The 72,089-nt window shown below is 38.7% G+C and overlaps 2 long non-coding RNA genes across 2 annotated transcripts; both read left to right on the top strand.

Annotated features, from left to right (window-relative positions):
• The first annotated feature begins 27,628 nt into the window (after window positions 1–27,628).
• LOC146443095 (uncharacterized) lies at window positions 27,629–32,904 on the top strand. The gene is made up of 3 exons (XR_014855923.1): window positions 27,629–27,746; window positions 31,887–31,996; window positions 32,783–32,904. It is a non-coding gene; the product is annotated as an uncharacterized LOC146443095 (long non-coding RNA).
• Window positions 32,905–46,920: 14,016 nt separating this feature from the next.
• LOC146443094 (uncharacterized) lies at window positions 46,921–58,831 on the top strand. The gene is made up of 3 exons (XR_014855922.1): window positions 46,921–47,034; window positions 58,496–58,547; window positions 58,648–58,831. It is a non-coding gene; the product is annotated as an uncharacterized LOC146443094 (long non-coding RNA).
• Window positions 58,832–72,089: the final 13,258 nt, after the last annotated feature.

The following is a 72,089-nucleotide window of genomic DNA, read 5'->3' as shown; positions in this document are numbered from 1 at the left end:
CTCCCTCCTCCACAGCCTTTGTAAGATTCCAAAACCTTTTCCCATTTCCACAGAAAAACCACCAACTCTAACCGACCACTTAAAAAACCCAAAGAAAACAGATTTTGCCCTGAGATAGCAAATACTCCCAAGGTTAAACATTCATTCCAGACTGGTTCATTCTGCACTTTATCTGAGCTAAGAAGGGGAATTGAAGCTTCATCCTTCTTGCTCTAGCAGGCAGCAACTCGGGCAGAGTGGACCTCATCCTTTCTCTCATGTAAGTCAAAAGTGACTTACAGATCTGAGCTTCTGCTTCCCAGTAAGTGCACTGCCCATAAAGGGCCATCTCACAAACAGATTTCAATTCCTAGGGGTAAATACTACCTGGTCAGCAACAATTTGTTAAATAAAGTAATAAATCCACTAAAAAAAATTAGAAAAATCAAAGTCATAAAACAATTCAAACAAATATTTTTCCTTCAATAATTTTAATATCCCTGTAACTCTTAGGGGAAAGAGTTAAGATTAAAGTTATATCACCGTGTTCCAAAAAGGGATTTATGTCTTCTCTTACCCCAGATAACACTCCAAAGGAATAAGATAAATCACACCAACCATACAGTTCTCTCATCCATTTCCTCATATACCCAGCTCTTCTGTGCAGCAACAACTTTATCCCAATCTGTTCAAAGAAAGCAAGAGAAGAGCAGTGTTTTCAGAACTTCAATTGCATTAAAATAAATGACCTAGAAATACTTCATGGAAACTTTTAAGATTATTTGCTGCTGTGTCTCAGTTTGTAAAGCAATAGTTTTGTGGGACAAAGATAGGCCTAGGAGCTAGGAATTCCTGAGTACTGTCTCTAGCACTCTCTTGACTGTCTATTGCCTACATATCACAGTGATTGTGTGATTTATTTATAAAACATAGATTAGATTAACTCAAACAAGATTAAATTAGATAGAACAAGTCACTTAAACTCTCACTGACTATTTCCTCATCTGCAAACCAGTGATATCTGTATTTACCTATTACATGGTGACTGTGAGGATTACTTAATCTCCCTAAAGAATAATCATGATTATCATTAATCTGGAACACAGAAAACAAGTCCCGATAAGGAAACAAGCTTGTGAATCAGCAGAGGTGGAGTAAAGGTACCAAAGCAATTCTTCACTGATCTGATAGTCAAGAATTCCTGATAAAGGTTTTGGGATGGCTTCATTTATAGGAGGCATCTAAAATATAATGTTGAATATAAGATAGTTGTCTAAATTCTCTCTGTAGTCCAAATGTGTGTGGATGGACGTCATGCATTAAATGAGTCAAACGTCATGGTTCTGGGATGAATCACCTAATGGATTTCTCTTCATAATCTGTAGAGGGAGCCTGGACAACTAGACAAGATATTTTAGATAGTTAATGTTATGCGAGACCAAACTGAAGGATTTAGTGACTTGCTTGAAGGACTACAGCCACTTGTCATGTTCTTCTCACACAGGAGCAGAGTAACAATCAGTACCAGTTCATTCCCAAATTATTGTCACCACCTTCCAGCATCCTAAAAATTTACCATCCCTTTTGTAGACCACAAGACCTCATGATAGCTTTGAGAAATATAATTTTAAAATATGTCAAATATGTAAAAATATATAAAAATTATTTTTAAAATTATAAAAATTAAAAATAAAAAAATAAAATAATTTAAAAATTAAGAACAGTATCAAATTGTTGTCCCATATTTCAGCATGGTTAAATATTTTTTAGAAGGAGCCCCTCTATTTGGGGGCAGGGAGGACAGAGGGGATTGTTTTGGGGGTAAATTGTGTTTCCTAGCTGATCTGATCTTTTAGGAAGGGGCAGAAGTTGTTTCTGTTACTAGTCACTCCTCTTTGGAGTCTTTTGACCAACAGGTGATTAACACTCATTTCTTCCCCCTGGAATTTCTTTTCTGCTCCACAATAGAGTGCAGGTCCTTCTCTATGACTTTCCACCCCAGCTCTCCTCTTCTGAAGACTAATTTCCCTCTTCTGTGCACAACTCAGGTTTGTTGCAGAGTTAAGCTAACAGCAGAAAATCCTGCCTCTGTCAGAAAGAAAAAAGAAATACCTCCCACTTTGGCTCTTGCTCTGAAAGAAAGACCTAAGGACATAGGATAAAAAGGTAGAGGATGTGAGGCTGCAGTGGGGACAGGCAGGGTGCGGGGCTGAGAGCAGCCTTGGTGTCCAAGGTGAGCCAGGGCTGGGCTCAGGTTGGTGTCACCAACTCTGCAGTTACACCTGAGCCTGAATTGCTCCTGGATAGTTTGGTGACACACAAATGTAGAGCTGCAGCAGTGTCATGGTGCAGCTCCATCCCCTCCCAGGACTGCTCAAAAGCAAGCAGCTATTTCTCCTTCAGAGCATTTTACCAAAACCTGATCAGTCAGCTGCTGCCCTGACAACACATTTTTTGTGCATGGTGGGGGCCAGAAATGAGAAATACCTTCTTAGCAAGGGAGGGGGCTGGAAGAAAACAGCAAATATAAACAGGTGGCAACAGGCTAACAGCTCCCCTTAGGAAGGCTCAGCTGCAGAAAGGCTTTTAGGTTAGATCTAAAGCTTTTCTGAGTCAAGAGGAAAGCTGCTATTGATGTAAAGCAAAATACGTGGGTGAAGGTTATAGGAATGTTCCTTGTGAAGAAAAAAATTATGCAAAACCCTACATATATATATGTGTGTTTATGCAGTGAGAAGCTGTTTAAAAGCCAGTGTTTTTTCTTAAGAACAATGGCAAAAAGAGCAATAGGATTGAGCAGACTTTTAGAAGTTTTAGAAGCCAAAACATGTCTGGCCTTTAATTTGTTATAATCTTAGAGTAGGGGAGGAAAAAGTCTTTCTAAGCCTAAACTATCCCTTTGTTTTTCTTAGAAAAAGGAAAACTATTTCAGATAAAATAGAAACCACCCTGAAAAGCCATCTGGAATTTGTAATTAACCCAGACTACCTGGAAGTAGGATCTGCAAAGAAGGGTCTGCCTTCACTCGTGTCTTGTACTGAACTAAGAATGCTGTCAGCACTTAATAATGTTAGTAGTAATAGTTCTTTCCACACACCTTTTCACTTCTCGGTGTTGGCTGGAACTGGAAAGTGCAGAGCCTTTCGAAATGGAAACAGAGAGCACTAAAAATTACATTTTGAAAACAAAAACAGAAGAAAACCAAACAAACTGAGGCTATGCTGAAGTTTTCAAGTCCTTCGGTCCAACTTTGAAAACTCATTAGTGGTAGATAGTTCAGATAAGGTATGAATCCAGATGTTACTGTGTTTATCTTCACCAAAACCGAGTCCAAAATTTTGCTAAAAAAAAATGGCTAGGCTCCTAAATCTGAATTTAAACATGTAAGAAAACGCCTTGATGGGTAAGAGCATGAAGACATGCAGCTTTTCTTGACCTTAATGAGATGTTCAAGGCACTTAACACTTTTGAAAATCAGGCCACAATTCAGCAAAGCATTTCAACATGTGTTTAACATTAAACACATATTTAATCAGATTAAAGCATATATTTAAGCACATTCCTGAACCAGGATCAATTTAAACATGTGCTTATGATCTTTACTAAATAAGGTTCTCACTTAAGTTTCTAAATAAGGTTTTGAGAGCCTAAATTTAGTTTTTTGATTTTATTGAAGCCTCAGTCTGTTTGGAATGCAATAAAAAATTAAGTGAAGGGGAAAATTCTTAATTCTTAATTTGTTTTGCTAATCATGTTTATCAGTGCTTGACAGACACCAGGTGACTAAAAATTTGTGTCATTAGGGAGAAGTAAAAATATATATTGTAGGAAAATGTAGATTTTTCTCATGCAATCCAATTTTGATTTCTTGGAAGTGTTTTACAGAAGATGTTTTGGCCCAATATTATCCAAAATTAGAGTAAAAAATGAATTTTCACTGTGTTTTCTCTAATTTGATCTGCAGTATGTCTCTTGCGAATATTGCCACAAGGAGCAAAAGAATTCTTTTTCTCTCTCTTTATTTAGTTTTTCTTCTGTTTTCCTTTATTTTCCCTTTCCCTTTACTTATTTTTTCCCGTTCTTGTAGCAGAACAAGCCACATTCTGTCCCTTTCTGTTAACACCCCTGCACACATTTGAGTTTCCATCAACCGCCCGTCAGTCTAGCAGTTGTGCAATTACATGAGTTAAGACAAAAGCAGTGTTGATGGCCACAATTTTGATTAGGGTAGGAGTGACTCACTGGGACAGCAGCAATCCAGAGCGTGTCCATGCACACGTTTGCATGGATGTGAGGCAGCCAAGGCAGCACAGACACACAAATAAGATTGAGCAAGAGGGGTGAATTTGAAGTTTGTTAGCAGTCAGACACACAGCTGGATGGTAGCCAACCTCTCTCCATCCACTCCTGCATTCCTGCAAGGTAGAGGACTGCACACCAAGCTCTGGGATAGTCCTTCCTTAAATATTTTCCCTCTTTCTTCCTTTTGCATTCGACATATACCAAGTTCTGACTGCTTCACAGGCTACATGAGGCTCTGAGCAGCCTTGTCTAGTGGAAGGTGTCCCTGCCCATGGCAGGAGGGTTGGAACACAATGATCTTGAAGGTTCCTTCCAAACCAAAACTACTCCATGATCTTATGGTTTAACACATGCATGTTTCCACCCTGTTTTAAGTAGGGCGGTAATTGCTGGTAGGTTATCTCTGGATTAAAATTAAATTTTTTGGTGAGGAGGTGCTCAGGGTTAAGTGCATTAGCAGGTACTGCTTAATCATTTGCAAGCTGTAAATTCATTTTCTGGCTTATGCCACAATAACTTGTGTTCAAATTCATAGCCTTGCTTAAACTAGAGCAAATCCCTATGTGGACACACTAATTTCAGTTTTAGAGTGGCTTATCTCAGTTTATCGTAAACTTGTTCTGAATCAGCTTATGCCGAACCGGAATAAGCTTAATTTAAAATTGAAATAAAAGGATTAGGATAAATGAAATTGGTGTAAAATCACACCTTTATTTAAGCCAATACAACTCTGTATGCAGATAAAAACATAGGGCTTGTGCTTATTTAAAAGTGAGTGTTAAAGAAAAAAGAAAAATACAATGAATAGGGTAAATAGTTTCAAACCCTGTTGAAAGGATATTAGAGCAACAAAGAGTTAAAAATAATGCAATTTGAAAAGAACTATTCTAAAATTGCCTAATCTCCATGGTTCAGAGCCTCTCCCATTCAGCCACATTAGACAGCAAGACCCTGAAGGCACTTAATAATACTTTTATATAGTAGCACTTTACATTTTCTGTGCTGTAAAAGCATTAACTAATTAATCTTCACAACAACCATCTGAGGTTGAGAAGTGAAGACGAATATCCCCTCCTCAAAGATAGAGAAGATAAAATACCAGGCATGTCAAGGGCCCCTGTTCCTGACTATTGTGAGTTTTGTTTTGCAAGTGAGAAGGCCTCTGATACTAAATATGATGGGATAAAGTTGGATAGCCAGAGCTGGAGTCTCCTTCCCTCCCCCATGACAGGCTGCTGTTGAAAATTTGGCTTTAGGACATATATTTTTCAGACTCCAAGCCAGGAAGGCTCTTAAGTGTATGCTTAACATGAATCACAAATAACATGGGAAAGCCAACGGTCTCCTGTGAAAAATGTGTAGCTCAGTGCTTTGGTGGCTCAAGTCCAGAGACACAGATTTCTAAAGAGGCTTAAGTGCCTAAGTCCCATTGGAGAGATGAAGAGTCAAAATCCCAAACTCCTGGGCTTTGATTTCCAGAGCCTGACTAGAAACTAAAAAGATCCTGGTTCACATTTTAGTTTGCAGAATTTGAACCCTATGAACTTACAGAGGAGAGGAGGCACTCTAGGGGACTCTAGGGGACTCTCCTAGTAAGGTCAGGCCCTCCAAGGCCATGAAGATATTCTTAACCATCTCGAGGGATTCTGCCTTGAACCACTGGTCCAAATTAGTCACTCAGCCTAACCCACACAGTCTCATAAATATAGAATCATAGAATCATTAAGGTTGGAAAAGACCCCCTAGATCATCAAATCTAACCACCTGTTGGAAGACACATGCAGTGGCATAAAATGGTGACTTTTGTCAAGCAAGTGGGTGACATTTCTTTATTTCTTCACACAAATATTTCCCCAGGCTCCCTGGAAAGGCACATTTACCTGTGTGTTTGTGCTTCACTGAAGGGAACGGGGTATTCTCACCACGAGACTTCATCTGTCTCAAAATTTAACAGCTGATTTTTCATACCTGTACCTTCCTGGAGGTGCTGGATGCAGCTGTGAGAAACCTGCTCTAGGGAAAAATGTCCCTGACCAATGCAAGGGTTTGGAACAAGAGGATTGTTAAGGTCACCTCCAACCCAAACCATTCTATGAGTCTATCCTATGACTCTGTGATTCCATTAGCTCAGCTTCAAAACTAAGCAACTGGATTGTCAGAACTATCGTGATGGATACACCTTAGAACCTTAGAATGGTTTGTTTGGAAGGAACCTTCAAGATCATCTTGTTCCAACCCTTCTGTGTGGGCAGAGATGCCTTCACTAGACCAGCTTGCTCAGAGGTCCTGCTAACATGGCCTTAAACACTTCTGGGTGTAGGGCTGCTACATCTTCTCTCAGCAACCTCTCCCAGGGTCTCACCCCCCTTAAAGTTAATAATTTTTCCCTAATAACTAATCTAAACCTGCCCCTCTCGGTTTGAAGCCATTCCCCTTTGTCCTGCCACTACATGCCCTTGTAAAAAGTCTCTTTCCATTTTTTTTTCAGGCTCCCTTCAGGTCCTGAAAGGCCCCAGTCAGGTCACTCAGAAGCTTTCTATTCTCCAGACTGAACAATCCTACTTGTCTCTACCTTTCCTCATGCGGGAGGTGCTCTCTCCCTCTAACCAACTTGGGTGTCCTTTAATCACCTCAATGCAAGGGGTTTAATCAAAATAATTGGTTTTGGTCCCTCATCCTTTGAGACACCTCCAAGACAAGCCCAACTGAAGCCACCATCTAGATAGCCAGCAAGGGGCCTCTCTCTCACTGTCTCTCACCTGTAAAGGCACTTTGGATAGTTAGTTTAGATTAAATACTCAAATTTAAAATAGCTAAAATTAAACCAGGCAACTGTGGGTGTGACTTGTATATTATTCTATCTGACAGGAGGCTAAAAAATCACTCCTGATAAATGTACATGATAGTTTCTAGTGATGGTGAAAGGTTGCATGGTTAAGTATTTTCCAATGTCAGCTGGAGTAATTGTCATGAAGCCTTGCTCACCTTGGAAACAGTCACATACCTCAGCCTCACTTTAATCCTGGTGTATTATTCCAGCTATTGCTCTGTTGATTTCCTCCGCAGTAGTTATTTAAAAGCACAATTTGGATACAAAATCCTCCTTTTTTAGCATTAGTTGCATACAATAAGAGCACCTTGTCCAGCAAAGCAAAGGTGGCTGCAAGGAGAGCTCTGATCACGTTCTAGCATGCCAAGTTGAGATTTTGGCTGGCACTAACAAGCGTTGCAACATTTATTAATTCATTACTTGGGAAATTGTCTCACCCAATTTCTTCAGGCTGCACCTCACTCATTGCTACACGTTTGGAGAATAAGTTAAAGATGCCTCATGTTATTTCAAAGTCTTAGTCACTGTTGTTTGGGTGTGGGCACTCCTTAACCTGGGCTTCAGAAATTGAAAATAAATGAGAGGTGGAGGTACAGAAACTATTCTCATCAAAACCAGAGGGAAATGAAGAAGCAGAAAGATGAACCCTCAAGTAATTAAAAAAAAAAATTAAAATGAAGCTCTCTCCTTAGCTCAAATTCTATAAAAGAATCTGTATTGGATAGTGAAAATCCTGGATAAGTGATATATTGGGAGACTATTAGCAGTTATTGAAACATAAAGCAGTACTGTGCATGTGCTGTTTGAGGTACATCAAATCACATAATCTGATATGTCTCAGTATTTTGGCATTCTTTTCAATATATAAAAATGCCAATGGAAAATAAAAAGGTAGTTAATAAGGCAGTGAAACTGATGCAGCCAGTTTCATTTTTCTGATGTACTTCTGGTGTGTTTTATTTACCAGGGTCCTACAGGTCAGTGAACATTTTATCCAAACAACTACTTCTTTCTGAAAGTCTGCAAGCATTTTTAGGGTTCACAGTCTTGACTCACAAATGGCAACATCTTAACTTAGGACAGATAAAGAGGAAATTCTTCCCTGTGAAGGTAGTGAGGCGCTGGCACAGGTTACCCAGAGAAGCTGTGGATGTGAACTTGAAAAAAGTGACACATAGACAGATTTGAACAAGACCCACTGAAACAGCTTCAAACCCTAAGCTCCCCTGCTGTAGGTCCAAGCCCTCCCTTGTCCCTACCCTGGCCTTTAGACTTCAAAAGACTGAGATTCTTTACTATTCTCACAATTATGAGACTCAGTGTAAAAATAGCCAAGGAAAAATTAATAGTCTGTATCATACAGAACATCAGTATAACATCTTGTTCCCAGTTCTCCATTGTCTCTAATGTTTAATGAACCTTCAGGGATTTTTTTAATGTGATTTCACAATATCGGTAAGATTTTGGGACTCTGCTAGCAAACTAAATTGAGCATGTGCAGTGTTCTAAAAGTAAAAAGAACCTTAACAGGTTAAAACATAAGGATAACTAAACAGGCTTTCTTTAGCCAAATAATGGAGTATGTAAATTGCAAATCTAGACTTAGACTAGGCTAGTCCATATTAAAAATAAATTGAAAAACATTGCAGACATTGTTAATTTAGCATGAAGGCAAAAACATTGCTGAAAGATTACTGTAATGGAGTATAGTTAATTCCATTCAATTCTTTTTCATGGTTCTTAAGGATAGGTCAAAATAAATATTAAATCCACAGGAGATTTATTGCTTCCTTGGAAAATCAATATGCTGTGAATCAACATTAACATGAACTTTGGACATTCTGTGTGTTTTCTTTCCTGGGAAATTTTTTGTAAGTCTGGCTGAATCCACGGATATTCTCACCACGACTCATGAAAAGCTGTATGCAGCATCATGTCAGCTAATTGTGATTAATACATGGATTTAGCTAGGTCTGAGGCTGGTGAGATCTGAGAACATTCTTAAGGAAGGTGGAGAATCGAGAGCTAAGCCTTGAACACAACTGAGCTTGGTTTAAACTGACTTGAAGTCACGGTCAACATTGTGCAAGTGACTCAGACTTTACCAACATGTTAAACACAGCCAACATTTGTAATGGATACTGCCCCACCTGCCCAGCCTTTGCTAATATGGCACATAATTATATGTCATCAATATTACCACCCTCCTTTTCTGCTATCTCCCTTTCCATCTACTCTTTCTGTCTGTTGCCATCACTGATTAAAATTTTGCTCAGCTGCTATTGGAATGTAGGTTGGGTTTGTGTTCAACTCCCCAGTACTTTGTACAAGGTTGGCATGAACTAGTAAGCTGCTTGGACCAAAAATCAGGAATCTGGGGCAATATTTCACCTTGAGTGAGACTTGCCTGGCTGAAGTGTATTATTTAAATAAAGTTTGGTTTTGGTTCTGTTTGGTTGTTGGGCTTTTTCCCCTGAGGAAGCTTTTGTCAGTGGTCAGTTCAGCACAAGGTTGATGTTATTCAGCTTTAGATCCAGACACCTAAATTTAGAGGAATAATTGCATGAGCATAGACTTGATTCAGTTGCCCACACAGATATTTAGTGCCATTTGAGGCACATGTTTGTAGGCCTTGCCTATTTTACTTGGGATTTACAAGAGACCATCAGGCCCTCTCTGGCCCTTCCTGGTACCCCAGGGTATCACAAATGCCAGAAAGAGCCCATGGTTAGGACAGTGGACCACCCACTCACATTTAATCAGTTGAATCTCTCTCACATGGACAAAAATAGGAGTTTAAACACCAGCTCATATAGGCACCTGAATGGAGACACCTAATTTGGGTAAGGGGGCCTGGAGTCTAGATATTCTTCACCTGGGCTGGTTTTTGTCACTTAAATAAAAATGTCACACTGATGCTTTCCTGCCCTTCTGCCTTCCCCATCTTTTCCAAACTAGATACCAGTCCATAAAACCTCCACTCTTGTTTCTACACCACAAGGCAGAGCAGCTTTATAGACCTTCAGCAAGGCTGATGTAGCCCACAGGCTTTTTGATCATGCTACAGGTGAGCACTCTGCAAATTGGCTCCAGTGGGAAGAGGCTGGATCTTTGATTCTTGTTATCAGAGATAATGCACTGAAACCCAGCAAGCCTGATGAGGTTCCTGAAATAATCTCACTGTTTTATCTTGTTATACAGAAATGAATCATGTTTAGGAACAGATTTACTTGCAGGTGAAGGGAATAAGGAGGAAAAGAGAGCTGGGAGATATTTAGCTCTTGTAAATGGCATCTCTTACTCGACAACCAGGACATTAATAACACTCATGTTCCTAATCAGGTGTAGCACCAAACTTTCAGGTGCCCTCATAAAGCTATAGGAAGCTAGGAAAAAACCTTTTATACAACCAATGCAAAGGATATGTCAGGGGAGATGGTGTTTCAGCCTTGGTCATCATTCCCCACCTGAAACCTTGGCCACCTTTTTCTACCCCCTGAAACCCTCCTGTTCCTATATGTTTTACTTCTTGATTGTGAAACATGTCAAACTCATTCAGGGTTAACAAACTGATTATGAAACAGTTATTGGCTTGAATGGGAACTAAATAGAAACGGTTTCTATTTAAACTAGAAGGGAATTGAAAAATGCTGTGCTAAACTCTCTGGGGCAGGGTTTACCTCTTACCACTGAAATGAAAAGTCATACAGCAATTGGCCTTCAAGGTGTGTCCACATAGCAAGTAATGATAAAAATAATAAATACAATGATGCAGATGTTGTTGACAATATAATAATGATAATAGAAGTTATTATTGCAGTATTGAGAAGACCCACTGCCTGAAAGTACAGAGCATGACATTCCAGTATAATTTTTATTTTTTAATATAATTCAACATTTTTATAATTACTAATGGCTTTTTGGTTATCCATCAGCACATGGTGGGTGGAAATAACTTGGGGTGTAACTGATGGAGCTAGCTGTTCTTCTCTTTTTTTTTCCTTTTCTTTTTTTTCCTTCTGAATTTCTTGATGTGTATGCTTTTCCACGCAGATGGCACCTTTGGCAACAGCCTACCTGGCAGGATTTCAGGGCACCATTAATCTATCAAAGCAATGCTAATGAAGTTGGACTCTCAACAGTTTACTCACCATCTGCTTCTAACCGTCATCCTTCCCTGTGCTGTCCCTAATGCTCCTCTAGTGGAGGATGGGAACCCCAAACAGCACTGATTACTGTGTTTTACTGGTGTGCTACTGCCTTCCTGTAATGCTATTGCTGAAAAACAATGTTAAAAAGTCAAAGCCACAGCTTTTGAAAAATTTTGCAGAAGCCAAAGGTCATGTTTTAGACCCTCAAAATAGCCAAATTTTGACTGACCCTGTAGACACCTAGGTTTCCATGAGTTTCTATCTTTCCTTTGGACTAGATTACACAACAAAAGTTATTAAATTCATAGTAGCATAAAATACTGTAGTTTGTTATTTGCATGAAATATTTCTGAGTTTAATGCAAGCCTGGAAAAAAAATGTTTGGGGCTTATTTGTTTAAAACACCTACCTGTTTTATTCCAGTGATATTACTTGGTCTAAATAAAGATACTGACTGTCCACAAACCTCACCTCACATTATTTCTCCAGACCAAAAGAGTTACCACAGCCACCATTCTTCCAGTGAAACCCTCTTCTGCAACAGGCTCATGTTGCCAAGGCGTTCCACACCTATTCTCATTCCACCATGGACTGGATTTGCAAACTAGGTGGTTTCCCTGCCTATCTGACTCGCAGGACCCAAGCCAGAAACATTCTCAGAGCACAGAGAAATGCATCCAAGAAAAGGAGATTTATAACCCTCCTGCTGACTCCTTTATATTCAAAAGTCTCATGGCTTCACCTGGAACGGGGCAGTCCCAGGTGCAAGTTTCTCTTTCTCCTGAGGGGGTTTGAAACCACATCTCTATTTCTCTACCTCCCAGGAGAATACCCTAACCACCAAGAGATAGTCCAGGAGATTGTGGGTCTCACAATCTCTTCCAGTAAATCTGTTCCACTTTAATTAAATATTCATTGTGCTTTTGGAAGAGATAATAACTCCAGACACAGGCAGAATGGGAAAACTTGGGTTTCTAATGCCATATCTAACAGATATGCTCAGCATGATGCACTGGGTTTGTTAAACTAATTTTAGGAGTTGGATTCCTCATTCCATGTGTTTGCCCAGGGAGAGCACAGACTCCCCTTGAAGCTACATATACAGTCAGCAGCCAAAATCAGACACTGCAGCAATGAGCAAAGTTCTGGTCCTTCTGCATCTCTAGTAGATAATACATCACTACCTGAATTATTTGCTTTTAATTAGAAAAAGGAAATAATAACAACTCCCCAGTGTCATAATTGTAGATGCCTAGTGATTTATTAATAACAATTGCTGCATGCATATGGGCTAAGCAACTTAGGACAGTGAGTAAAACCACCAATTATAACTGCTGCAACATTTATAAGGCTAGCCAATGCCAGTGACATATTCAGCATCACAATTTGCATGATTATCAATAAAATAGTGGGGAAAATGGTAGAATTCTGAGCCTAACTTAGTGTCACCATCAAAACTGAGGAAAGCAAGGGCTTGGTAATGGAGAGTAGAAAAGTTTGAGGCACCAAAAATTACTTATAATAAAAAATAGACCAGGAGAAAAAGAAGATAAACAAACATGAGGGATGCGATAGAGATCATAAAATTGGTTGTTCCCAATTACCGTGTTTCATATAACAAGAATAATGAAGCATCCTATGGAATGGGATGGCAAGACATTGCGAGAGGATAAAGGAGAAGACATTTTTTCACAATAGATAATTGACCTGTGGAACTGATTGCCACATGATAGCAGCAAGTCCAAGAGCTTAGCAGGTTTTAAGAAGGATTAAACATGTATCGGGATAATTAGTTCATCCATTATTAAACAAGATAAGTTTTATTAGTCACTAGTTATATTAAACAAGATAAAGACCTTGTAGGAAACTTTAATTCTTACCCAGTGAGAAATTCCTGAATATCAACTTCCTATGACATTTTCAAAAATAAATATTTTTCCACCCTGTTTCATGGGAATTTTTAAATTTTAGTTGCAAAAAAGCCAGCATGCAACTGCCTAATATAATTAACAAATAATGTGATTTCTTCTTGTCTTAAAGATGGATTAGCACTGACATGTCCTGGCTAATAATTGGTATCTGCACTGAAGTAACTCCTATAAGATGAAATGGATATCATGGTTTTTCTGTAGAAAAGCAAGCAAGAAAGCTCAAATGTCTTTTCAAAGTGTTCCCAATTGAGATTAATTTGAGTTTCTAGAAGGAATTTCTACCCAAGGAAAATCACATCCTATATGCTTTTAGGGTAATTGGATATCTTGCATTCTAGAGTGACAGTGCTCACCTGAGGACTCCACCTATGCTCAATCAACCACTTTTCCTTGTCACTCATTCTGAAAATATTCATTTTTCCTGGCTCAGGTTCCATCGTATGCTGGAATTTACCAGAAGAATCTGCAGCAAGGTTTCCTCCTTAGCTCTCCAGTCCGTGGAGAGAGTGGCTGCACCCAGATGGTGATCTCAAGAATCATGGGATCACAGAGACACTTAGGCTAGAATGGACTTTTGGAGGTCATCAGATCACAGCAGAGCTGACAGTGAAATTAGATAAGGTTTTGTAGGCCTTTTTAACTTCTGAATCACTCTATGGAAGCCTGGGTGTCTCTCTTCTTACAGAAAACTCTGGTGACACCAGAAGGAGCCCAAAAGAAGCCTAAAGGAACATCTTGATGTAAATGGGATAAGCCCATGCCATTCTCAGATTTCATATCCTCATGTCATATCCTTTCCACACTCCTTGCTAACCTACCCAAACATGTTATTAACTCCTAAACTGGCATTTTCTAGTAGTTGCAGCAAAAGAAATGTTGTGTCCTGAAATGGCTACCATCTACCTTGCTCTATTCCCCGCTAACTTGGCAAACAGATTTTACCTCATTCCTGAAATACATCTTTTCCCTTGTACTCCTTTTCTCTCACCCTTATACTCAGCAGATCACATTTCCCTCCCTTTATCTTACAGAGTCTATTGCTCATAACTGGGGTTAAAACAGGTTTGAAAACTGCTTGTACCAAAGAATGTTCCTTACAAGAAGTAAGCTATTTTTGAGGAACCATATTTTCTTTGGTACTTGTCCTACTAAAGTAAAATTGTTTCCACAATTTTTGACCTTGGCAATACCTTGCTTAGAGCTCTATGTTGAAGTGGTTAGATCAGTAGTCTGCTCAAATCTAACACAGGTATCTCAACACTGTACTTGCAACTAAAGTGTAGGCATACCTTATACACAGCTCTTGATGGCAATCTTGTCAACCATTAGGGTAAAAGAATCCCGAATCCAGTTCCAAGAATTCATGAGATTGACATCAAATTGTTTCCTTCATTTGGCTTTTGATTATTGCACCCTTAGGGTTATTCAGGTACAGGCATATCATCAAGCTTCATTTCATTTGTCCTGTGTTAATAATTTTTTATGGTAGTCAAGTATGCCATAGATTATTGGAGCGCTGCATGTTTTTGAATGTATTTATCTTCACATCACTCCTGTGAGGAAATCAAGTGCACTCATTCCCATTTCACAGATTGGGAACTGAAGCACAGAAAGGAAAAAACAACTTGCTGAACAATTGTGCCCATGGAAGAGCAAGGACTCCAAAAACCAGACCCACACTTCACTGCAGGGATTCATTTCTATTGTACTGAACTTGGAGATCATTCCATAATCACATGCTTCCAGGAGCTGAGACAAAGTGCAAATTATAACAAAAATTCCCCTGAAAACCTAAGAATTTAGGTTTCTGTAGGTTTCTAGGTCCCTATAGACTGGAATACTCTTTTCAACTCTCTTTTTGGTCCAACTCAGTATTTCCTTTGAAGAAACAAATGCCCCGCATCTGTCCCCAAGACATCAACAACAAAAGGTAGAGGTTGCTCTAAAAAATAGCTGTGTACCTCCAAGTGTCATTTTTCCCCCAGTTCTTTGTCTGACAGCTCATTTTCACAGAGCCTTACCTCTTCTTCATCCTTACTTCTTTATCCCATACAACCTTATCACCCACATCATTCCTCGTGCTCTTTTTCCTATTTCACTTCTTTTCTTTATCCCATTTCCCTGCCCCATATATAATTTTGTTGTACTTGTTAGGTTGTTTGCTTTTTTTGTTTTTTGGTTGTTTTTTTTTTAAGTCACACTGCTGTGGGTTATTCCCACAAGCTCTGGAAAAATCAGTCACACATTACAGGATGTGTGAGCAAACTGGCCAGGTTACAGAGCTGCAGCTCTAGGTTAAGTCACAAAGTGTTCCCAAAACACCTGTTAGAGTTCTCCAAAACATTTCACTTGCAGCAACTTGCTGCAACGCACAGAGACCTTTCCAGAAACATGTTCACCTGGGAACTTCCTGGTGCTGGTGCTATGGGTTGTCTAAATAATAACCAGCTCTCTGCAATGCTAAGCTTTATCTCTGAATGTTTCGACAAAGATGTACAATACTAAAAAAAAAAAAAAAAAATACTAAAAAGGCTGAATTCTGTCTTTTAATTTATTTTTTACTATAGATGGGCTGTGGATAGGTGAGTTAATCTGGAGATATCTCCAGGCAGTTGGTAATACCAATTTAACATGGCTCTGTCTGCATTTTATCTCAGCTGAGATGCTAAATTAAACATGCATTTAAAAATAATGGCATCTGAACAGGGTGTCTCATTCCATTTTAGCCAGCTGCAGTATTTTGTTATGTTTGCATGTTACTCTGTAAATGTTTGTGTTCCTTATCCTGATTACAGATGCAATTTTACAGCCTGTTTATTGATTTTAAAACTTTAGAATACCATTGACATCGGCCATAAGGAACCTCATTTGTCTGGTAAGAGATTGCAGAAGGAATTTTCAGACCTGATTAATTTGGTCTTGTGTCGTTTTTCCACTTGAACTTATAATAGGAAGGCTACATATTCATTGTATTGTTTGTAGTTGTAAAAAGCCAATGCATCACATTGGTGTATTTAAACACATGCGAGATTTTTTTTTTCCTTTCTTACTCATTTTAGTTATCTTGTATAAACAGTGTGAAATAAATAAGTGTACACACGAAAATAGATAAGAATTCACAAGGTTCTGTTAAAGAAACACACATAACTAAATATGTACTGTATTTCTTGCTGCAAATAACAAGTCCAAATAATACTGCATTTTTCATATTCAGCCATAACCACAGGACTTAGGTCACTTTAAACAGCACCAAAAAGAAAAATAAAAAAAAAGAAAGAGGTCCTTCTTCAAGGACACCTCTCAGGCTGGAGTCTAAGCCAAGAATAACAACTGATTTAGATTTCACAGCAATCTTGTAGACTAAGAATCATCCCACTTTACAGAGAAGAAAGATAAAGCCCCACAGCTAAAACCTCCTCAGACAACACCTACAAATTCACTGTTACCGTTAAATGAATGAAGAATTCACAAATTCTTTACAGGGGCCACAAAAGCAGCAAACAGCACAACATGTCCAAGGAAATTGCTCCAATGTTAAATTGTCATTGCAGGGTTTTTGACACGATGCATGACAAATAAATATTTATCTGCAAAACTTTTATGTTGCTTTAAGCACTTTATTCTCCAAACCACAGTCTAAAGAGCAGCAATATTAAAGGCAGATAGAGCTGGAAATTCATGTGGTCAAGGAGTGCCTGTGAGGTACAAGATGTCTTAGCTACCTTGTGCTAGACAAATTCCCCTTGTGGCTGAATACATCTTTCTTCTTAGTTCAGGGCTTATCACTTGGAAACACCATTACTGGAAAAATATAAGGGATTAGATCTTTTTCCAACTTTCCTTAGACAAAATTCACTGATTTCAAAAGATTTCATAATTACCCTAGACAAGTTGTCCAACTGCAACTGTCCAGGCCAAGAAAAAAAAAAATAATTTCAAGAATGATAATATTTTCAATTAGAATTACCTAGAAATGTTTAAATTTTTTATACTAAAACTGACTGATATGTCAGTCATAATGAAGAGAAATAAAACTTTTCTGAAGGAAGAGGAGAGATTCAAATTATTTCAGAAGCTGAATTTGAAAGTTGTAGGAATTATGGTAAAATTTAGAAAAACATTTTCCCCTTTTATCTGAGAGCAATCATAATTTCTACAACATTGCTACAGAATTCAGTCTAAAATGGATTGGTATTTTGAAGAAAAATTAAAATTTCCTTTATTACTCTGTAAAGTGAGCGTGTTGTTTTTGATTATGGCACAGAAGTAGGATTTCTTCTTACCATGGTCTTAGAAAACTAAAGATCATTCTGTTGAGCAACAGTCCAATGTGTCTGGTTTTCAAAGATGAGATAACTCATGCTTTGGCCATAAGAAAATCATCTTATCTGATGAAACCCTTACCCAGTGAGCCTTCCATAAAGTCCAGCTGGAAAGCAGAAAGGCTGAAATTATCAGATCTGTGCAAAGAGAGTTCACAGACTGAGGGATCTTCTGCTTTCCAATGCCCTGGTGTGCCACCTGATACAGCAGCAAATACATCCCCCAGTGTTGATTTCCTGTTTCCTTCAGTGGTAGCTTTAACAAAGTGTATAATGTGAAAAATCAGGGGTAGTTGGAAACCAGTATTCTCATTTTGGCAACAATTTCTGTTTCTTGATGGATTAATGTATTAACTTCACCTTGAGCAAAGAAGATCCTTTTGAGTCATCTCAGAAAATCAGTAGGTTGTAAACAAGGGTCACTGGGGTGCTACCAAGCAAAACAGGAAAAATTACTCAAAAGAGAAATGAGAGAGTGCCACAGAGAGTGATGGGAAAGAGTAAAATTATAAATAGTGGGGAGAAATATATCCCAGTGCTGAAAACTATAACTAAGCAGAAAGCTCTCCTGCATGGAGCACTGGAAAGAGTAGAGCAGTAAATAGAGGAATCCTCCATAATTTGGAGTATTTCTGTGAGTCTACAGAAAGGCCTACAACAGCAGAAAGATGAAAAATTTGGGTTAAGATCACATGGTCAAAACCAGATCAAAGTCAAAAGGGATCCAATGGTTTTGGAGTCTTCATCATTGGAGAGAGTCAGAACCTGACTGGACACAATCCTCAGCAATCTGCTCTGAGAGTGAAGCAGAAATCTCTGGATGGGAAATTTCCAGAGGGTCTTTCCAACCTTAGCCACCCTGGGCTTCTGTGATTGACCTGACAACTCAACAAGTGCTATTTTTTTTGTTTCCCATCAAGACCAGCCTCTCCACACTGAAGACCTACATTCCCTTTGGACAGAGCTGTCCATCTGCCTTTAATGGTATGGCCAGGAGGTGTGCATTTCCTTTAAAAGCCCAGTGGCTCTGGCAGCACTTATGTAGATGTACATTTCACATGAATATAGCCTCTGGAATTTGATCAAGATATTCTACAGGCAAGCTTGGCTTCATTGTGCTCTGGAAATGGTATAAGTGACACCAGTAGATAACTATCAGGCCTGGCATATTTTCAAACACTCTGATAGTGATAAGGAGAATGTAGTATAACCCAAACCTCCTGGTATAACTTCACTGAAATCAATGAGTTGTATAATAGAGACACAATCCTGTGAGGAGGAGCCTCAAATCTGTCATGTAAATTAACATTCCTGACATTAAGAATTAAAAGAAATGAGTCAATTTTAACCAGAGCTTCATGGGCAGAGCCTCCCCATCACAACAACAGAGGATGTTTTGCTGAAGGTGATGTTGGAGAGAACCCACCAAAATCCTCACATTCTGTAATCCTGGTTCAGTTTTCAAATGAGACACAGAATAATGCTGCTGTCACCATGTGTTTGCCTTCGTGGTATTCAAGCATCAGATCATTTCAAAAAGGAGATACTGCTACATTCCACATGATGGCAGGAGATCTGTTTTTCTTACTACAAAACCAGAGCTTACAGTTTAAGATTGTCCTATTAAATATGGCAAGATAAGCAATCTCCCGTATTCTCCAAGCTATTTTATAATAATGTGTTCTCAAGACATGCTCAAAAGGGACAATTCTTCTTTGTATATTAAAAAAAAAAACCAAACATACTGAAATAGTTTTGCAAAGTTTACCTAAATGATTAAATAAGTGCTTTGTAAAATAATACATGCAAGTCAGCTGGTATTTCAGGGCAAATTTACAATGCTTACCTTGTTTTTGTTGTACATAATTAGGTAAACTCACTTTAGGATTTCCTATATATTGTTCTTTATGCTGTCCTTGTTTTTATTAAGAAAGAGGAACTTTCAGGAGAAATTTAGTAAGACTGATATTAGATTTTTTTATGGGAGAATATTCTGCTTATTTTTTTAACTGAAGAAATGCTGGAAACATGAGGACTGGCTTTTTCCTGGAGGTTGAGGGGCTTTAATATGCCTTTTCTGAAGTGCTTTTGGAGTACTTTAATTGAAACATCAAACATGGGGTTTGTTAAAAATATATAACAAGGATGTTCAAGTGTTTGCTAAGCAGTGGAATACAAAGAAATATTTTTAAAACATTAATTTAAAGTGTTCATCTTTCACTTTCTTGAGTTTGATTTTGTTATTATTTCTTTTTATTCTCTACCAGCCATCTGCTATTTACAGATATGAAAAATAAGGACAAAATCAAAACTAAAATTATATATTTAAAATCAGACTTCATTCTTTTCTCAGGTATTGCACCAAACAAAGCAGGAGAAAATCTCATATGATTTCTTGTTTTTCTCTTGTATGTAGCTCATCTTTAAGCAATATACATGAATCATTAAATACTTATGCAAGAATATGTTCTGCTAAAAAGGTGCACCAGGTTCATCCTGTGTTTTTCTCTACCAGGGAGTGCCCAATTCTTTTGGCACATTCCTCTTTATTACCTTGATTTGAGGGCCAGAAAACAATCATAATATGATATCTTGATATCACTTCAGGCTCTCATTAACTATATTGAGCCATTTCCAAGACTGGTTAATGAGACAACGAAATCAGATGATGGGCAGCCATTGGCAGAACTTATTTAGACACTAAAGACACTTAAGAGACAGGTTAAATACATAATTCCACCATTTTCATGTGTGAAATCAATTTTCATGGACTTTTTTTCTGCTTCACGTACGAGGCCCATATGTGGCTGAGCTGAAGCAGTGGGTGCAGCAGAAGCAGCAGTGGTGGTTCCGCAGCTCCTTCTGACACAATGAGGTGGAGGAGCAAGTTTTCAGCAAGTGTCCAGGTGAAACACCCAGAATTAGTGTCAGCAGCAGTTTGGACAGGCTGGCATCCCTCCACCAGGCAGAGGAAGCCAGGAGACAGAATTGGAACAGCTTGGGAATTGGGCTTGGTTGTGTGTTGGTCAGGAGCTCCGTGGTGGTCACTCCTTACCTATGGTATCCCCAGCTTTTAGGCTATGGAAAGGAACAGAGTTCTGGGGATTATTTGGTGCTTGGGAAAACATAGAGCCCATATTCTTAAAATTTACCTGTAATGGCTCTAAATCTATCCTCTCAAATCTAACAAAAGAGGAGATATTCCCCTTTGGTTTTATAATGCAGCCAGCAGAGAGTGAAGCACGCTGCTTAAAGTATAAGTCCATCAAAGGCTGGCACCTCTTTGCTTAATAAACCTTTCTCTTTGTGTATTTAACTCATACTAGATGATTTTAACTGCATTTTAGTACTGTTAGCTCTGGGGAGACAACTCAGCTTTTGGCTCAGAGATCAGGAACGGAACTGTAGGATAATTTTCAATTATAATATCTCTCGTATTGATGATGAATGATACTCAAGAAAGAAAACAAAAACCTGAGCATGATAGCATAGTTTTAACTTGTAACCTGAACAGATGTGGTCTGTGAACTTTGAGACTTAATAGCAATGGAATGCCACATTATTATTTTCCAATACTTTCTGAAGAAGAATTTCCCTGAATGAGTGTTGATGACAATTTAGAAAAACATTTTTGGACTGATCAGTGCTTAAAATGCAGTATCAGCTAGCCAAGCACATTCACTTTGCAACTCTTCCTTGTTTGGTGTTCTGTAGCTTTCTTTCAGCACATCTTTTATTTTGGGGAAGAAAATGAGTGATTATTTTCATTTTAATTTCTAGTCTGTTTCATGTCCCTACACTCAGGAACTACTACAAAATTTCTGCTATTAAGTTGTAAACATTTGAGGGTATTATTTAATTTTGAACTCCTTTTATTCCCTCATCTCCTTTTTTTATACATCTTAACTAGATTTTACTTTTGAAAAATCAAACCAAGAAAACCCCCCAGCAAACCCCTAATTTTTGGGCAAAAATAGTCCCAGCCATGTCCCTTTAGTAGAAGTGAGGGTGAATTTTGGAGAAACTGGAGCAGCTGTTTCTTTTTTCAGTACAAATGTGATCTGGAAAATCCACAAATCAAAATGCTTATCTTGTGTTGGTGCCAGCACATAACGCATGACTCCTTGGTAGATGAATGTCTACTGTAGGATGCATTATTAGTCTATTTAGCCTCATGTGCTGTGCTGACCTACTTTAACTTATTCTTAATAATGCACAGCACTGAAGCAATATTGACTCATATACTCATTTCTCATATACTATGAGGCATTAATAATACATTGGATTTTTTTTTCCTCCAAAGCAAAGATATGGTTAAATCAAATGGATCCTAATGTGAACATCAACACATGAAACAGATTGGCCCTTGTACAAGCAAAATGATGTTTTATAGGGAAGGTATTTCATTCTGCTTCCCCTGACAGATGTTTCCTTTAATATGCTACTGCTATTTTTATGCTGGGCAAGGTGGGGTTTCTGGTTTTGTTGGGTTTTAGTATAGCTTTTCATAGTAGTTTTTCATACCTGCAACTAGAAAGCAAACCAAAATAAAATAAAAAAATTTGGGCATGTTTTAAAAAGCATTGACGAATCCTACCAGGAAGAAAAAACAAACCAACCAAACAAAACCAAAAACAAACAAACAAAAAAAAAAAAAAACCAAACAAAAGAAACAAAAAACCAAACAAATAAAAAAAGCCCTAAAAAAATCCCTTTAAATAATATTGTTAAAGAGGAAGTATATGACAAACAGGAGCCAATTCTGAGACAGTAACATCAAAAATCAACGTAAGTCATTTAAAATTAATAAATTACTCCAAGGAGCTTGACTCCTCCTGAGCCTAATAAGACCAAATTCCTGATGAAGGAAACTAAAGTGACCAATGAATATAAATGTAAAATTTTCTTTGCATTTATGGCAAACTACAGGACAAACATTTTTCTACAATTAAATTTTGCAAGTGAACTTGCTCATTTGGGTGAATCACTGAAAAAACTCCCTGCTCCTTGCAGTACTGCTTTTCACCATGTTTATTTTCTAGGGTGAGCTAGCAGGTGATGACTGATCACACTGCAGTGCTGAAATGCAAGAATTCAGATAGTTTCTACTTTCCTTCTGTATCAAGGTAACTTGTATATAAAAAACTACAGCAATACAAGCCACCAGTCCTTGGACATTCAAAACTAAATTCAGACATTCAACACATAACATTTAACTTATTATTTGGTTGTTTTTTGGTTTTTTTTATTTCAAAGCAGGCTGTGCTCGTTTTGAAGTCACACACTGCAAATGTCAGTAGCTGCTCTCCTTGCACTATGAAACTCAGATGTAAGAAGCTATTTGAACAACCTTGACTCCCATGTCTTTATTATTTTTATAATTTTGAAGCACAATTCACTTAGGTAAAAGAGCAATGTTACTCCAGTTTCAAATAAGGGAGTTTGGGATAAGAATCAACTCAGATAATCTAAGTTTATATTGACTTATTTTAAAAGACTGACTTCTTTATATAATTAATTAAAGGGTACAACAGTCCTGCTGTACCGAAATAATTAACAAGCTCTGTTAAGTGTTAATAATTTGGCCTTTTTTAATAAATGAAACCTCCTCCAACTTTACCGCTTTAAGCTTTGGATAATACTTCAATTTGCTGTAGAGTTTCAAGAAAATTAGCTAATTAGTTTTTCAGAGATCTAATCAGCTGGATATTGGCCTTCAAAAATGTTTGCACATGTACTATCATGACTTTTAAATCTCCATCAGTTTTAAAAGCCATCAGTAGCAGAATTTTTTTTTTCAAATACCAGAATCAGTTGTGCTTATTGAAATATGGGAATGTTTTGTTAATATGCAACCAGGAAACAATATTTCTAGTATTGTGTGAATATAAACTTTGAAAATAAAGGGAAAATAATTGGGCAGTTTTCTCCATCACAGTATAGATAAATGTTCTGAATGTTTCGAAAAGACTGAATAATACTTTTTGTTAAAACACGTCTTTCAGTATTTTGCTGCACTGATGTTTAAGGGAATCAAAAGTAGATTTGTATGATTTGCAGAAACTTCCAAAGGATAGGACTGGGTCTTTATCAATTATCCTTTATTTTTTAAGACTGTGCCTCTGATTCAAATTCCCAGTTGCTGAAGTAATGGCAAAAATACATCGAGGTATTAATACCTGTGCTTGCACAGCCTGCCAAGGACATCTAATGAGTCAGATGAGTGGCCATTCTCTGATCCTCTCAGTAGACAACACTCAGGAGTTGGAAGTGTCCTTGAGATTCAATACCCTTCTTCCATGGCCCATCCCCTTCCTCAGTGGACCCAAAAGTCACTAAAAGTGGATGAGTGTCCCTGGGTCTCAAAGAAGGGCTGTTGTGAGTGACTTATACTGGGATAGGGGACTGGGATGGTCCCAATGGGTACAGGAGAGGCTATTAAAGGGCAGAAGAGGTGGATTATATGAGGATTTGGTCATCTGTTAGCCTCCAAGGAAATTTATGCCTGGCTCTGCATTAATTGGGGTACAACAATGCTGTGTGTAGAATGCTTTTACCTGCACATGCTCACAGGAATGTGCAATAATAGAAAGCATTTCTCCCTGATTTCATGGGGAAAATATTTGGAATACTGGGAGGGTTTGTGTTTTATTCCATAACAGAAGTGTTCAATTTCTGTCTCTTTTCTAAAAAGCAATTGGAAGGCTTGAATCTATTCCAGTTTTAGAAAGCTACATCCCTATGTGATTCAGAGCTGGGACTCAAAAAATCTTCCTCCCTGTTTATTGTTGCAAATAGCATGTGATCAACATTCTCTTCTCCCTACTCCATCTTCCTTTAGTCTAATAATTCCTTAGACAAAAATAACTCCTTAGGGGAAAAAAAAAAACATTCACATGAGTTGGCACTTTTTGCACCATAAAATAACCTACTGGAAAAATTCCTAAGCAGCTCCCCCTATAGATATTCGTGCTATCAGTGTGTGGATACAGCTTATTTCATTGTGCCATTATTGACATTGACAAAGAATTTCTTATCTCTGGCTTTTAAAGATCAGGCAGACATCACCAAGGTTTCTCTCCAATGAGACACGCTAGCACACGATGAAGTTAGTTTGCACATTAAGAGTTCATTAAAGGTGCTGTTCAAGAAAGATATGTAGCCAGGGTTTTGCCAGCTAATAAATGACCTTGGATTTTTCAGTTATTGTATATTGCATTTGGAATTGCTGCATAAATTGTGAGGATCTGTTTTCATAAGATTTAAGCATGTGCACTCTTGTTCTCTATTTCTAGCAGACAATATCTCCAGGTCGCACTGTATTTCAGGATCTCAGAGTCTCAATATTCTTTGGGATTGATGTAATTTTTACCTTTCTCATCATCATGATCTGCAGTACCAAAACCAGGATTTGCTCACCCGGGGTTTTCACAAACCAAAGGACATGGTGAAGGCATTGGGGAAGAGGAGTTTTAAGTAAAAGCTACAGGATCAGACCCACTTTTGTTCATATACCTGTAAATTGGTGTATTAGGGAATGATTTACCTGGATGAGGGGAGGCCCATACAGTTATTCCCAAACTATGTTGTCCCAGTTTACATGCAATGCCTTGTTCCCCTCTCTACAACAATCTGAACCTGAATTTGCATAGTCTTCTAATAAAAAATCAAACAAAATACTGACATTGAAAGAAGCAGCCACACTTTCACTGCTCTAATATAAATATTGTGAGTTCTACCTACAGCTCAATCTCATGACCAGGAAAATCTTCCAGTTTAAAGGCTAAATTCATTTTTCTTTCCTTGAACTAAATGCACAGTTATTAAAGCCAGAAGGATCCCTGGCAGTTTCTCCCAGTTTCACTGGAAGCTGAAAATGGCATTCTCATCACAGAATTAATTAATGTTCTTGATGCAAAGAGATAGAGGATAGATTTACGTTCCACGTGTTATTGAATAACTCCCACATGTAATATTGCTTTGGCACGTTTTATGTTCCTGGAGTTAAAGTGCACATCAATAGCTCAATGCATCGATAACCTGAGTGTCAGTGCAGCTATAAAACCTGATTCTCCTGAATTTAGCAGTTTTCAGTACACCAGTCTCCTGGAAAGGGGTCCTTGTTGATGCTATGGGAATGACACATGGATTAGAGGAGCTGAATGATATAACCTTGAACAAACCAGATTTTTGGGGTTAGCTTTAATTTTCTGTTTTGCTTTGTTAGCCTAATTTCATTTTGCTGAAGAGGTGCCTTTGGAAGAATTAAAAATTACACTTTGCTTTCGTTTTGCCACTGCCTGGAGTTTGTCCCCTCTTGGGTGAATCAGCCACTTCCAAACTCAGTTCAGATTTTTATGGAGCTCAATAAGAGATCACTGCTTTTAAGGCATAATATTAATTACTGGAACAGAAGTTGAATAGAATAGAATAGAATAGAATAGTTCAGTTGAATGGGACTTACAATGAACATTGAGTCTAACTGCTTTATTGTCCTCTGTTTTAGTTCAAAAGGCTAGAAATAGTGCAATGACTAACTATTGCACAACCCATCAGAATGGTTTTTTTTCATAGGAGTGAGAAATGCTTTGGATAGCACAAAAAAGGCATTTGAAGGTATTTGGAGTTGCCAGATTTGTTGGGTTTGTGTCAAGGCATTACATGGGACAGATGGGGAGATTTCAATGTGATTTCAACATTGCTGGCTTAATCTCAATAAGAGCAATTCTATATTTACAGGTTTAAAGTTAATTATTTCCTTTACTCTCATCATTTCCTTCTTTCCTTTCAGACTGGAAGATGTTTTGCCACTCAACAAGTGCTTAAGTAGGCTTCATGCTTTTTCTGGAGAAAGAACAAAGATATGAATGTGCATCCAACTCTAGTTACACGGTGATATCATACCAGCAGAATCTCCATTCAAATTTTTGAGCTAAATGCAGTAAAACTGGTGTGTCATCAGACTCAGTTCCACACTTAACCAGCCTGCTCTCCTGGTAAGATATGATCTAATACAATTTGAAAAGAGATAACATCAACTGGGAGGAAAGTTTGTGTCAATAATCTTAGAAGGGGCTTTTCTTTGCCTAGTAGCACATCATTTTGCTTGTTATTTGATTTGTAAAATCAAATAGACTATAGTATGAATTGTGGTTTTGTAGCAACAACATCAAAAAAAATTAAAATATAGTATTTTCAAAGTAGTGAACCTTACAGTGGTAAGGCTATACTGATATCTCTTTCTTACACCTGAGACACTGAAGAATAGAAAATATGATTAACTTCAGGAGTTTTCAGGCATATCCATGAAATTTTGACATCTTTAGCTGGGCTTTTCAGCTCTGGCCCTCTTTGCAGTTAGGGAAGAAAAATAGACACTTTCTAGGTATGATTCATGTAGCCTAATTGACAGGAATCTTTGAGAAATAGATAAATAATTCTGGGTTTCACAGGATATATCAGTCAGATTTCCTCTGTCTCTAAAGAGAAACTGGATTAACTTTCACAGATGTAGATTCCTCTGTTGTCAACATATCTTTGCTTAGATGAATCCTACCCTTTTTGAGAGACAACTCAGGAAGTCTGTGATGGAACAGCATTTCTCCAGGGTGAATATCACGACCACCTCTCAGAAACCTGAAAATCAGGTTTTGTCAAATGTAACGCTGGTATAGCTCTCTCTCCATACCTCCCAGCTTTTTTCCCAAGCTATCCTACTTATCATATGTCCTTCAGCAGAGTTGCTGAAGGCCATATGAAATATGTGAAGGTCACGTAAAATAAATGTGTGCTGGCCTGCAAATTTGCATTATTTCCTACCTAAGCAAAAATTGCTGCACCACTCTGTTGAATGCTTAAAAGACCAACAGAGCCCAGTGCAAGAGTCCTCAGGCCAAAAGCTTAAGGCAAAATGAGTGTAAAAACAACTCCAGGTCATCTCAGCTTCCTCTCCATGAACTTAATCTCTATTGGAATCAGCCTGGCTCATTGTCATGCATTTAGTCCATGATGTGCATGAAGCAATGGTCAAGGATGTCCAAGCTGTGGCTCTTGAGTCACAAGCGGCTCATCTGTGACAGTTGTCACGTTGTGCCAGGACAGTGTCATGGCTGAGGGACAATTTGCACCTTGGGCAGGAGTTTACAAGCCAAGCCAGATTCTAGGATAAGGGAGGAAGTCAGGCAGGGCTTCTAAGGCAGGATCACACTGTTCACATCCACTGGGCAATGGGGTGAGTTTGACAAGACCAGCGTAGTTCCCTCGGCTGTGAAACACAGCAGGAGTTCCTCCATCGCTGCCACCCCATGCTCCCTGCCTCTCTCCCCCTAGCAAAGATTTTAGAATGAGACCCACAGAACTGGGGAGGTAGGAGGAGAATAACACTATCCAAAGAACATGGGTAATTGCTCACAATTAACACTGACAATTGCACAATCGCATGTGAAAGAGTTGCATTACACAATCTCTTACATAACACCTAATCTTAACCTAATTCTGCTCCACTGCATATGCCTTGTGCTAAAATACTGTTGTCATTTAGAAGGAAGAATATCCCCATTTAAGTAAAATTTAAAAATGGATGTTACAGCTCTTGAATTATTCAAGAATCTGATGAAAAAGCAACATTTCTGGTTTTACTGAGGTTTATTTTATTTAAGACATTTTTGCTATAATATCATTTGCTATCTTAACTCCTGGGAAACTGATGTAGATTATTAAATTGTGCCAGAAGTAATTTTGAATGGTTCTAAAAGGAGGCAAAAAATGAGCTTCTTAACAGAAAATGACAGCACATTTCCCCTTCCCTACTCTTTGATTTTCTATTTCAACAGCATATTCCCAAATGACTTAAAGGCATTTTATATTTCAACAGGCACTTTTCCCAGTTTCGGCAACCCGAAGGGTTATGCTGCTCCTGTTAAGGAATGTACCTCAATTTCAAGTGTTTTCTTGAGCCCCAAATTCTGTGTCCATGAAATATAACTGGATGTTTTAAAACTACTGAGCATCTCAAAAATACATGTTGGGTTGGATACAAGTTACTATTATCATTATTATTATTATTAGAGTGTAACTGTTAAAGTGCACTATTGCACACATTTCATGAGCATTCATCCCTTAAGATTTGGAACCACTTATCTGTTCCTAATGTGTATCATGCTTTCTAGTGGAAATCAAGGTCTGCCCTAACTTCTGGTGACAAATTCTGAAAGGTTATGAGGAAGAGAGGTAGACTCCTTAAGAAATTGCCCATATGTCTCACTAAAGAGGGAGCTGTTGAAACAGATTTGTACAGTCAGACTTAGCTGAAGTTCTGCTGGGAAGTCAATTTGTGACTTTGGTCTTTAGAATTTTACCCCATGTCCTACAAAATGCAGCCCAGAGGAATACTCCAGCATCCTCCTGCAGTGTCCTGCAATATCCAGCTTCTGCTCCAGAATTTAGAGGAGGCACCCGGAGTGACACTGAGTTTCTGAAACCCAGTATGCAGCAAACAGTCCTTCCAATGCTCTTATCACAGGACCATGAGCATGGAGGCTTTGGATAACAGTCTCAGTGTTAGGCTCGATGTTGATTTTCCTAACAGGTTAAACTTCTCCCTGGCTACCATTAGATATAATTTGGCCTGGAAGTGATAACAAAGTAGGTCTTTGTGGCTGGAGCACCTTCTTCCTTACAGTTATAGAAAGATAACACTGTTATCAGCTGAGGCTGGAAAATTTAAGGAAGTACTAAAGCCAATATGACTCTGTCTTGGAAAACAATCAGCTGCTGATGGTTGTTAATTATATATTTATGAATTTTATGTTCCTTTAACACTATATTTTTTTTCTATTGCTATAGAACTTATTGCTGCAGGATGTTTTAAAGGCAGAAGAGATAAATTAATCAAATTAGCAGAATATTCTATCAAAGTTTCCACACATTATGCTCCAAATAGTTTCAGCTGATGTGATGTAAATCACTGATTATCAAAGTATTAATTATTCTTATTCTCTTTTACTAGAAATCTTCTATCATTCACTGTTAAAACAGGACTCTTGGAAAGATTAATTTTGATCTGATCCTGGATGGTGGACTCATGTTCCTGTGCTTCCAACACTACCATCATCTGAGAAGATGACAGAAAAGAGAAAGGGGGCCTACATACTGGAGAATAAGATCATAAAATCACAAAATCAAAGCATCAAAGAATAGTTTGGTTTGAAGGAGACATTAAAGATCCTCATGTTACAATCCCCTGCTGTGGTCAGGGACACCTTCCACTAGACCAGGTTATTCCAGAGCCCCATCCAACTTGGGCTTGGACACTTCCAGGGATGGGGCAGCCACAGCTTCTCTGGACAACCTCTTCCAGTGCCTCAACACCCTCACAGGGAAGAATTTCATCCTATTTTCTAATCCAAACCTACTCTCTTTCAGTTTGATTCTCCTTCAGGGACAGAGCACATCAAAATAATGCAGCAGCCTTCCATTTTTTGCTTGCATTGAAAAAAAAGAGATGTGAGCCTGGGATGCTGAAATGGCTTTACTGTGGAAAAGTAGTCTTACATCAAATGTGACAAATATAAATTGCTCAGCTCGTCTAAGCTGGGAGTGTGCTAAAGGAGCACCAGGGCTTCAGAGTCCTGTGCTTGCCATTCTCACTTCATTCACACTTCTATGGCTGTTGTTGTCATTCTCATAGGCATCCTACAACATCTAGCAGAGACCCCCACACTCTCCTGAGCTAAAATGTGGAACAATACCAATCCCTGTATCAATATTTTACCAGTAACAGAGTTGTCATTGGAGGGCTGAAAATTACACTGGACATTTTGTGGTTAAATGTACATTCCATGCCTTATGTGAATATATGTTTATTTGGTTTCACTTTGTGTGAATTTATGTCACTCAATTAGAGGAATAACATAGGCTTTGGTTAAAAAAAGCATTGGGACAGCAACTATTAAAAGACACACACTATCTCTGTGCCTTGTAGATTTTCCTAACGTAAAGGCAAACTTCAACTAGCTCAGCATGATATTCAGATCAGAACTGTCAGAATGAAAGGATGAATCATTTTCCATTTCAGGGAGAGGGTAACAAAAAGTGCCTGTAATCAATGATATGGGTTCGACTTGTTGATATATTGAGAAGGACTTTCATTTGAACTGTTTATGTTTCAATCAGCTTTATTACTTTATTAATCAGACAAAATCAGTGTTATTACCCTGCCTTTTTAATCACTGCAATTCTCATGGTACCTGTTGATGGGGACCATAAGGGAGGGAGAAGGTGATAGTTACATTTTTTTTTCTCAGTAACAAGTCCTGAAATTATTCAAATCACGTTGCCAAGCTCTGAAAATTTGAATTCACAATGCTTCAAGAAATAACCACCCTGTTTCACTGCTGTAGGAGAGTATGAGGACACTTTCTATTGTTGCCTAGAATCACTATCACTCTGAAATTTACACCATTTGGCAATAGGGTGATCATACACCATTCCCTTTACACCAGCAGAAGAAAGGGGGATGTGCTGTAACTCTGAATTAAACCCAGTTTACCTTTGTGGAGGCGAACAGCAAAATCCTCCTTTTCAGCATGCAGAAAAGCTCCTCTTGCACTTAGGTGCTTCACCTGCCACTTGTGATTAATTTCCCATTCTGCCCAATGTCTCACTGCGATTATTAATGATAATGCTTTGATGGATGACGGGTGTCTGCTAAATACTTTATTGCTAAACAGGCAACAACACTCTTGTTCAAACAGATACATGGTGGAGGGGACCAGTGTAACAGGCAGATGAGCCCATATCCTCTTGGGCAAGGGCTTGAATCCAGCTCATGCCAGGATCTTTACCTCCCTGCAGATACCTTTAGTGGTACCTTTGGAATGGGCTACAAATTCCTCACAATAGGCAGGAATGACAACCACAGAATAGCTCATCTTCAAAGTCAATGTGCATGGTGAAGTCCATGGAATATCAGACCAAGGATCAACTGATAGCCACCTTCTCTCCTTGAAACACTCCAGCATTGTTACTAGTGAATACCTAGCACAGGTTAATTTTCCCACCACAAGGCACTGGTGGGACCAAGCATGGCAATTTTATCTGGTGTTAACCAAGGCGAGGTCAGCCCTGGGCTGGAGGGAAGGGAGGGGAGAAAGCTTAAAGTGCTGACCTCATTTAACTACTTTGCAGAAAAAACAACAGGTGTCTACTTTCCAATCAGATTTTACACTAAGATCCTTATCACACATTAAGTATATAATTACTAAAAAATAAAATGCACTTTAAAGGCTCCTATCCGAAAACTAATCAGTATCTTACTATTGCCTCTGCTTATCTCTGACGTTCATTACACTCTTAACTTTTATTTTTGCAGAAGTGTCTAGAAGCTTAAAGTGGGTCGTGCTTAGGCATTTTACAACATACACAAAGTAAACACTGTACCATCCCCAAACAACTTGCAATCTAGAAGGCAAGATGCAACAGGTGGGTGAAGCAAAGAAGCAGGTGGGAGTGTAGAAATCATAATGATAGGATGTGTTAACACTTGTACAGTTCATAGATGATTCATCAAAATAGTTGAATTACAGCTGTCTTTCCTTTCTGTCACATAAGATGAATATTAGAATTAGCATTCAGTCTTGTTTTGGGTTTTATTCAGGAAAATGCCCTGTACAGTTTGAGTGGATTGATTTAAATGAGGTGTAAGCCTGTCCGAGGAACAATAAATTGAGTACTGTCAATGAATAGACAAGTCCATAAGACATATTTCCACAACTTCCTAACTCATTTGCCTTCATATGAGGATTCTCAAAACTGATTAATTATTCAACATTAGTTTGGTGAAAATCTGTTCACTCATCCTAAGTGAGAACCTGAAACTGTGGTGAAAACCCAAATCATAGCAAGTCTCAGAGGAGAGGGCATCTAAGTGTCCATGCTTGTTTGAGTATCAGACACATCTCAATTTCATTAATTAGTGCTGCTGATGACCCAGATATAGAGGACACCAGTTCAGTGTGACCAGGAAACAGAGAGAAAGATCACAACGAATATAGAGGTCTAAAAAAAAATGGGGAAATGGCAGAGAGAAGGGAAGGGAGCCTTGGAACTCAAGGAGCTCTGAGAGTGAAAGGATCCTGCGGAACCTTGAGAACGTGGAAGGGATCTGATAAGGGAATTGTGTTGGTGTTGAAATATGGCTCTGCAGAGAGACATCTGACCACATACAGGAAACACTTGGTGGTCTTACACCTTCTTTTCTTATCACAGGCAAGGAATCCCAGTGCCTTTACTTCCCTTCCACCAAACAGTGAACATCACCTGGGTAGGATGATCCTGATGCCAGTACCTTTTATAGGCACTGAGGAGAAGCAAATGCCTAACAGCCAAAACTGCCCTGTTTATTTAACCCTGACTGCAGTGTGCCACTCACCACATCTTAGTGTAGTTGATCCCTTAATGTTGTAGAGTCTTTGTTGCTCCAAGTCATGAATAAAGAGGTAAAAGGATCGGAAATGAATTTCCCTTTGACACAGTTACAGAATGAATTCTCCAGATGATGCTACACCCAGGGTAAAGTCAGTTAGTCATCAGGTGGTGGTTTTTGACACTTTGTGATGTAGGAATACAATCTGTTTCCATAAATAAAGACTAAGCTTCAGTGGCTCCTACTGCATTATCCATGAAACAAAAACTGATGTTTGTTTCTGTATTTTGTGTTGTACAGCTCTGAGTTAGCAAGCAATGCCTAACAAATAAACCACTAAGAAATGCTTGAATTAAACCTTACCACATCCCAGATAAACAGTTACAGTGGGGAACAAGGAAGAATTTGGGCTGAGATTGACATGAGGATCCTCTGGGACAATAGGGTTAGCTGCAGCTCAGAACAGCTCTGCAAAGCAAAGAATTCCCCATCACATCACCTAGACAAAACCCTTTTAATTATGCTGTGGCAGATGATGTCTCTGTGGGAATCAGATGTCCCATCTTTGGGTTTTCATCTTTTACACTGAACACGTCCAGGGTGAGAAAGCTGTAGGTTTGTGGGCATTCATGCAATGAATGACAGACATATTAGAATTAAAAAATTAGGACCCCAAAACTCTCAGTGAAACACAGAAACATACAGATACGTTTAATAAACAAGTCTTTTGTAGTTATGTGTTGCCATAGAAAGAAACTACTCATGTCATCAGAATTTATAAATGCAGTGCTCAGAAATGGGTTGTAAGATTTGAGATAATTTTTGCATCTCAGAGGAAAATAAATTCTTTGAAACTAACCCACAACTTAGTCCTACCCTGATATTCATATTTTATCGACAATCTCACTTGACGTACATGTTTTTGCTTGGGATTTTGACAAAGATAGTTATCATTTTTTGCAGCAGGCTTTGTAGACCTTAGTGGGTTTAATCTCAGTTTGGCATCTTGTGCATTGAGCACATCTTTCTCTTTTTGGGTCTGAATAATCACGTGCTTCAGAAGCAAAGCTCTAAGCAGTGTGGGTATTTTGGGGCCAAATGAAGCTGTATTAGTGACTAATACAGGTTACCCTGAACAAATGTTTGCACAAAGAGTTTTAGGGAAACAAGGCAGATAAACTGTCAAAACAGACAATTAAACTACTGTCATCCTAGATATTTTTGATAAGCTTTCATTGCTGCATTTCATATTTTAAGGGCTAGGTTCAAAATAATAAGGGATTTTGGTAAAGCCGTGAATGTCCCAAAGAGATATGATGTGCACTGATCTCTCTTCAGAGCTGCCAAAAGTACTGTTTGTGGTGTCAGAGACAGGGAGAACATGAGAAAAAAATCACTGTATCGAGGGCTAAAAAGAAACAAGAAAAGCTGAAAAATTGCCACTGTAAACTAAAAAAAAAGTAAAAACATGCATGAGGAGCATATTAGTTATTAAACTGAAAAATATGAATGTCACAATAACCTGTTATGAACATTTAACACAGCTCTCCAGGAGAACCTGCCGGATTTTTTGGTTCCGCATGAGAATGACCAAGTGAAGTCACATATTCTGATATTTCCCAGCTACTTACTCCTGCCATAAGTGCAAAAACCTCTAGTCCAAAGACTGCTTCAGCTTCTCTGCTGCTGAGGACTTTGGTGATGGATGGTGCTGAGCACCAGGAAGGCATCTCTGAGAGCCAAGACTACTTCCATAATCAGGCTGAAACTGAGAAAAATATAGGAATAACCTCCCTTTCTTCATAAGGTATATAGAATCTATAAAGAGTTGTTCTAAAGACATCAGAGGAAAATGTTTATGTTTGTTTGATATACTGAAAAGTCTAATTGAAAACTAACAATGCCAACCAAACCCAAAGTGGGTCTGTCTTTCAAAGCCAAACATTTTGGCTGAAAACTGAAGAAAATGTATTTTCATATTAAAATGAGGTGTTTCCCTTCAAAGATATTGCCTAATTGTAGGCATGTTTTCACATCCAAGCTTGTTTTGACAGAAAAATTTTAGCCAAATTGCAACTTTGAAAATACTTTAATTCACAGAGGCAAAAGTCCTAAAAAGAAGTGAGACAATATCACAAGACTTCACTTTTTTTCAGAACATGATCTCCCATGTCTCAACATTTTCATCATCACTTTTGAACGAGCTCTGGCCCAGACAGCCGATCTTTGTGGCCTTTCTATATATCAAAATCATCACATTTCCAAAGGCCGCCCGAGGTAGGTGATGGAGGAGAAGCTGGGAGATGACAACTGTTCCCAAGGACCACCTGTCCCTCTACTGTGGGGTGGGACTGGGACTGGCAGTTTGGTGAATCCTGGGACACCTCATACTCAGCAATCCTGGCTGCTCACTCTCTTGTTAGCAGAGCGTAGCCAAAGCCTGTGCATCAGAGAACATATAAATAAAGGACCTGTGTTCAAGTGCATGGGTTCCAGGTAAAGTTCATGGTAAAGACTGCAAAAAACAAGTCTGGTTTCACTTTTTCAGTAGATTTCTATGAAATACATACCAGTGAAAGAAGTACCTGTATGGCAGCTATTTGGTTTTAAAGTTGCAGAGGCAATGTTTGTGGACAGGTTTATATTTTGGATGCAAAACAGCCTCCATATATCCTGGCTGCATCAGGATTAAAACTCTCAGACATTAGCTTTGTCAAGTGCAGGGGACAGTATAAGTGACTGTTGATTCATATTCTTTTAGGCCTGTAAAGTTATAACTATGTAATATGAACACAGGCTCTTTAGGGTAGTTTAGAGCCAACCTGGAACCCTTCCAGCCTGCATTGAAGGATTTAATGGCATAGTTTTTATTTTCTGCTTAGTGCAGTGTACCATTAATTGAAGGTAATTGTCAAGAGGAGACTGGCTTTCAAAAACTACATAGCTCTCGACTGTTCTGGTGCAGAATGGATGCCCTGAGTTTAGGATCACATTTCCCCTGTGCTCTACATTACATTTGTCTTGTCACACAATTGTGTGATTGTGTTCAACTAAATAGTTATTCCATGCTATTATGGCATTTGAAAATGAGGACTCAAGTAACACTGCAGGGAAAGACAGAGGGAGAGGGAAAGCCAGGTTTGTGCTGGGAGGAGGACTTGTCTGCTTGAGCTAAACAAAATCCTGAAAGGTATCACAGGTCTGAAACATTTAATGGAGCAGCTCGTTTGATTTGCTGAAGAAGGAAGCAGTTTGTGGCAGAATATGTTAAAAGGAAGAATTAGCTTGTTTGCAGTCACAGAATGTGCTTGTCTGGCAAAGTTTCCCTGCTCCCAGAATGACATGTGAACTTGAGCCACTTCTCTGCACCCTCTGCTTTTTTCTGCATGAGGAGAGGAGAAAATCATAGTGAGCTCCACCATGTCCTCCAGCTTGGACGGTCAGAAGAGCAGGACCAGAGATCACTGTACAGTAGTCCCAGATTTGGGCTGCTGGCCCCAACCCTACTGCTATGCATGAAGGATTTACCATAATTTATTTAAGGGATATGATATTGCTTTTTAGTATCATCTTTACTGCAGCAATCCCCAGGAATCTCAGGCATGATCCATGAACCACATCATGCCAGGTAAGGCACAAATGAAGAGAAGAGCCCTTGCCCCAGTCTGGAGGCCATTTGTATCTCAGGGTGTAACTTGGCCCCAAACCTAGAACTTAATTAACATTGATGTTGATGAGGTGTGAGGGAGAATGGAATCTGGTCCATCCTTCCACAGCTGCATCGGCTTTGCAATGCGAAAACCCAAGATGAGCCAAAAGTGATTAAGAAATTATTTTTGAAACTAGAGTCAGCACATGTAACCACAGTTAGACAACAGGGATCGGCAGATCTGCAATGTAAGGAGGTTTGAGTCTTACAAAGCTGCTTTAAAAGTAAAGTTCCCCTGTGAAAGTCCCTCCCGGTTTTATCAGCCAATTTATCAGCAGCATCAGCTGAGGAGTGTGATCAGCCATGGGGGAAGATCTGCTCTCTTGTCTCTCTCTTTTCTTAGAAATCATTTATTTGGGTTTTGTAAGAGGCATGTTGTTTCTCAGAGACATTCTTTGGATGAATATGGGGGTAGTCATTTGATTACAGATAGTATAAATGCACCTGTTTCTAGCAGGAATGACACATACCATAATTTATCTAAAAATATGCATGATCTCCATTAAAAATCTCACTGTGTGAGCTTCATAGGTGGTCTCTGTGTTTGTGCATGTATAGGTGGCTAAATCTTGAATAGGATCAAAATGGAAATTCCAGCTGATGTTTCCAAACACTACCTGAGTGAGCAATTCCTCTTTATATATTCAAACTTCTTGAACCTATAGGGAAACAGTGTTTGTGTGTGTGTGTATATACATATATATAAATAATTAATTTTAAGGGACTCATATATAGATACTGGACAATCTGTAATTCATTCATTAATAACTTTCCAAAGTTCCCAACCTACTAGTGATAGAAATAATACTTTACCTGGTCAGGGCCATCCAGAATGGAAATAAACTTTTTTTTATATCTTTTGAGAGGAAGAAAAAAATCAAGTTATGCTGAGTGAAATATAAGACTTCCCTGTGATAGTTTTGTTTTTCCCCTTCACTAGACTCACAATGTCACTGTCAAGTATGTAGAGCCTATTCATGCAAAAAACAGATTTAAGACACATTTGCAATCACATATCCCACCCAGACACAGGACTGTCATTAGCTTCAGAAGGGTTTCATCTGACTTGGGTGAACTGCTGGACTCAGTGGAGCAGAGTCTGAAGGTTTTTGGGTTTTTTTGTTTGGTTGGGTTTTTTTGTTTGTTTATTTCTGACATCCTAAAGCTACAGCTCTCAATCATTCTTGTCATGTCTTAATGGTCATATTCAGGAAGGATGAGCCACTGCTTTTATCAGACCTGAACTCACAGAGATGACCAGGGGACCAAACAGAGTCCAGAGGAGCTTCACACAGCACTGATCTCCTTAAATTCAACATAAAAGAAGACTTTTGTGTGATTGCATGTGTGCTCTCACACATAGGAAATGATATTGAACTTTCTGTATGTGTTTACATATAAAACTATCCCCACCAATACATTTTCTAGACATGTCCTTAGCTATTCTGAAAACACTTGAATAAAATTGTACCTTCAGAACTGTTCTGACTACTTGAAGCCATGACCCTGAAGGGCTCTGGGTGAAAACAGCTTACCTCTATAATGAATTATTTATTACAGCCTCAAAAACCATCAGTGATTGAAAGATGTTGAACTTATTCTGGTATATCTTTAAACAAATTACAAAAGCAAATCTCCATTTCCTTTGGTGCCCTCAACCAAAACAAATGGTGCCAACCAGTAGCTTTTAGTAATGTTTAGAGCTGCCTATCATTTGGGCTCTTTGGGTGATTAATGGAAGATACAGAGGAAGGTAAACACAGTGCTATTAGCTTGTCTCCTATTCTGATACAGACCAAGCTTTGCATAACCCAAAGGACATGAATCTCTTAAAAGTTCAGTGTTTGGGAATTTAAGTTGTTGAGGAAAGTAATAGCTCTAATGCATTTTGCCACTTGCCATGTACTTTTGGGGAAAACATATTGATAGAATGGAAAAATCCACAGAAGAAAAAATTGTAAGAATTTTGACTGAGGAAGAAAGAAGAAAAGGAGGGAAAGAGGTTCTTTCATAAGGATAATAGTCACCATAAACTTTTATTCCTATAATTAAAAGGAAAAAAAATAGTGGTAAAATGATTTAGCAAAATGTTTCATCTCCATTCTGCCTTGCTCGTTTGTTGCATTTATGAGTTTATAAAACATACAGGTTACAAAAATAGGAACCCTCTTCTATGCGTTTATAGATGAATCATTTACTGTTTCTGAAGAAACTGCAATTTATTTGCAGATTATGTAGGTCATTTACCGAAGGTTTCCACATTTGCAACCTACCAGCCTCTTTCTCTGAACGGCAATAATGTACATGGAAATGTGAAAAAAAACAGTTAAAATCAATGGGCGGAATAAGAAAAAATGTCAGTAAATGTATGAAAATAAGAAACAGAGAAGATGCATGTTTAACACTTTAGCTGGAAAGAAACTTGTGTGTGTATATATATATATATGAATAAACATTTCTTTATTCCATTTTTTAATGAAACAAAGTGAAAGCATCCAGAGATTTGTGCTGATACGACAGTTTTTCTGACATTTTTTTCAAGACATTGTTTTATAAATTCAAATATGGACTGAACATCATTTTTTCTGGTGTGCACATGATCAACTTCTGGCAGATCCCTGGACCAGCTCTTTGAAGAACTGGGCTGAATCTTCAGCTCTATTCCTTTGTGAACATGAAGAAGCCTCTTCAAACACCACCATCCCAACTTTACAAGGAAAAGTTTATATGCACTGTCTAACTAAACTTAAATTTTTTGGACAGTGAGTGCCCATGAAGCAGAATTCAGCTTTAGTGGACTGTTATCTGGACCTTCTCTATCTCTTTACTATATGCAAAAATGAGGAGAACAAAACACATCCTTCATTCTCCCTCATGCCTCACACCTCCCAAGCTCCAGATTATTTTCTGGAGATAAGCATTTAAAAATTATAAATTTTCTCTTGACATCTACTGCATTTAAAAAATAAAAATATATTCTTTTGACATCTACAGCAGTATATTACTAAGCAAGTGTAATTATCACACACTGGTAAGCTGATGAGATATTAACCAGTAAAAAAAGATAATAAAATTGAAAGGAATTGGAACAGAAGAGAAATAGTGGATTAAAACCAGTATAATGCTACAAAATGTATGCAAATAAATTAACCTCTGTAAATTAATGGTGATCCTCCCAGTCTAGGTCAAAGACTGTAAGAAATTATGCTCATACTTTAGTATTTTGCTGCTCATAGCCAAATATTCCCAATATTGTTTGTAGTGTGAATACACAAAACAAACAGTTTCAAATGCATTGTTGAATTGGACAGAATTTAATGAAGTGTGGGGAACCTGTAGCAATGGAAAACCTGACTCAACAACTAACAAAATCAACAAGACAGACAAAAATAAATAAATATCTAGATGTAGGGTTTCCGTTCACTTCATTCTCAGAAAAGATGGAACATCTCTGAATTCTTTGAATTTTGACGTAAGGTCTATTGTAGGGCTGATCTATAGTCAATTGGGGTAAGTAGGAGCTTTTCCACTGTTTTATGTAGTTTTTGGAAAGAGACTTAGATTTTCAGGTATAAATATAAAGTGAGTACTTTTGGTGTCCAAGAAAAGAATTGACAAAATTGAAAGGTTAGCCAAGAAAGAACATAGCTGGCCAAAATTAAAAAGTTGTTATCTTGATATGAAAAATATAATGGAAAGGGTCCCTGAAGAGATTTTCAAGCAACTCTACAAAACAGTAATTAAATCTATGCAGGATTTCCAATGAAATATATGTATTTTTTTAAAAAAAATATAGAAATCATCTGGTATATTTCTGATATTATGGTTATTCTTGAAGAAAAATGCTTATGAATCAGATCCTGTTCTCAACTTAATGTGAATATATGACTCCCATTGGTGATACAAGGAACTTCACATGCATTCCGGAAGGAAATCAATTGCTATTACTGCTATGAAACATGAAAAGGCCCCTCTGATTCCATCCAACAGGAATAAATACATGGAAAAATGTCTCTTTCTGATATCATTAGCTCAAAAATATCTTCGTAGATTGCAAGTAAAATTTTTTGAGTTATTAATAAAGACTTGAATTACTAGAGTACTTGAAACATGTATTTATCTGTAAGAAGAAAGCACTCTGGGAGAAAGAATTAAGAAGTATCATAGCATCTTTTTGAATAGCAAATACTCATCAATTATACTTCATGTACCACAGCTGTTGCTAGAAATATAATTGGAATGTGTTGTGGTTTAGGAATGACATTCCCCAGTTTAGTGTTCCCACTGAAAAACTCCACATTCTGCTCACTCACTCCCCCCCCACCTTCCCCCTCCACCTGAGGCAGGATGGGGTGGAGAATTGGAGGCACAAAAAGTAAAGCTCATGGTTTAGGATAAAACATTTTCTGGAAACAGCAGTGAGATAAGAAAATGAGCAGTGACTGCAACACTAATAATAGAGTGTACAAGAAATGAGCGATTCACACACAAGTGCTCATCCCTGACAATGCCTGACCACTCCCTCTGCCATCCCTCCAGCCCACAAGACCTTCCCTTCCTCCCAGCTGGCTGGAACCAGGACAAAGTGGCTCTCCCCATCCCTGGAGGTGTTCAAGGCTGTGCTTAGTGGGGCTCTGGTCTAGAGAAAGGTGTCCCTGGCCATGGCAGGGAGCTGAAACTAGAGGATCTTTATGGTCCATTCCATCCCAAGCCATTCTTTGATGCTGCAAATTATTATTTCCATTAGTGGGCGCAAATATGAATTTAGCATTCCAAATCCTACATTAAGCTTTCACTTAGATGTAAATAGGTATTAAAGAGCACCATAAGGAAGCAGGGATTCAGTGAAGTGGGTGCAGAGTGAGCTCCACAAATTAACTGGCTCAACACACAGAAGTATTCACTACATGATTCTTCATGACAAAAACTTGCCAGTGCATTGAGAATCTGATTTTCATCTTGTGTGTAGCACTGCAAACCTTTAGTAAGATGGCTAAAATCAGTGGATTTCTATTGGAGTGAGAGCACAATTGGATTTATCCTCTGCAAATGAGCTGCCTGCCTTCCACCATCTTACGAGTGTAAAACAACTTTCTGTTCTCCAGTTGATTAAAACTAAGAAATTAATTTCAAAAATGTTTATGAAAAATTCATCTGAACCCAAACCAACTCCAAGACAATCTTGAACATGAACACAAATATTTGTTTTCAAACACTACTTTTCTTTTTTTCCCTTAAGAATAATGCAAATCTTATCTGTTTTGTAGCTATTTTTTCTACTCCAGTGTTACTGCAGGGAGAAAATTCAATGCATGCAAGCAAGAGCTAGATGGATATTATCAAAATATAGTCTCATTCAAGGACTAATCTAAGCTGATATCCAACATATCTTTTGTGATCTTTTACACACATTTCTTTTTTTTTCTCTCCTGTTTTGGTTTTTTTGACAGAGACTGTGTTCCCTGTTGTAGCTGTGCTTCAAACCTTCTTTCCCTCACTGTTTATCATCTCTTCTGGGAATTCAAAAGAATGGCAAAAATCATTTCAGAAGGGAAACTGCATGGAGACTTGCTGCTTGAGAACAAGGAAAGATGATCACTCATAAAACCCAGGTAGGAAATGAAACAGGAAAGCTATCAGATCCAGACTTCCTCCATGAACAGAGGTTACCAAAACAAGCACTCCAAAATAAAAAAGGAAATCATTGACATTTGGTCAATCGGGACTGAACTGGCTGGAGTTGTTCCGGACAGAGACTGAGCTGCTGTGACTCAGACAACCAGGCAGGAAAGTTGCTGAGGGCCAAATGCCAGCAAAAACATGGGAAATGTCTTACTCCACTAAGGATAAAGAAACTTCTCACCTTTGCTCCCCTATACTGCTCCCCTCTTCCTGGTGAAACTAGACTTGGGCAGTGGTGGAGCTCTTCAGATGGCTCCTGCTGAAGGCCTGAATTTTCCCTCCTGCCTGGCTGTCCCTTCCCCTCCTGCCAGCCTTACTCCTTCTTTCAAAAAGACACTTTCATGATACCACATCTGCTTTCCACCATGCCCATGAGGAGAAAGTCTTGCCTTGTCCACCATTCTCAACTCCATCACACAACTTTATTGGTGTTTCCAAGACTCCTTAATGGAACAAAAGAGTCACAATGTTATGAAGAGGCCAGGCCAGGGTGAGGATTTCACCTGGACACATTAACAGACACAAGGATTATTATCATCCCTTCATCTGACTTCTGCCTGATGCTGTCCATGGAATTTCAAAAGTGAGAAATTTACTGAGCCCCCCTGAATTGTCCTGAAGCTTGAGGGTATTTTTCACAGTGATGTTTAACACAGATTTTACAAGGGAAAAGTGCTGAGACTCTACTCCTCTTGATATGCTGCAAAAATGATTAATTACTCAGATGTTAAAAAAAAATAAGAAAAAGAAATTACACACACCCTCATATGGCTTACAGGAGGAATTTTGGAGTTCAGAAATTCATCTGAGGTCATTCCTGTGTAACTCCCCTAGTACTAAGAAACATTTGTGGATTATTTTAAATCTTTCTTTTGCAGAGTCCAGCTTTTATGTCATTCTTAAATTCCTTCTCAAAGGCATTAATATTTTGATGATATAGAGTTTGAGTTCTGAGTTGGGTGACTACAGCTTTATATAATCAACATTAGGCATTGACAGGTCACTTACATCTTCACATTTTTACTCCACAGCCCTTTAATTAAAAGTTATAGTATTATTAATGTCTTTTTAACTATACATTAATACAATAAATTAATGTAATGTTTGTAATGCTCCTACACCAGTTATAGATAGATGAGTTTTGACTGAGCCAAGGTCTCAGAAAAAAACCTAGAAATGTAAAGTAAAATGAATTTTGATACAGATACTGAGCAATATCAACAAATCTGAAGTTGGAACACTTCACTGAAACTGATTCAGATATGAAAGCATGCACAACAGAGTTAGAAGGTATAAGCAGTTGATAGAAAGAGAACACTTTTAATCTTCTCTGTAACTATGGTTTTAACATAGCCATTGACTCACACTTTCCTATGTATGTGTTTAAGATCCTAATCCTTAAATGTGGAATGCAACCAGGGAAGGGAATCAGGTGAAATGCATGTATTGCTATTCTGGGCATGTACTGTGCATAAGTGTATTCATAATAAAGGGAGTATACAAGTTTGAGATAGATAGATACATAGATACACAAACAGATAAAAAGTGGATTCTCATTTGCAGAACTCCTCAAATAAGTGCATTATTTAGTTCTCTTTTATCTATTCAGATATCTCTCTTCAGGAGGGAAAAATTGCCTAGGAATTCATTTCCTTTGAAAGTTTAACTCTCTCAAAACTTATGCAATTAGATGAAATTTGACAAAAGGTTCACAGGTTACTATGGGCATCTCACAGATACAGAGTAAAGGGTTGCAGAGTCCTCAAGTCCTTACAAAATCAGACTTAAAAGGCCACGTTTGTAAATCTTCCTACAAATCTGACTCAAAAGTGGTTGGAGCAGAGATCAAGGAGAGTGTCATGACCCAGAAAGTAACTCCAGCTTTTGAGGTTGCAGTAAGAGATATGGACATAACTGTGGACCTTTTTTCTCTCTTTACCATTGGGGTCTGACCATACTTTCTTCCTGTCCCTGGCAGCACTGGACATTGTGTTTTTTTTCCCCAGAACAGCACTCTAGGAGTAAGATATTGTACTTCACAGATGCTGTCATGTCTGCCACACTCCTCTACCTAAAATCATAGGATTTCAATGTCAGTCAATCTTCAACCGACCTTTGGAGATCTCCAGTTCAATCTCCTGCTTCCACAGTAGGTTGCTCAGAGCCTTGCCCAAAAAAGTTTTTTTTTAATCCCTAAGAATTTAAGAAGATACCACAGCCTCTCCATGCAAGCTGTTCCAGCTCTTAGCCACTTCCCTAGTAAGCACAGTCCCTGTGTTAAAGGTCCTGTCTTGCAACATCAGCACTGCCTCTAGACCTATTTTAGTGTGCATTTGGCAAGAGTCTGGGTTCGTCTTTCCATACCATCCTTTAGGCAGTGGAAGATGATTTTACCAAGCCTCCCCTGTTCTTAAAAAAGTATTTTTCTCTTTCTTGTGTAATACTTTACACCTATGTGTAAAGCTACAAGATGGAAAAGCAGAGCCAACTCATCACAGAAGAGGCTTGTCTGACCATGTTCTAGGCAGTCATGTGGTGTGTTAATCCTTTGATAAAGGAGGATAGGCCATCCATCAAGCTGTACATGGGGAGTGCCCTTTCTAATGGGGTTCCTCCCAATGCAAGATCCCACTGTGTGCTGTTGCACCCATTTCTGTAGCTAGGAGTCTAGCAGAGCTAACTTTTTGTCCCCTTTCCCCATTACCAAATCATGACAAAATAATGTACATATAAAATCACTCTTTCCTAATGCAACTTGTCACTGTGGGGACTAAGTGACTCTGAAGGGTACAAAAGGCACCTAAGTGAGCTGATCACTTGGAGCTCTCTAATTTCAAGAGAGGGAGGAAGAAGCATGTGCAGGGGATGATTCAAATCACTGAAAAGCAGCCACCTGAGTTGGGCCACAGAATTTTCCCTCTAAAAATATCTCTTCCTTTCCACTGAAAGCCTGATGTGATTAAAACAAGTGCAGGGACAAACTTTTAGGTATTCAAAGTGTTTGTGAGATTGTCTTTATGTGAAGGCACTATCTCCATCATAATGAAGTTCAAGAATTCTTGAATCAAAAGGACTTATTTCTGTACATCATCAGAAAGTCAGCTTTGGCAGTGTCTCATCTGGTCTCTCAGAAGACCAACAGCAGCTTCTCCCAATATTTTGTACACTTACTGCAAAATATTTGCTGCAGGTCCTTTTAAAACCAGATTTTATCACTGACAAAACTGTTACATTATTGTCCAGGGTAAAATTTTTGCTGTGTTTTGAATTTCGAATGAATGGTTCAAAGAGTAAATATTTAGGTAACATGTAAAAAAAAGCCCAACTGTGATACAGCATTAGCAAGAAATAAACCTGTCCACGAAAATAATAAATTTAGAGACAAAGTGTTTGAAGCAAACTTAGGGCAAAATGATATTTACATAGCTGAGCTCTGTAAATACTCAAAACTTGCTGAAAAAAATGCACCTTTTCTTCCTGCAATTGGAAAGAGAAAGGTATTTCTAAAAAATAAAGTAGTTCTGTAAAGATTTTGAGATGGGCATTGAAGAATCAGAAGCTTTGAATATTCAAAAAAAAAACTCCTGAAACTTCAAGGTTTCTCCCCAGCCTGAATTCCTGATCCATTTGAGGTTCATCACTGACTGAACTTCTTAGAGGTGGCTTTTCCTTAATCAACAGTCCTTGGACACAGAAATCCAGGATCCCCTTGAAACAATAAGCATCACATTGCTGTGATGTGGGAGAACTGAAACAACTCCAAGAGGTCACCTCACCCAGCGCCAAGCTCAGAACTTCGCAAAGTCCATAAATCAGGGGGTAAATTTTTAATGGTGTGTATTCTCAGGCATGAGCAAGATCCCAGTTTATTTTACGGGCATGATGATAGCAGCGAAAAATGCTGGAGTGATATGGATAACGTGGTGGCACTCCTGTAACCCTTCAGGTCTGAGAGAGAGGACTGTTTGCACTTCATCATTCCAGGAAGAAAAAAACACCCAGACCTCCTGCCACAACACACCCTAAACGGAGCCTTACTGTCCCAAGGAAAAAAAAAAACCATAATGTACAAAGTATACCTTGTCAATGTTGTTCTCAGTGATTATGTACTTCCATGGTATGTGGAAGTTTTATAGAGCAATTACATCCATTGTGAATTTGTAATTACAGTATTAGGAGGTCACAGACAGAGAAACTTTGCCAACCCTATTGATTTTTAAGGCTAGCCTGAACAGGATATAGATTTGCACAGGACTTGTAACATTTCAATATGTACACAAAGTGCTGTATGCTCAGGAGATGAGCACTGGTAAGTGATGTTCATACCAGCCAGGGGCCAGAGTCTGATCTCTAGTGCTCTTTCAACACAAATCTGCATGATCACCCTGGAAAAAAAAAAAAGTCTTTGTGGAAAGAAATAATTAGGTAAAAATTCTAGAGACTGAGGAAATAGTTAAAAGTCATTTAGCACTAAAATCAACCTTCCCGACTACCAGCATGGTTTGGATTGTGTTCATAGACCTTAACTATTTACTTTTTGACTTTTTACTTTTTTTTTAACTATTTGCTTTTTGAATCATCCATCCTACAGCAAAAATTCCATTCTGGACAATGGTGTAACAGAAGAGCTGATTGATTTTTTTTAAGCTCTACAGTGCAGTTTCACTAGAGAAGAAAAGCTAAGAAAGAAAGAGTTTTTATCAAGTAAGTGACAAAATTGCTTGAGTTATTGAACTGAATAAGGTTGAACTGATCTTACTGAAGTAGATAAGAGCTGTGTTCACAGAGCATGGTGGATCCCTACCACACTACTATTTGTGAGAATAATGGGAAACCTCAGCCATTATACAGAGCACACATTCCTTGGTAAAATTTAGAAACAGAATTTCTTGTCAATAGAGGTACCTGCATAATTAATTTTCTGAAAAATGTAAAAAAAATACTTAGGCAAAAATTGTGAGATTTGGTGGGGTTTTGTTGCTGTTGTTATTAGGTTGTTTTTGTGGGTTTTTTTTCAGGCAATTAAATCAAAATGAAATCCTTTATTTTAAACCAAAGGAAAATGCTGGGTTTTTTTTTTAAAAACAGGGACTTCAGAATGCTTCCCACTCATTCTGATGAGTGAAGGTTCCAAGCATGAAAGGTTTTTTCCACGTGCTGTCCTTAATAAATATGCAGAACATTTACAGAAAAAAAAGCTCTGTGAAAAGAACATTTTGATAGAAAATATTGAAATGTACTGCTCTATTAATGTAGCGATAGAACAAGGGGGAATGGATTTAAGCTGACAAAGGGCAGGTTTAGATCAGATATCAGGAAGAAATTCTTTCCTGGGAGGGTGATGAGGCCCTGGCACAGGTTGCCCAGAGAAGCTGTGGCTGCTTCTGGATCCCTGGAAGTGTCCAAGGCCAGGTTGGACAGGGCTTGGAGCAACCTGGGATAGTGGAAAGTGCCCCTGTCCATGGCAGGGTGGTTGGAATGAAATGATCCTTAAGGCCCCTTGCAACCCAAACTATTCTATGATTCTCTAATGGGATTTCTGTAATACTAACCACAATCCAATTTTTTTCAATTGAATGAAAATTTGGCAAACTGTAGGTGGCACCATTGAACATTTTGGTACAACTGCCTGCTTCCTCTATTGAAAATGTTAGACACTCCAAAGTGCTCAAAAATATCAATACTAAAATATTATAAAGTCCTACTGAGAAACCTTTATTTTAACAAACTTCCTTCACAATACGCTTATGAAAAATCTATGTTTTTTTAAATTCTCTTTGGTATTTTTTTTGGATTGGTGAAACTAAGGTAATCTCCCTTTCATTTCCTATTGGCTTCCCATTCTGTCACAGGCATATTCTAGATTGATCTGAAAATTACTTCTGCCTGAAATCTGGTCCAAACTGTCCAGTACAAATGAAGTCATTTGAAAAAGATAAACTTCTTTCAAGGAACAGAAATATCACAAAAATGATAAATGAATTTTCCTTCTTTAAGACAGCAGAGTGTAGGAGAGAACCTGTAACTGTGGACAAGACTGTCTTTCACACAAGGGTTACTGAGCACTGCTCAGTGTAATATAACAGGGACATTGAATAAGGGTAAGTGTAATTAATACATAACATTAGTAAGAGTCAATTTTCGTTCTCTTCTTGAGGCCGACTGGCATTATCATTATTTTATTTTTTAATTTCCTGGTGATATCGTCTTTTTTTACCAGCCTTCTCATATGGCTGAGATAAGCTGTTGCACGTTTTGATTTCAAAGCAAGAGGAATGGTAATTAAGTAATTTGAAAATGAATAGAGCTTAATCAAAGGGGCTTGTACAGTAGGAAATTGTAGAACCTCCATCTACCTTTGAGAGAGACCCTCCTTCAAAATCTCTCCTGGCAAAACAACCACATCCTGCTCCTGGTCTCATTTATTTCAAGAGCAAAGCCTCCACTGATATGTCTAACATGGCATCTCAAAATATCATTATTTCAAGGGGTGAAAGTCAGTGTTAAATGCATGATTTATGGCTTGGAATACCAAAGAAGCTCAAGTCTCTCTGAATCCAGAGTGTGGATTTGGTCTACAGGGCTGCCCAGGCACACCAGGTTGCTCTCTGAGTTGGTCACATCACTCACATCATCCAATGTGATTCCATGAGTCTGTGATCATAACAAAGATGGCTTCAGTGACACTCTGCAACTCAGTAGTAACATCACTAAAATAAAAACCAGGGGAAGCTGGATTCTGGTTTTAATGCCGTAGAGTTTGCTCACCCCAAGCTTGAATAACAACAAATGACAATGAACCATGAACCAAAACTCAGGGCTGTTTCCTTATATTTGAATGTCATGACTCTGACCACAGACACATAGAATTATAGAGTCAACATAGTACAAACTCCCAACTCTGTTCTCCACAGCAAAAAACCCATTGCTTTCTTTCAGTTCTGATGTAACCTGGTGATTTGGCAATACCTGTGGACAAAAGATGATGGAAGTTTGAAGATCCTATGCATAAAGGAAAAAAATGACATTTGGGTCAACTACACCCTAGATAAACAATCCTGTATACATAATGCCTAGATAAGGGAGAAAATAACCAGGTCATGCATTTCCTTTCCAACTAATATATATGTGTATGTGTGTCTAGTGAGATACAGATTGTCATGGCCACTTTTCTCTACAGATTATGGTAATGATTAAATGAGCATGAATACGGACTTCTGAAAATGATAACAAGTAGGGGAAATTCCATCCTATTTTGTATCTCTATCTTTTCTGTGAACATTACTTTGTTATCTGTAATATGCAAGTCTTTGAATAGGTGCTATTAATTTAATATGCATTTATTCTTTCTGATCTCTCTTTAATTTTAAATTAAGTGAAGTCAATGATCAAAGAAAGGCCAGAATAATAACCCTGTAGGATGTTTTTTTTATTTTTTTTTTTTTATCTTTTCTCTCGGTCACAGAAAGCAATGAGAAGTAGCACTGTCTGTTTTTTTTCTGGGCCAGTTCTGCAATATGTACCTAGGTGACAATGTGGCCTGCAGTAACACCAAAGTACATGGGAGTCACCCAAATAAACAACTGCCAAGTAGAGCAAAGGCCTATGATCAAGCTCTAAACACCCTTATTTACCTTTTGTGTTTCAGCAGTTGCTAAGAGCCACAAGCTTATTGCTCCAAGCCATTAAACTTGGAGCAGAAAGACTACCTTGCCCAAAAGAATTTACAGTAATAGGTTGCTGAACTCTGTATAACTTAATCTCCTTACGAGTGAAAGATGTATATTCACACACCCAAACTCTCTTCAACAGAATATTTAACTATGCTCTTTAAAAAACATGACAAAGATTGGAACCATCCCTGAGCTACTAAATTTCTTTGTCATTCTGCAGAATACAAAGTCATGTCCATGACAGAATCAATACCCAAACATTACTCTAGAGGAAGTGGACTGAGAGCTTACTAATTTATTTATTATAAGCCACAACTAAAGGAAATTCTTTTCAGACAGACCCCTCTAACATGTCCACAGTTTTATACAGAAAGATAAGCTCTGCAGAGAAGCTATACTTTTTGTTACACCAATCAGTATGGCTGGGGAACAAAAACAACAAAAAACAAGCTCTGAGGCACCATAGAACTTCATCCAGCCAAGGGGCTTGTGCATCAGAAAGATGGGGGATGTATTTAACCCTTTTTCCCTCACTTAATTTCATCATCACTTTCTTCAAAACCTTTTCTACATCCATAGACAATATCAGTCAGTAATTCAATGAGCTGTAAGATGCCCAATTGCAGGACACAAGTCAAGATTGGATCATCCCTTTGAACACAGGTTCCTCCTTGCCACCAGGAGTTAAGCTCTGGACCATAAAGAGCAGCAGTGAGTTTAGAAATGTGTTGGAAGTTTGCCCTACCCTTGCCTTCCCAGTCACCCAGCAGTTAAAGGTGCTAAACAGCAAGCCCTAAGGTTTTGGCTCTGTGTGTTAGAGCAGCTGAGGAGACCAAAGGTGTTCCTTACCCTGGACAAATTGCAGGGCAATGTCATAGTGGATAGGAAAACTTTGGAACATTTTTTTTACTCACATTTTGAGTAGTGACATATATTAGCTAACCATGTCCAGTTCCAGTTTTACTAAATTGTTCTGCAGAGTGAAAAAGGAAAATCTGGTTGAATTGCTTATGGGTTTTAATGACTAAAAGGAAACCTTTAGTATGAAAAATATATTCCTGTTCCAAAATTTAAAAAAAAATATATTATTTCTGGACAACCTTTGCTCTTTAACTTACACCTACTGTGGTCAGAATTAGTTGTCTCTACATTGGATCAGCCACATCTGCATTATCATTCAGCTCATTTAACCTCTGGTAGCATCTCTACCTCTATCAGCAGGATTTTTTTTTAACCCAGTGTCTGAAATAATAAAAAAATTGTGCAACAGTGGGGGTTTTTCTATTTATTATTTTCTCAAGAAGTCTTTTTTTTAGCCACTGTGACATTGAGGGCAAAGGTTTGGTGTCTTGGATTATGCCACAGGGATTGTTGGTAGGGATTTAGAGCAGCACCTTCTCTGTTAAAGAATTGAGGAGGTGGAGAGAGAGCTCTTCACATGGCCTCCTCTTCTTCTACCATGTAAGAAGAATCCCAGGGAGTGATCCAGCTGCAGAACTGAACCCAGGTCTGTGTTGCTCTTTGAGCATTGTTGCATTTATAATCTGAGGCCACTCAGAAGTTTAGCAGAAAATTGAATTTTCTAACAATTCAGAAGACTTAATTACATATTGAACAATGGTCAGAACTTAAGTGCTGCTAGGTATAGAGATATATCAATCAGTTATATTCCTCCTTACTTAAACACATCTCTTTCTGGGGTGGATTGTGGGAGCTGCTCATTTCGCTGGCACACAGTAGGTTCAGATGGGAGGCACGGGTTACTGTTCACATGGAAGGGATGACCTGGGCAAGTACAAATTCAGGCACGAATTTCCATTTCTGGAAAGCACTATTACCACATGGAAAAGTTTGCTGGTTAAATCACGCACGGTGTGCAGATAAACATCACGTCTTGATATCAGTGGAAATTATCCCCACTATCAACAATAAGAGCAATTACTTATGGAGAGAATCACCTCACCTAAATGTACTTATCTACAAGTCAGGCATCTAATCTAAGGTAACCACCTAGGCTCCCTCTGTGACGAACAGACAGAAACAGGCAGTGGGAGAGAAGGAAACTCATCCTATCCCAAGATAAATGTCCTGAGATAGGTAGACTGAATCACTTTCCAGAGGTGCTTATCTCTCTTTATTGACTACAGAAGGAACACAGATAATTAGCCATGACGAGATGCCTAATTTTTAGATACCTAGACACCTAAACTTTAGCAAGATGAATCAGAGCTGAGTGATTCCCACTAGGTAAACTTCCTCTTTCCCATTCCTCAGTGAGAGAATGTCTGACGCATGAAAAATAAGACTTGGACTCTTTCCAAAATCATCTTTTTCTTTTTCATTTAGAATTTTTAAAAAGATTTTCTGTACTGCTTTACCTCATATTATCTCATTATGGGGATATTCAATTTGCTGCTGTTAGACAGTACACAAACTGCTGTTTTTATTGGAATACCTACAACAAGCACTTTCAGAAAGGAAAACAACAACACGTGATAAATACATATTTTAAAACATTATAATAGAATCATCTGTATTTTATTTGCTTTTCTGCTAAATCTGGTGTAATTTTATGTACAGCTTCTATTTCCCACAGGATTTAAAAAAATCACAGCTTTTTAAGAAGATCTGTGCCTACAAATAAATCCAGCTTCACTTTATTGCAGTGTTTGATATAATTTGTATAAGTTACAGCCTAATAAAAGATAGGGGAGGAAACTTCAAGCCACATCATCTGTTTTTTTCCCCCCAGTAGAGATATAAAATTATATTTGTTCTGGTTCTTTTTGTGTGGTTCATCAGATTAGGAAATTTTATTAGACCTCCTACTTCGGGCTTGTAACAATAAGATCCTTCCTATGCCAATAAGTGAAGCTTAGAGAACTTCTGATGCGCTTATAGGCAAAGTGAAAAATATAGGCTGGAAAGGCATCTTCATTTATTTAAGCACATACTTAGAGCAAGATTAAAGTTATTTGCTTACATGCTGTCCTTAATATGGATAGGCTTAAAGGCATTTCCATGTATTTTCCTGAATGGGAAACACATTCTCAGATGTGCAATGAATTTTCATTATTGTTTATTTGATGTTAAGTATCTGCACGTTAGATGTGCTAATGCACACAAATGCAGGTAGACCCTGGTAAGTTCACAGGGTGCAATGTAGGGGCAAAAGGGCTGAATAACCAATGAAAAAAGTCATACCTTTAGGCTGAAATTTCCATGCAAAATTTTGCTCACATTTCGAATGTAAACAGCACATACTTGTTACTCCGGATTTTAGAACATTTTGCCTTATCCTTGTCTACACTTGGCAAAAGAGATGTTTAGGTAGGGGCATATGTGTGTTTCAGTACCAAAATTTCTCTAAGATTCACTGGGTGGCATAGAAAGCCGTATGATCTCACAGTTCTAGGCTAATGTTTTCCAAGTTTTGTGAGAGGAAGTGATTTAAAAGGAAATCTGGAAAAATTAAGAAACTCAACAGCAGTCTAGGGCTTTCACTGTGCAAATTGACTGCTCAAACACAGGTAGGGAGGATTTAAGTAGACATTTTACCACTAGCCAGTCAAAATAATTTAACCCTTTGGAGTTCTTGTAAATATGGACATTGGGAACCCTGGGACTAATCACAAAGGGAGACTCTAGTAGCTATTACATTTGAAATTATCACAGACCTCAGGGAGCTAGTTTCTGTCTTGCCAGGTTTGAGAACAGTGAAAACAAAATGTGAAATCTCTATGATAAAACAAGGTGAGCTTCTTGATACAGACAGGTGGTTATTATTTACTTGTTTCTGAAAGACCTGAAATCCTTTCTTTCACAGAAATAAAAAAAAACAACAAAAAACTGCAGGTTTGTGGTTAAGGCATTGAATTCAGACTAGACAGTGCTGGATTCCTTTCACAGCTTTACTTTGGCATAAGGCTGGGAAAGCCTTTCACTTTTGAAACCTGCAGCAATATTGAGGTGCATGCCTGAAGCTAACCAAACCAAAGATCAGAGAATCACAGAATGGTTTGGGTTGGAAGGAATCTTAAAGATCATCTAGTTACAATCCCCCTACTGTGGGCAGGGACACCTTCCACCAGACCAGTTTGCTCAGGGCTCCATCCAACCTGGCCTTGAAAAGATCCTATGGGTGACCCCAGTTAGTGGGATGCAGGACCAAGACCTTAAATTCTCTGTGACCCTTGCAGATGTGTAAATTTAAGTCCAATACACTTCCTTTGTTTTCTGTCTCTCTTCACACTGTATATTTAAACGAAATCTGTGAAGCAGCCCTTTGGTTCTGCTTGGCTTAATTTGAAATGCAGTTTTCAGTATTGAGGAAATTGGTCTAAAAAAGAGGTGAGAAAGGCAAATGTCTGGAGAAACAACATAAATAACACAGTGCTGGAGGAAAGACAGCAGAACAGGGGCTTGCTGAGGGTTGAGAAGAAATATTATATACAATCATAGAATCTTGGAATGGTTAGGTTGAGAAAAGACATTAAAAATTATCTAATTCCAACCACCCTGCTATGGGGATTTGGAACTATCATTTATCTGTTAATGTTAAGAAAAACCAAAAAAGGTAGGTGAAAATATAATCTGTTCCCCTTTGCATTTATCAGCAGGACAGGGAAGGATGACTACAATGGGTGACCCTCCGAAGGGCTCCTCCAGCCCTATTGTCTGTGTTTTCTACAACTGCAAATTCTGTCCGGATGCAGGATGTTATCCCACTTGGTCCTGAGCTTCACACACACCTCCAGAGCAACTGCAGGATGGAAAATCTTGGGGTAAACAAACATCTTTGTGTCACGGTAGCTTTTGGCCAGAGTTTATAAGAAGCCATCCATCAAAGAGCAAGAATGCTTACAAGTTTTGAGTTGAGAAAGTGCAGCGGCAAGCTTTTGGGGGGATTTCACAATACTGATTTCTTGGTTTGAAGCAAAATACATTTACAAGAGCATCTGCTGGTGTGAGTCTCTTAAATATGGCATATACTCCGTGTTACTGCTTCATCATCATGTATAATTGGCAATAAACCTATTTAGAATTCAAGATGCATAAAACTGAAAGTCTTTGAAGGGAATAGCTGCTGAGATTATATTTATTGTGCTTTCCCACAATATTTTTCTATGCATAATGTGATAAACCTCCAAGGTGGTTGTAGGCAAAGCTGAAATATTCACAAGTATGCAGTTATTATGAATTTAGACAGGTTGTAAGACATTTTGATATCAAACTCTTAATGAATGGCAGTAAACATATTCTACATTACTTTATTAAAATGCCTATTAAAACATACACATCCACAGAATGATCACTGGATGTGTTTACTTGCGAGCAAAAAGGCCATGAAGAAAACAGCATGGAAATAAATTTTCTTTTCCTGCACCACTATGATAAGAATTAGGGCATGCATTTAAAGTTCATATTATTTTCAGTGTGTTCACAGCACATCCAGATAATCAGATATTCAAAGGAGGATTCCCAGTCGGTTCCAATATGCCACGACTCAGTAAATCGAGTTGTGTAAATGATAGTTCCATATCCAGCAATGTTGTTTTGAGATTCCAGAAAAACTGCTATACTCCAAAACAACACAAAAAACCGACCGAATGACATATAGCCAACAAATACATTCTTGCTATCTTGAGGCCTTTCAAATAAAATTACTAAAGTTTTCTTTCTATTTAGTTAAATTTTTAATAGCAAAAATTTAAAACTAAAAAGCCTTGTTGAGCTAGAATATGCGGATTATTTTTCTTTTTCAACATTTCTGAGTACACAGTCTGAGGGGAGGAAATATTCAAATTATGAGTTGAAAACATATGGAAATTTATTCTTTCCGAGTAAAATTTTTATTTTCTTTGCAAAGTCCTGATCAACACCCATGGCAAACACAAAAACAGAAGTCTCCTGTAACATCCAAAGCAATTCCATTGCTCCATTCCATGCTGTTAATCTAGAGTCACTCTTAAGGGGATTGAATATGCCACATTTTCTGTTGGCAGTGGATAGGAATTGTCCTCCTGATGGAAATACCTCTGTGGGACATTTCCCTGCCCCAGTGTGAAATAAGTGTCAACTAGACAAAAAGAGCTACTGTGCCATAAATTCACCCAAAACATAGCTTTAAGGTGAAGGATGAGCACATGGTGCCCTGAGACTGGAGAGCTGGGAGTGGAGCGGGGAAAGGCACCATGACAGAGTTAATGCTTCCCTTAGGATAGACTGAGCAAAAGTTAATGCCTGGAGCCTTTTGCCTGCTACGAGAAAAAGAGAAATGATCTTTAAATGTTGTTGTCTTCCTGACATATGCAGCTTCTGTAGTTATTTGCCCTGCAAACTCTGGTGTGACCTGGTTGTGAGAAGCTTTGTATGCTCACAAGCACAGCCAGCTGCTGGATTCCAGGGGTCATACCATGGGATCTCTGCATAAATTATCAATAAAGTGGATAAAACCTTGGCACAACAGTAACCAGCACTCATGCTTCCTCTTTGTCCATGCAGCTATCTTGCTCTTGCTAGAACAAGGTGGAATGGCTTTAATTTAAAAAGTGTGGGTATAGATTGGATGTCAAGAATAAATTTCTGCACTGCTGCATAAATTCTTCCCTGTAAGGGTGGTGAGGCCCTGGCACAGGGTGCCCAGAGAAGCTGTGGCTGCCCCTGGATCCCTGGAAGTGTCCAAGGCCAGGTTGGACAGGGCTTGGAGCAACCTGGGGTAGAGGAAATTGTCCCTGCCCATGGCACCGGCTTGGAATGAGATGATCTTTATAGTCCCTTGCAACTTAAAAAATTTCTATGATCCTTACATTTATCAGTCCTCAAGAGAATCCATATTGGTTTTATAAGTAAACTGAGTCTCAGCATGCTGAAATAACAGTGGGAGAGGCTTGCAAAGTAAGGACCTGTCTTGGTCTCCTTTGCCTTTGCCCAGAAGCAGAATTCCATGGAAGTAACAACTACGACACAGAAAAAACGTCCTGAGGGAGTTCATTATTTTTCTGTGCCATGATTATATAATAGCACATTCCCACCTGCCTGTTGGAAGTATTTTCTCATTCAGAAATGAAGTTTTTGAGAACATAGAACAATGACATACCCTACAAAAGTCCTATTTATACAGCACTACTGTGGTTATAAGAACTGTTTATACAAATAAGTAACATAGCCCACAGTGCAATATATTTCACTTGCCTAATGCACTTCTTGACATTTGATGAGAAACTCCAAGCCTTAATCTTCAAGCCCCGGTTAAAATGACAGAGAAATGTCCCATCGAAATGAAAGGCTGTCATTGTTCTTGCTGGAAACAGACACAGTTATTTCCACGTCTGGCAATATTATTGTTTTAAAGCAACCTGTGAAGAAGTTATCTGAGCTGAGTCAAAAGCAGGAATATGCATTTAATCATCCTATGAATAGGCTTGGAAAATCATGTTTATTTTTAAAAAAATTGCTTTATGAGGAGCTCTTTTCCTTAAAAAAGTCTATTTGACATGTTTTATTTACTGTTGAAGCCATAATACAATGTTATAGCCCCACTGATATCACTGATAAATTCATTATGGGATGCCAGCTGGACAAAGAACAGAGTAAGAGTGGAGAAAGAAAGGGAAAATAAAGAAGAAACAATGTCATGTCACTCTGGGGGGTCAGCAGCCTCCCTGCTGCGAGGGTTGTTTTTATTCTCAGTGCAGCAGGAAAAAGGACATTATCAGGAAGAGTTTGAAAGAAGAATATGTGACAATATGATTCCAGGTGTTTCCCCCAAGCACAGGCAGAGGCACAGTGGTGCAGCAGGAGAATCAAGGAGAGGCTGGAGGAGATGAGTTAGCAGTGAATGGAAAGAAATAAGCAAATTCCACTTTCATGGAGCCATGAGAAGCCACTACTCAATTGTGCTCTCTGTGTCCCCCTTGGCTGCTCCACACTTGTATACAAAAGTCCCAAACCTTCCCAAAATTCCCAAATCCCCAAACATTTGCACACTAAGAGTACAAAACCAGCAACTGCTTTTAAGAATTTTTCAAGGCAGCTCAAATCCGCCCTTTATATTCTTCTAGAGCCACCACAAAGGCTGATGTATCCTCATGAATTTACATTATAGCAGACTTTTTTTATCCCCCAGGAATGGGGAAAAAGAGCAAACTCTTCCCAGTGTCCACATCAGTTACATATTTCCCATATTTCCCCTCTTCTTTCCACCCTTCCCCTTCCCCCCTTGTCTCCAACACTGCTGCTCAAAGGAGAAAGTAACAAAGATATTTGAGATTATAAAGGGTTTTGGATGAGTGAACCTGGAGTGAGTAAAGCTCTTAGAAAAGAATTTAAAGGATCGCAGTGGCATGCAGTCATGTTATATAAACATATTCTGAATGGTACCATCATACGCCCAGCCCTGGCGCCACAATTGCATTAAGTGAAATTTTATACAGAAATTGTGAAAGTGCACCGGGGTTGGCTGATTATCTACTCTTTCTGTTCCCTTTCAGACATGAAGCAAAAAGCCAAGGTGCTGGAGAAGAATGTGGACAGTGCCAAGAGGTTCCTGACCTAATTTAAGCAAAAGGTTTTCTTTCTTTTCTTTGTTTTTTGTTGTTCTGCTTTTTTCATCTTTCCCTCTCTGTTTTGGTTTCCTCCACAGGGATCAAAGCTGTCACTCCTTAGAAATAAACACCTGAAATTGACTGTCACTGGGATTTAAAATTTTCAAACACCTAAGGAAAGAGAGAGAAGAAATTGGAATAAGGTCATGGTGTAAAAGCTACTTCCTGAAGTGTCTAATGAATATTTCCCCTATGTATCTTGACAGTTTTAAAATTTATGTGGAGGGGGCGAATTTACAACACTATTCAGGAATTGTTTATTCTTGTCAAAATAAGTTAATTAAAATGAGTCTCTGATTAAAATGAAAGAGTCTGGCTCATTTGAAATATTAATTTGGGCCTCTATTTCTGCAATCTGCCTGCAAGGGTCTCTGTGCAAGAGCAGGGCTATGTTTGTTAAGCAGTAAAGCATTGTTGCAAGTAAAGACAACCTTTTATTTTCTTTTAATGTTGTCTGATCTCTTTCCCTGAGTTAGCCTGGGTCTGTTGACCTTCAGGGCAAACCGTAAAGCCTCACTTTTACTTGCACTAAGGATGAACATATGGATTGTGTTTGAAGGGGAAAGGGAGTTGGGAGAAATCTGTTGTGTGGGGTATGAGGTAGATTTGTTCGGAGGTTATCTTCCCTACTGATGCTCTCACTTAGACCTGGTACTACCACTGATTTAGGATTTCCCCCCATTAATCTCTGTTACTGACAGACACTGTTCCAGCAATGAGACAAGAGAGAGCCTCTATCCAGCAATGTAGGAACTGGACTGCAGCATTTCAAATAAAGGACGTTGATATAATTTCTACGATTTCTCCCTCTCCCTCCAAAAATAATTTAAATTCATTTTTCCACATAAAATTTCTAGTTTCTGAGGTACATGCCATTCTGAATTAAACCTTTTTTCTCACTTCTTACATACAGAAATAAAAGAAAAGAAAAAAAGAAAATGTGACTCCCCTTTTTCTCTCTATGAGCTCAGAGTGTAAATACTAACCTATATGCCTCTCTAGGCAAGGGATTCAATAGTGTGATAGAACATATCCCAAACAGAAAAACCCAGAATGTTCTGTCAGGGTTAATGTCACAATCCTCTATCTGTTTAAGGGCTCCAGGACTCTTAAACAGACAGAACCTGGCAAACTCCTTCACCCAAATTCCATGTGAGGCATTATGGATGAAGAGCAGAAACTGGTTCTTGCTATGCAGGAACTTAAAAACTCCACCAGCTATGTGACATAATGTGTCTCACTACAAAATGAGCAGATACATGGCATAAAATTCCATGCAAACCCTGTTGTTTTTCTGGCTATATTGACACTAAACCAATTGGCAGAGAATCTCTTAATTTCCTCTGGACAACCCGGGGTAATGCTGGTAATGCAGTGCATTTCAGAACTCTGGAGGACGTCCCACTGTTTCTATCCTCACCCAACAGCATCTGCTGTGCTGCAGACCCCAATAGGAGGGGGGAAGTTTTCATTTTTTCTGCTGCAGTCACTGAGTCAGAGGAAGATCAGGTATTAGACTATTTAACATTTGCTACCATTTCTGTTTGCCTGCTGACCTGAGAAACTCAGACACAGACTTCAAATCAGGCTGTAAGGAGATGCTCTGGCACAGCAGGAAGCAGGTTTCCATAAACAGAGACTGGCACATGTTAAAAACTGGTATTGCCAAAACATTCATGGAATGAAAGCATTTTATCCAAACAGCCATTGGGTTTAAGCACACCCACAACAACAAGGGGTTGCTGAAACTCTCTCCTCCCTTCCAGCCCTGTGTGCCCCACCAGAGCTCGAGTGAGGATGCCCCAGAAAGTGTCCTTGCTCCACATTAAGGGTGGGAATCCTGTGGGATCACACAGTGCACAAACTGAGCAGGCAGCAAACCAAAGCACCCCAGCAGTCTCCCTGCATTCTACACCTTCACAGTTCCTCTGCTCTTCAGCTTCTCACTCCTTGCCATCCCCATTCTGCATGCCTTGTAAGCCAGGGCAAACCTGCAGGTTGGCTAAGTGCTGCAGGGAATGATATTTTCTACAGATCTGTCTGTAAACAGGAGGTACTTTGCCCTGATTCAAGGCATGTTGGGTTTTTGTCCTGTTTTGTTTTGCTTTGTTTTCTTTTGTGTTCCCTCCCACACATTTTGAGTGGAAGATCATCACAAGAAGGTGTGAAGACCATGCTCCTTCTCATCCTAAGATGTTCATCCTGAACAGTAGGCTCTTTGATTCTCTTTGTAGCAAGAAGAGGGCCCCAGAGGGAATAGGGGCCTCAGGATAGAGGCTTTCAAAGACCAGTCTGGAGGGAAGGTTTCAGTTCAAGAGCAAGACATACACAGATAAATTTCCATATGATGTGTTCAGGGAATCTAGTGTGTCATCACAGTCAAGATGTTGGGTTTATCTGCTCCCACATTGACTTTTGCTGAATTTTAGAAGCCCTAGGCTATTGACACATAAATTAAAGGTCCTGAGTGTGCCACATGTCCTGCTAAGTATGGCCTGATCCTTACGGTACTGACTTGGCAAATTTGAGAAGGATGTGGAAGACAATTTCCTTTCTGTAATTACAGCTGGAGACCAGGTGGGATGCTTTCAGGCAATTCCAAGTGGCATTAGACACCCCTGAATGCACAACCAAATTAGTCCCTCAGCATGTTCAGGTGAGCCTACTTCAGAGGTAGTCCCTTTCCCCAAAAATAACCACCATAACGTTGTTTATTTAATTGCTCTGTGGACTCCCTTCAGTTATCCAGTTATCAATATCTACCACCTCAATATTTAGTTATCTATATCCAAACATTTAAAAGATTATGTGTCCACCCCAGACTGAATCCCAACTCTGTATTTCAGTTGAGTTTACTTATGGGTTGAGTCCTACAAGCCTTTATCAAGAGGTGATACCACCCCATTGTTAGGAGGACATGCTTAGACCTGGGGCCATGGAGCATTTTCCTCAACAATTGCCAGGCATAGTCTGGGACTCAGCACAGGCTAGGAACAATCCAAGTTATCAATTTAGATGTAACTAGCCTGTTTTGAAGAGTGAGATTTATACAACATAGATGTGAACCATGCCATCGTTATCAGCCTCTGTGCCACAGAAAGATCCTGCAATGTGCTCCTGCAATCTGACCTGTGCATCACGTGGCTGAAGGTCAGCTAAATGGGATTTACTGGGACTACAGTTCTAGATTTAGGTCACAAAATCCCACTTTACTTATTTTTAACACTTAGACCCTAACCAGAGTTAGAAAAATAAATCAGGTCTTGATAGTTTAAGAATAAAACTAAATGTCTGTCAGAAAAATTTTGCCTGATTTATTTCAGGGGATATTACTTAAAAATTCCATAATGTCATTTAATATTTCTGTGAAATTCTTCTATTTATACTGTTTTTAATAAGAGTGCTGGGAGCAATGGAGACCCCAGAGCTGGCAGGATTGCTTGGGTCAGATAAGATATTATTTATACATAGGTTTATATGTGGATCTGATACCCAAACATCTGGTTGGAAATTAAAATTCCTCCCACCTTCAAGTGAATTTCCAGGCAACTTCAGGGCTGCATCCTCCTCCTTTTGGCATCCCACATGCAGGAGCTGAGCACGAGACAGGAAAGAGCAAAGTCCCTCTCCCGTGCCTAGCTCAGCTCACCTGCTTGGCCTCAATAAAATATGTATTCCCTTATCTATATTTCCCTTCTGAGAATGTTTACATTTATTTTCCTTATACAAAACACCCCCACTCAGTCCATACTTGCACTCCATCCCCATTGGTGTGGATCTCTCCTATTACAGTGCAGGCATTTGGCAAAACAAGATAACAGCAGAGAGCTTTGTTACAACCTAAAGGCTAAAACTGAAAAGCCTTTAAGTGGAAGTGTTTTTCTGATGGTAAGTGAGGCACCAGCTGCTTCTCGGGGCTAAAACCTTTCCCTGAACCACTACCTCTGTGCTTGTGTTACGTGGTTCCTCTCCTTATATCTCTTTTAATTTTCATTTACATCCAGATTGTTTTCTTAAAGTTGTCTCACATAGCGAAGAGGAAGGAAAGCATGAATAGACTATTGATGGTTCTAGCTTCATATATAATGTATATGGCACTCTTATCTGTGGAAAATATTATCTTTATAGCAGAATATATTTAAGAGGTCAGAGCACTCGGTTTGTTTTGGCAGGAGAGAGGATTAAGGGTGACCAGCCACATCCAGCAGTGCCATAAGAGTCGAGGTGCTCGAGTTGTGTTTTCCCCTCTTCCTGTGTTACCTTAAGAAGTCACAGGGTTCTTCTCTGCTTATGTATGTTAAATATCTGTCTCCAGAGCTGCAGCAGCATGTTCTGCACTCCCTCAGAGCAGCTTGTTTTCCTCCACACAAGCCCACGTGGATGCCTCTCCTCTAGTTTCACAGGAGGAAAGAGAATGGGAGCATTTGCCAGCCTCACAGTGCAGCCATTTTATCTCAAGCTCATAGCTGCTTCTTCCAGCTTTTTCACTAACATTTTAACCTCTTACAGGTACCTTTGCCATTGTATGGCTGCCTCTGCCCTAGATTTGGGCTTCATTCAGAAGTGACAGAGTGGTGGAGAAGATGCTGTTCTCACCTTGTACAGGTATTGTTCCTTCTGCCAACAAGAAGTTGAGAGACTGTGAGACAGTCCCACAGCACAAGGTTATGGGGAGAAATTGGGATAATCCCCCCATCCCCAGGCTTACCTGCCTCCCAGTACACAGCAATGTTCCTTTGCTCAAATTGTCTCAAATCCATTGAAATTGGCAGATGAAAGATAAAGCAACCACACAGTTCTGGGTCAGTGTGAGTACAAATGAGTAGGATTCTCTTCACAGAAGCTCAGTAGATTTGTTGATTTTTTCTTTCTTTCTCCCCCCACTTAATGGGAATTTTTAAATTCCATGGAGTAGAAACTGTTTTGGTGGTGTGCTGAGAGATGTTGAGCCAAAAGCTTGAGAGAATTTATCTTATCCATATAAATACATGCAAACAGAGGCAGGTAGAGAGGAGATAAACCTATTCCTTCCTTTTTCATATGCATTGCAGTGAGAGTAACAAGTGAGACAAAAAGGGAAGAGAAACTTTCAGAGGTCAAAATGAGAGTGGAGTCCCACCATGACAAGCAGAAGCAGTTCCTGAATGAAAATGCAATCCCTAACCAGGCTCCCAGTCTAAACCAGGAGCACCATTGAGCAGGAAGGGAACCAAAGCAGAGATTTACAAATTACACACTGCATGATCTGTTGGAGGGTATGCCAGTCATTTCCAAAATTGAATATGAGTAACCTGAACCTCTGCTTAAACACAGGACCACAGCTGCCCTTAGTACTGACAGAAAGACTCAGTTTGGCTAAATGAGGAAAATTATCCCTCTTCATCTCTCTTATGTGTTGAAACACAGTTCTTCAGACCCAACCAGTATGGTTATTGGCACTAAGCTGTTTGGATTCCCAGAAGACACGAATTTTCAGTACAGAGTACTGGCATAGCTACACACAGATGAAGGATAAATTCGCCATAGCTACTCACCTGATATGCAGGATATGCAATTTAGCAGGTTTGTGTACATCTTCAGCGGCTTGATGATCTTCAGCAGGGTGCCTACTTTGAAATGCTTGAGCAGTGGTGCGCATCTCCTAAATTATATCCTGCACAACAGGAATTTTGGTACTGGCAAAGGAAGGAGAGGGAAAGAACATGGCAGGAGCTGCTCGAGCTCCCTTCCCAAGAAAGAGATTCACATTTTGCGCAACGCAGCGTATTCCAAGGACAAAAGCAAAACAGCTCTTCAGAAATTTCTTCATGAGCTGGAGATAAAAGTAATCCCTGCTAGGGATGGTTTAGCAGTATGCATATATGGGGGAGGAATTTCAGAGGAAGGGAAATACCCCTCCACCCCATCCTGAGTTTTCAATAATACTTTGTAGTTCTGCCCACTTTTGAAGTAGCTTAAAAGAAATGGAAGTATTTGGAATGTTTTTACACAAGAAATACTTCCTTTTGTATAATTAAAATTATTGTGGTTGGCTCCTAGAGTGAGAGGCTCATAAATTTGTTTCCAGTAGCAATCAGTATAGTTAATGCCCATCCTATCAAACTGAGTTAACTCGTGTTCATTTTGGGCTTCATCCAGAGCCTATTGATGTCAGAGGAAAGAAACTATTGACTTAAATGGGCTTTGGAGTAGACCCTACAAGCTGAAAAGAGCAGATAATCTGGTTATTTCTGCCACAAAGAAAAGGGATATCCAGTGAAAATAAATAGGTGAAAGTCAAAATAAAATAATAATTAATTCTAAAAAATAAATTAAAAACCAGACAAAAGAATCCTGTGAACAGGGTGTTTTGTGAGACCCAGAGTTGTTATAGGGAGAGGCAGAGAACCTCATGATTCGGAAGGTGACCACAACAACCCTTAGATATCAGGGGACATAGTGAGAAGAAGAAAATTTGCCTGATTTGCTTTTCATGTGTGAAACTGTAGAATTAAAACCTGACCAGGGTAAGTATTACACAAGATAAACTTGGGCTTTATTTTTTCTGGCCAAACCTGTGATACCAGGTTTTGAAGTTTTTCAGTTAAAAACAGAGATAACAAAAATTAAACAAAGATTCTGAAGGACACACAAATTTAGGGAACGTTCATAAAGAATCCAGAGGTGTTTCTAGCCATGCTGGATGAATTATCAAAAGCAATGAGGATCTCTGAAATGAGTTCAGTACCCAGCAGGTTTCCCATGAGAACAGGAATCTGCAATGCAAATTCCATGCCCAAGCCCTGCAGCATGATTGCCAGATCCAAGCATCAGAGTGATGAATAAATCCCCTTTTCACTACCCATACCAATAATGAAAATATAAGGAATAAAAAATGTGAAGTCTTTTTTTATTGGCCTGATGGTTTAAGGAATTTGAGTGCTGCTGGCACTCTGAAAGCTCCTCTTTCCAACTATGAGCATGAGAAATTACTTTCTTATTTAAACCAAGGATGGGGTATTCACTTCCCTACAGGTCTTCACTTAGGCTCCCATTTGGCTTGTCTCCTTCCTGTTTCCATATTCTTTCTTTGATTTCCTTCCTCCAGACCATATTTCCCAAAACATCCTGGAGGTGAACTTTTTCCCTACAGTGAAACCAGTAGTAAAATATCCATTGAATTCAAGAGGGCAAAGAGGGTGTCAGTGACAACTGGCTTCACTTCTTATTTTTTAATTTTATTTAACTGTAGTTAAATCATTCTGTGAAGTTCTCTGCTCTGAAAATTTCTCCTGCATTAACAGACATGGGTTTCCTGTGGTCAGAATGTCACAGCTCCCCAGTGCAATTCCCCCATCCAAAGTCAGACAGTATTATTAGTTAGATGTCCCTATAATGCCATTCTCATCCCAGTTAGAGCTGCAGTGACACTGTACAATATCATGCACATGACACTGGATATTAGTTCTGACATGTCACTCTGTGTTGCTTTGTTGTGTCCTTTTCATAAGGCTTAGATCATGTTTTATATATTGGCTTTGTGTTCTGCAGATTTTAAACAGATACAGAAAACTGTGCCATTCAAATGTGGGTTTTAGTAACCCAAAAGATCAGCTTAAATCTCCAAGGACATAAAAGTCTGGTCTTCCAAAATCTTTCACAAATCTATAAAATTCCTGTTAGGCAACCTGATAAGTCACTTGACATTTCCATACTTTGATATCTCCAATTCTGAACTGAGGTAACACTCTTATCTTTTTCAAGGTAGCATGAGAGTAATTTTTCTATTGACAGATTATTCTGGGGACTTCTGCCAAAGCAAATCTTTACTAAAATCTTCCAATGAATAGATGTCTAGAGGAAAAACAATGCAGAGATATGAAAATAAGAGAAGACCATAAATGGTCTAACCTCAGTTGACCATTGTCATTGTATATTTATGCAATTTCCTTCTTGTGAGATAAAATCCTTAATTTATGTCTACTGATCTGGGTCAAAGGACAAGAGTGTTGAAAGGAATATTACAGGTTTTGCTTCTGTGTGCATTTTTAAGGCAATAGTTCCTTAGTTCTACATGTACACAACCAAAGCAACACCCTTTTCTATTACCAGTTTAAAGGGTGATGCGTGGTTGTTATAGCTGAAGGAGGTAAATCACAGCTACTTGAGAAAACAAATAGAAAGCTCTTTTAGTTATCACATAAGGGTAAAAAAAAAAAATTATTTGGCTATATGGCTGTATAGATGCAAATGGAGTAGTCATATTTACACATATTACTCTGAAGGAAGTTTTCCTGTTCATTTGCATAGGGGAGAAATTCTTTCATTCCTGCACTCAAAAGGGAGGGAAGAGGCCCCATCTACAAGCAAAATTACAGGAAACAAGAAGATAAGTGAATGCATGTTCAAGTACTTGGAGAAAAGTGTTGGATTTGTTCCAAAAACCCAGCACCATTACTGGAGCTGATACACCTCCCTAAAACTGTGCAGATGATTGCTTTGATCAGAAAAAGGGTCTGGTGCTGCAAAAACCCTATTAAGGTTGTTGAAACACAAACTTTGGAGTCAAAAATTATCCTGTACAGTCAGGAGCAGATATATGCCAGGTAGAGAGAAGCCAAAGAGCTTATACAGTAGTTTCCATATAAGAAAAGTTTAGCTTGGAGGAAATATATTTTTACAGTTAAAAAGTTTTCATTAACACACATAAAACAATAATAAAACCAAAACACTGAAAAAAACCCGCCTTGTTTTTAAATTAATAAAATGAAAGAAAAATTCAAAAACACAATAAAATTCTCAATTCTTGTACCAAGACAATCAGAAATATTCAATTTTGACTGTTGATATAAGGCCCAGGTCTTACCAGCCAATCCCACCAGAAAGGAATATCTCCCTGCTTTTACCAGGTAGTCTAGAAAGAAGCTGGATTTATGATTAGAAGGTTGTCTGACAATAAAAATATGTAATATATTTCCTGTACTTGCCATAAAATTAATTTCTGTCTAATTACATTAGACAGGAATTTATTAGTGTCTTAGTTAGACATTCTGTCTAAATAAAACACTAATTATATTGGCACTTCAACATTAATTTGAAAAATTCATTTTCCTCCCCAGATAGGTTCTAGCATAATAAAAATGTAGCAAACCAATTGATCTTATTAATCAAAAGACTGAAAAATATTTTTTAGCATGTGTTCTGGCTCTTCTGGCAAATAATCCTCACTTGGGCTGACATTGCATTATCTTAGTTCTCATATTAGGTGTATCTTTATCACCTTTGTATTTACACAGAAGATCAAGTTGAGTTCTCCTACCTCAAATTGGAAAAAAGTTAGTTAGTTGAGAATGTCAAAGTCTAAAGCCAGTGCCTCCACTTGAGCTAGTCTGAAACATATGTCTCAAATAGATGGGATGAATCATGACAAAAATAATTGTGTTCTCCATGGATTGCAAAAGGAATTGAGAGGTTAGCTCAGCTGCAGTCTTCTCACTGAGATTATTTTGAATCCCCTGGTCTGCTAGAGAAAGGAAGTGGGACATGAGAAAAACCATTTATTTTGTCCTAAAATAGGCAGCATTGATTTTCTTCTGGAGCTGCAGACCTACCTCTCTTCATAAAATATAAAGTGGGCTTTGATGCCTTACCTTTAGATGCCTTACCTTTAGACAACTAAAATGAGAGAATATAAACCCCAGCCACAACATATAGAGCAAGAATTCTGTGATCCCAAAGTGGACTTGTAATCAGTATTTGTGAATTTGCTGCTCTGAGCTAACAATTCTGTGTATCTTTAAAAGAGCTGCATCAGACGTAGCAGCAAATATTCTGTTAAAGAAACTCAACCTAAAGCTTGTTCTAAGGTTACTCAAAGACACCCATTTCTTATCAACCAAATCACTCAAAACCAAGATTAACACCAGATATAGTAACATTAACCTCCATATATACCTCAACTCATATCACAACCCAAAGGTGAGAACACCCAAAAAAACTCAGCTCCAGAGCCAACTCCCTTCAAATGCCTGTTCACAACTGACCAAAAAAAAGTCATCTAAATTACATCCTTGATTCCTCTCTGAGTCTGTTTTTTGATTTAACCCTTTTGTTTGCAGAAATAGGGAAAATCACATATGTCTGAGCAAACAGTGGAAAGATGAAACCCACATTGCCATCCTTTCTGCTCTGTGGGTTGCACAAGAAAATAAGAAAAGTCACATTTTTTTAGGGTGTCAGATGCCTACAGATGGCAATGTGGCCCCTTTAACCCTCCCTACAGCCCAGCTGAAATGCACCAATGGTTATGGATGCCAGATGCACCCTGACACTGCAAAGATGTGGCTTGAAACATGCAAAGAAACACCCTGGGGAAAAGTCTTGCTTCACTTACAATGGAAAGAGTCTAAGGAGAGCAGATTTCCTAAAATACATCAATAAAAAAAATGCAGTTAAACATAAAGCCTGCCTACTTCAATAAATCACCTTCTCTTATTCCTCCCTTGGACATTTCTATTTGTAGGTATGTTCATGCATTCATGAAAGGAATTCAAACCTTCCAGTATTCACAGGAAATAAAGGATTCCACTCCTTTTGTGAAGTTCAGTAAATGAGCCACTGAAAAACAAATCAGATTTGTCACCATCCTAAGATGAATCATTGAAAAACCTTCTGAAAGAAGAGCTTTAAGGTTTCAAAAGCCAGTCATCATTTTAGGAAGGTAGTTTTATACCATTTCTACAAGCCAAATCAGTGTTAAAAATATTTTGCAAGATCTAGATGCACGAAAGTACTGAGACATTGGCAGTGCAGCATTTCAGACTCTAACTGCTAGGATGGCACACAAACCTTTTGCTTTTGTTTATTAAGAGATACCCCCATGTTTTAAAGATTCACAACTTGGACACTAAAAGAAAATGAAGAAAAAGTATTGAAAAGAGAGCAGGAAGGAAACCACACATTTGTCTTCCATGACAAGAGTAGATTCTTGTCAGACTACTTATCCTGAACATGGGAGACCAGATTCACTATTCCCACCTGTGTATCCATGTGCACATCATAGAACAAAGAACTTTACTTGGAAACCTAAAGGCTAATTGCTGATGGACTGAATGATGGAGAGATGTTGACACTTCTTCTTCAGAAACTGAACCTGCAGAAAAAAAAAGCAAACAAATATACAAAACCCCAACAAAAGCCCATAAGATTAATTGAGCCACAATATGAGGATAAGATTTAAGAGCCCAGTAATTATACAGGTTACCTGTGATCAAAAAGCAGGTGCATATTCTAGAAGCCAGTGCATATTCCATATGTAACAGTCACTAGGCAATATGCAGAAAACAGTCTCCAGCACAGGAACTGAGACATAGGACTCTTTCCATCCAACTTAATCATTAAAGAGGGAGTTTTCCTCCAGGCTTTCTTCTCAAAAGAATGGCAGATCATTTTTTAGATGTGTTTATATGGAGAGTACAGAACACCTTAAACTCTCTACAGAGATAAAGGAGAGATTTAGATCAGATACTGGGAAGAAATTCTTTCTTATGAGGGTGGAGAGGCACTGGAACAGGTTTTTCAATGGAACTGTGGCTGCTCCATACCTGGAAGCATCAAAGGCCAGTTTGAATGGGACTTTGGTCTAGTGGAAGTTGCCCCTGCCCAAGGCATGGGGGATGGAATGAGATGATTCTTAAGGTCCCTTCCAACCCAAACCATTCTGGGCTTCTGTGATTCTGTGATTAATACCTCTCTCAGGGAAATGGAAGCTTGGATTGTGCCTCAGCAGGAACCAAGCACACATTTAGAAATGCTCTAAGCACTGCACAACAGTGAATGTGGACTTGTCTACTTAGTTAATGAAAGGGATTATATTCATCCAACTCCAATTGTAGGCCAGGCAGTGGGAAGTGAATAAATTCTCTGTTTCCTAAATCCTAGGTAAACTATATTTACTCTTATTCATCTTCCACTGCATCAACACCGGGGATGCTCTCTCTGCTTTGTCAAGCCAGGACTCATTTAGGGTTGTGACTGGATGGGACAATGAGAAGTTAATCATCTTCAGGTTTAAAAAAGGTAGAATGCAAAGCAAAACTTAGTGTTCCATAATGTTTTAGTGAAGGCAACTACCCAGATCTCACTCTGTGGCAGGACTTCCTAAACATATGTATAATTTTTATGTTGAATGTTTGTCAAACAACTCAATGCAGTCCCAAAAAGTCCTCAAATGTTTAAGTAGGAGGGGAATAGAGGCACTATGTACATATAATAAATAAAACTATAGTTAGGCTAGGTTCTGTAGGAGATAGTAACAGAAAATAGCCCCATTTCATTAGAAATCCATCGTGGTTCCCATTTGTGTTAGTGCAGAGACTCTGAACACAAGTGGAAACAGAAATGAGCTGCTGGTGTGAAAACAGAGCAGCCTGAGGACAGTTTGTTTAAAGCTTCTGCATGATCATGAATTAACACTGTAAAGGACTGAATGTTGATTCAGGGGAAGAAATTGTTTCCAGCGAATGTAAAGCAACAAGCATTGTGGAAAATGAGCTTCCAAAAATTTTCCCAGCTGCTGTGGGCTGAGGTAAACTGATATGCAGTAGGAGAGGACATTGCATTTCTCCTGGAAAATGAGAAGCACATGAGAAATAAAATGGTCAGAGTTTGTGCTTGGAATTGAAAATTGTTGAAGGCTGAAGTCTTTAATGTAGGGGGCTTTATCAACAGAAGCAGAATCTGTGGTTTCTATCTGAGTAGCAGTGAGGTCTGCAAAAGGTACTTCCTGCTGATGAAATTATATAGCTAGAGATTTCAGTCCAGATTTTGTACTCAGGAAGCCCTTGAAAACTTGTTTGCCTCTGTCAAGCTGTGGGAATTAATAGATATAAAATTAACTACTGACATATTTTTGGGGCAGTCTAAACCTGTAGCAGCAAAGATCCTACTGCAAGAGGAATGGAGAAGTGTCCCTCTGTGTCACAGTGGGCAGGAGAACAGGCAGTGCTTCAAGAGCAGCTGACCAAGCTGTGGTTTTCCTAGGCTTGAAAACAATTTGCATTCCAAGATGGCACATCCCTCTTTGCACCACCACATCCTTACCCCCACAAGGGAATAGCTCACAGACAACTAGCCACTGTGACTACGATTTTCAAAAATCTCTCTTAATTTTCAGTGTCCACACCAGTGAGGTGTCTCAAAAGCATCTAATTATCAGATTCTGGGGACTAAACCACAAATCATTCCCTTTTGCAATAGCTTGGTGGCAACATCAAGTAGTGGAAGAATCCAAAATCATAAATTCTGCAAAGAAATATCCAAATCTCTACTTTTAGGGTTTCTTCATGAGGATGATGAATGTAACACTGCCGCTACTTAATGGCCAAAACCCTACAAGTAGTTTAAACTGTGCAACTTACATATAGGCAGCAATTGCCTCCTTTTCACTCCTGTGCAAGGAAGGGGAATATTTGAATACAATAGAAGGAAATGTAAATAGAAC

Source organism: Lichenostomus cassidix, chromosome 1Aa (assembly GCF_008360975.1).
Source record: "Lichenostomus cassidix isolate B80296 chromosome 1Aa, HeHo_3.0, whole genome shotgun sequence".
Taxonomy (NCBI): Eukaryota; Metazoa; Chordata; class Aves; order Passeriformes; family Meliphagidae; genus Lichenostomus; species Lichenostomus cassidix.
The sequence above is the reverse complement of the archived record's forward strand: the minus strand, read 5'-3'. Positions and strand labels throughout refer to the sequence as shown.